The 57,583-nt window shown below is 47.4% G+C and overlaps 7 protein-coding genes and 1 pseudogene across 7 annotated transcripts; 3 read left to right on the top strand and 5 right to left on the bottom strand.

The window, feature by feature from the left end:
* Window positions 1-2,577: 2,577 nt before the first annotated feature.
* LOC117835316 (uncharacterized) lies at window positions 2,578-4,443 on the top strand (annotated as a pseudogene).
* A 524-nt stretch (window positions 4,444-4,967) lies between these two features.
* LOC117840024 (uncharacterized) lies at window positions 4,968-9,015 on the bottom strand. The gene is made up of 3 exons (XM_072291198.1): window positions 8,452-9,015; window positions 6,307-6,595; window positions 4,968-6,037 (listed from the first exon to the last, which is right to left on the bottom strand). Exons 1-3 carry the CDS (start codon window positions 8,688-8,690, stop codon window positions 5,183-5,185), a joined length of 1,383 nt encoding a protein of 460 aa, XP_072147299.1. The 5' UTR covers window positions 8,691-9,015; the 3' UTR covers window positions 4,968-5,182.
* Window positions 9,016-11,189: 2,174 nt separating this feature from the next.
* On the bottom strand, window positions 11,190-13,159 carry LOC140221326 (uncharacterized). Its single transcript, XM_072290813.1, has 2 exons — window positions 12,329-13,159; window positions 11,190-12,046 (listed from the first exon to the last, which is right to left on the bottom strand). Exons 1-2 carry the CDS (start codon window positions 13,016-13,018, stop codon window positions 11,531-11,533), a joined length of 1,206 nt encoding a protein of 401 aa, XP_072146914.1. The 5' UTR covers window positions 13,019-13,159; the 3' UTR covers window positions 11,190-11,530.
* A 332-nt stretch (window positions 13,160-13,491) lies between these two features.
* Window positions 13,492-18,522, bottom strand: LOC117839031 (nucleolar complex protein 2 homolog). The gene is made up of 12 exons (XM_034719265.2): window positions 18,382-18,522; window positions 18,155-18,261; window positions 16,836-16,910; window positions 16,247-16,753; window positions 15,824-16,138; window positions 15,665-15,721; window positions 15,093-15,422; window positions 14,807-15,013; window positions 14,642-14,728; window positions 14,441-14,535; window positions 14,124-14,258; window positions 13,492-14,040 (listed from the first exon to the last, which is right to left on the bottom strand). The coding sequence occupies exons 1-12, from the start codon at window positions 18,401-18,403 to the stop codon at window positions 13,737-13,739; spliced, it is 2,241 nt and encodes a 746-aa protein (XP_034575156.1). The 5' UTR covers window positions 18,404-18,522; the 3' UTR covers window positions 13,492-13,736.
* Window positions 18,523-25,607: 7,085 nt separating this feature from the next.
* Window positions 25,608-39,632, bottom strand: LOC117838116 (DNA-directed RNA polymerase I subunit 2). The gene is made up of 27 exons (XM_034718007.2): window positions 39,279-39,632; window positions 38,585-38,658; window positions 38,313-38,435; window positions 37,138-37,214; window positions 36,389-36,452; window positions 36,213-36,283; window positions 34,978-35,055; window positions 34,851-34,896; window positions 34,142-34,322; window positions 34,003-34,055; window positions 33,849-33,922; window positions 33,653-33,770; window positions 32,898-32,982; window positions 31,624-31,736; window positions 31,234-31,361; window positions 31,084-31,163; window positions 30,607-30,848; window positions 30,340-30,504; window positions 30,096-30,260; window positions 29,918-29,992; window positions 29,011-29,114; window positions 28,860-28,935; window positions 28,348-28,470; window positions 28,117-28,260; window positions 27,668-27,880; window positions 26,638-26,889; window positions 25,608-26,292 (listed from the first exon to the last, which is right to left on the bottom strand). Exons 1-27 carry the CDS (start codon window positions 39,454-39,456, stop codon window positions 25,855-25,857), a joined length of 3,540 nt encoding a protein of 1,179 aa, XP_034573898.1. The 5' UTR covers window positions 39,457-39,632; the 3' UTR covers window positions 25,608-25,854.
* A 2,416-nt stretch (window positions 39,633-42,048) lies between these two features.
* Window positions 42,049-45,146, top strand: LOC117838349 (uncharacterized). The gene is made up of 3 exons (XM_034718349.2): window positions 42,049-42,281; window positions 42,373-42,578; window positions 44,667-45,146. Exons 1-3 carry the CDS (start codon window positions 42,189-42,191, stop codon window positions 44,914-44,916), a joined length of 549 nt encoding a protein of 182 aa, XP_034574240.1. The 5' UTR covers window positions 42,049-42,188; the 3' UTR covers window positions 44,917-45,146.
* A 437-nt stretch (window positions 45,147-45,583) lies between these two features.
* Window positions 45,584-47,075, bottom strand: LOC117838348 (uncharacterized). Its single transcript, XM_034718347.2, has 2 exons — window positions 46,575-47,075; window positions 45,584-46,488 (listed from the first exon to the last, which is right to left on the bottom strand). The coding sequence occupies exons 1-2, from the start codon at window positions 46,674-46,676 to the stop codon at window positions 45,838-45,840; spliced, it is 753 nt and encodes a 250-aa protein (XP_034574238.1). The 5' UTR covers window positions 46,677-47,075; the 3' UTR covers window positions 45,584-45,837.
* A 3,853-nt stretch (window positions 47,076-50,928) lies between these two features.
* LOC117838347 (protochlorophyllide reductase B, chloroplastic) lies at window positions 50,929-53,512 on the top strand. The gene is made up of 4 exons (XM_034718346.2): window positions 50,929-51,123; window positions 51,270-51,356; window positions 52,118-52,643; window positions 52,748-53,512. Exons 1-4 carry the CDS (start codon window positions 51,067-51,069, stop codon window positions 53,260-53,262), a joined length of 1,185 nt encoding a protein of 394 aa, XP_034574237.1. The 5' UTR covers window positions 50,929-51,066; the 3' UTR covers window positions 53,263-53,512.
* The last annotated feature ends 4,071 nt before the right edge of the window (window positions 53,513-57,583 follow it).

Raw genomic sequence — 57,583 nt, 5'->3', positions numbered from 1 at the left:
GAGAAACTTGGCGGCCACGAGCATCTTGATTTCCTCCTCCTTCAAGGTTGATTGCTTGCAAGCAGCAACGGGATTGGGCGGCGCAGTCTGATTGGTTTTTCCGTACTTGGGCGCCCGTAATTGCAGCTCCTTTTTGTTGAACTTTTTGTTTTTCTCACCCCCGGCATTCTTGGATCCAGAAGCTTTCCTACCCATCTAGATGTTACGAGTGTTTTCTCTCACATACGCTCGGGGAGCTATGTGTGTGGTGGAACGCTGGCGCTAGCACTTGGAGATTGAGCAGTGTCAGCGATGCTAGGGCTACTGTGCGGAAGATGAAGAGGCAAAAGGCAAAGGGTGAAATAGAGAGGATAAATTCCCCCATTATTTATAGCACCACAGCGAACCTGAGCAGTGGATCTTTTCAATTTAAAGGATTCCTTAAAATTAGGGAATTTGATTAGTAGTTGCCTTTATTTTGGGAAGAAATAAGATTATTTTTCAAAGATGGTCACGTTGACCAAAGGTTGACCCTTATACCCACCAAACTAGTTTGGCTAAAGGCTCGGGAGCTATGTGCCATGTGTCCATCGATAAAAAGTTTTTTCTCCGAGTTTTAAGGGGGAATTGATGCAAATTACAGATTGGCCCTCAGTCTGATTCTTCGATTCAACCTAAGGCTCAAAGGCTACTCCATATGAAGTGCGACTTTCGTCGCACTACCATAAAAATTCAAGAATGAAGATTACAAAGTCAAGTTTAATAAGACTTGAACACATTCCAGCCTCATGGCAGTTTTAGACACCTTTAAAGATCCAACCAGATGAAGTACTCGAGAAGTATCAAGAGTAGTTGGTGGAGATTTTAAAAGTACTCGGTTCTGCTACATTCGGATTGTCGTACATACATCTATGAGCCTACCAGAAGTGTCATTGTCAAGAATCACGGGTCAAGACTCTGGCAAGTAAATTTGTTTTCTATGTGCGTAAGGCTCGGATGGTTGCACGAGAGGACACGGGAGGCGCGGCTGACACACCCTTGCCGCCAGGCCGAGCGGGAAATCGAGCGGCGCATCTTGCAACATGGGCCAGAGTGCCCTATGACGAATGCCACAGGGTAGGGTTAGGACGGTGCAGCTGTAGCCCTGCACAGTCGTGGCAGCAGTACGCCGCTCGAAAACTCCGGCGGGTCACGTCGAGGAACGCGGGCGCCTCTCTGTGTGTTAGAGCCGTGTTCCGGTCATGCACGCCCCATCGGTGGCATTTATGGCGAGATCGGTGGGGGCCCACAAGATCTGCGCCCTCGTCTGCTGGTCCACGCACGTCCTTGGGCGAGGCAAAGCTCTGTCCACTGGGTCCGGATGCGTCCGACCCCTTGCGCCCGGGGTCGGGAGAGGCGGAGCCTTACAACGAGGGTCGGGCACGTCCGACCCCTAGCGCCCGGGGTCGGGCGAGGCGGAACCTTGCAACAAGGGGTCAGGCAAGGCGGAGACTTGCCGCGAGGGGTCAGGCACGTCCGACCCCTTGCGCCCGGGGGTCCGGCTAAGTCGGCGGAGGTCACTGTTGCTGGAGGTGGGCCCGGGCCCTTATGATCGTCGTTTAAGGAAAATGAGGAAATCGTTAATATTTTCCCCCAATAAGAAGATTTAGATAGTTCCAAATATGAGGCTGAATATCAAGATGCATCTGACATGGAGACCATGGCGCAGGGCGGAACTAATCTAGGATTACGAAATTACTCGCTGTAATAAGTGAACTCCTCTAGTCGTATCCGACTTTGTAAATCAACCGACCGCTATTCAGCGGCCTGAACCTGTCTAAATTGTGTGTCTACGTTTACCTTCGAGTTCCTAATCTCAACGAGCCCGAGCAACCAAAACACTACCTCGGACATCCCTCTCGGTAGGTTGTTGGGTCTAAACACCGATACATTGTTTTCGTCATAAAAAGTGACTTCATAACCTCGTGCACTTATATCATAACCATATTACGATGGAAATAGTGTCGAAGTTGCACCTCAAATCTATATCGTATTATTAAAGCGAGTAACGTCTCTGCCAGCAATTTTCGTCCGTCGCGCTCGTTTTGCAAAAAACCCCTCAGACTTTCGTGAAATCAACCCGCAATCCAATTCTGAATATAGGGGGGCTCGGGTGGAAAAAAGAGGAAAGCTAGGATGCTTCTTGCAACGGTCGACCCTCGTGGTCAATTTTCAAAAAAGCCGCTCAATTTTCCTGGAATCAACACGCGGTCCAAATTCTAACAAATTGGTGGCTCGGGTGGAAAAAAGAAGTAAGGGAAGGGGTTAAACTGAAACAAACGGTAATCGCTTCACCCTCCCTCCGAGCCGCATCCCGCGCCGGATTTGGATCCGACGGGAGCAGGGCGGCGGCGACGGAGAGCAGGAAGGGGGCGGTGGGAGTTGAGCGGTAGGGAGCGAGGGCGGGTGGCGGAGCCGGGGAGCCGGGCGGCCAGCGGCCCCCTCCCTCCGCCCTCCGAGCCGCGCCCCGCGCCGGATCTGGATCGGGAAAAAGGAGGTGCCGTGTTCGGGCGGTGGGCCAACTTCTCGCCGGCGCGTTCGTGCCGCCCCGCATCGGCAATGGTACGGGGAAGCCGGCGAGCCTCGGCTCCGGCGACGGCGGACCCGCTCCCCAACAGCACCGCTCTCCTGCCGCCAGGACCGCCACCTCGCGGCACCTCCGCGCGGCAGAGCTGAGGCGGCGGCCGCGAGGGCGCCGCAGCGGATGCGGTGGTGGTACGCCGCTCGGCCGTCGCGCCGTGCCTCAGCTGCGGAATCTGCGGCGGCCTCCTCCGCGACGCCACCTCCATCTCCGAGTGCCTCCATGCCTGTAAGCTCGCTCCCCCGCCTCCTCCGCGTAAGCTGATGGGATCAGGGATCCTCGATCGAAATGCTACTTCCTCTACTTCCTCTTCTGGGGGCGGCGTTCCCCAAAAGTTTGCAGATGTGGGCGTCCTGGCCGTGGCCGGCGGGCGGGGATGGTAATGGCCTTCTTGACCAGTTCCAGTTCGCCTGCCATCGATTGGATTCCATTCGATTTCGACACTGTAATAGGGGCTTTCAACTGGGCAGTGGTCAGGTGCGCATCAGTTGCAACTCACAATTAGATCACCTGAGCATGAGTGCAGAGGGTTCTCGATCTGTGCGCGAGTGTCTTGTCACCCAGTCCTAGCTGCTCAATGCCATCGTGTAGCGCTGTCATGAAATGAATTATAGAGCTGTTGTGCTAGCAATCCGTAAACATCCTGGACTTCCATTTCTTCAGTCATCGATAATAGCATGCTTTGTTCAGTTTGCAGGCAATGCATATATGACAAATTGACGAAGGGGGATACAAAATGCCCGACGTGCGACGTTCTTTTGGGCCCTGCTCCATTGGAGAAGCTCAGGTATTGTTTGTTTCTTCCCTCCATGTTTGTTCGTAGTCTGCTCAATGCTCCTTATTGTTCATAGGTTGGGTTAGTTTTTTATAGTCCTTAAATTGCATTCTTTTTTCAGAATCTTGCTCCTATTGGAAGAGATGCTTTGTCACGAATCAGGTGTGGAGACTTTTACTCAGCATGCCATCTTTCTGCGGAGACTGGAGCCTTGATTGTGTGGCAACCACCACCTATCCCAGAGGAGATGGTTGCCCTTGCCCATGATCAGTTAGCCCCCAGGCAGGATTCACAGACTTTTGGGCCTCCAGCGACCTCTGGTACTGAGTACCAGCGACAAGCACTAGCTGTACAAATGACCAATACCTCGGTTATGGCAGGCAGCTCATTCCATGCTAGGATGATTGTGCAGGATGATGATAACCTGAGTGGAGATATTCTCGCATTGTTCAATGATGTAAACACATTTCTTCCACGAGTTTGATTGAAGGTAATGACTATTATTGGTTGTAATTTTCTAACACGTATTCCAGAGTACTACAAGAATCATGGGGAGATATGATGCTCACATAAGCCAATTAAAGGCAAAGAACTCCAAATTAATGGAGTGAGCTTCCTCAAAAGTTTCTTTAACAGAATTTTGGCCCTATGAACAACAATGTGTAATCGTGTATACTTGTTACTTGATCACACCTGTAGGCAATTGGAAAATGAAAGAGCAGCTGCCCTTGAGAGGACAAGAACACTTGAAGAGAGGCACCAACAAGAATTGGAAAATGAAAGAGCTGCGGCTGCTGAGAGGACAATAATGCTTGAAGAGAGGCACCAACAAGAAATGGAAAAAGAAAGAACAGCTACTGCTGAGAGGACTAGAATCCTTGAAGAGAGGCTCCAAAGGGAGTCCAAAATAGCCACGAGTGCTAGAAATCGAAGGTGATCCTTGAAAGCACAAAATGCCAGACTTTATGAGTTCTTGCCGGGTGTGGCATTTCTGCTTAAATTGCACGATCAGATGGCTGGGACATCTCATTCTTTGGGTAATGGTGAAAATATCAAGCAAACAATATAGCTGATAGGAGTACTGCTTAAATGTGAATGTGATATGTTTTCGCTCTTGGATGTTAGAATTGATGCATGGTAACAAGTAGCCACTACAAAACTTCTTAAACTTAGGAAATGTTAAATGCTGGATATAGTTGTTATCGGGAACCGAAAGGAAAAAAAGGATATGGCAGCATTTGTGTTGGTATAAAATGTCATTAGTTTGAAAAACACAATCGATCTTTTACCGTAGCAACGCACGGGTATTTTGCTAGTACCATGTAAAACATGGATAGCATCAACAAATTTTGACCGGACGTAGCATAAGTTTTTGACAAATCAAATTAAAAGATTGCTTACTTAGTGTTTTTTCCAAATGTTTGTTCGTATCTTTGCTTTTGTGTCCAGTATGAAAATGTGGGATTTTGCACCAAATATTATATAAAATGAACTTTTCCTGTAAAATTCCTCCATTTTAAAGACAGTCCGCAAATACATATTTCATGCCAACACAATAAGGCCGCGATTATCCGGAAAAAAAAAAGGCGATGCTGTAGAGTCTTGATGCTCATGCTGTAGAGGCGAAAAATCTCAATGCTGATGTACACCGCTGGATTTTTATATCTAGTATTCATTTCTTATCTGAACTTTTAAGACTACAGCAATTTTGTACAAAAGAAGATTTCGGTCTTTCAAAAAACAAAAGAAGATTTCGAGTTTGTATCCGTATCCCAATTTCCTCGTCTTTCTAAGAACTCAAAGGATGTTCACTGTTCGATAACAGTAGTGTTACTGTCACCGTCTGCCGAAGAATTGCCGGGGAGACCCGCCGGCGGCGACCCCACCCCAACTCCATACCTGATGCGGCATATCTCGGCGGGGCTGGGCGCGTCCCACCGCTCCGCGCGCGCCCTGAGCGCCTCCACCTCCGCCACGCACTCCTCCGCGCCCATCCGCGCCACGCTCCGGCGCACCGCCGCGGCCTCGGCGCCGGCGACCTCGTCGAACAGCGCCTCCCACCCACGCTCCCACGGCCCGCTGGCGTCGCAGAGCTCCAGCGCCCCGCCCCGCCACTCGGTCCAGCTCCACCAGCTGTGGAGCCTGGCGACGTGCCGCGCGACGCACCCGCTGCGGCAGGCCGGGCGGCAGGGCCGGCACTTGGCCCCGCTGAGCGGGCCAGGCGACGCCAGCGACGCCACGGGCACCGCGGACCTGGCCCACGGCGGGAACGAGTAGGTCCGGTCGCTGAGCACGCAGAACGGGAAGCGGCGCTCCCGCGCCGGCACGCCCGCGGCGCGGAGCTGCGCGCGGAACGCCGACTCGGAGTTGAGGTCCCGGTGCCCCGCGGCGGCGAGGCGCGGCAGCGCGGAGAGGCGGGCGAGCGCGGCGTCCGAGGCAGCGCGGGGCCCCGCGCCCAGGCGATCGTTGAGGCCCCCGAAGCGGGAGCCCTCCGGCACCACGTAGGCGGCCGGGTGGAAGGCGCCGTCGGGATCGAGCGGCGCCGACCAGAAGCCGTCGACGCGGGTGCGGAGGACCCAGGCGTAGGTGAAGTTGCCCCGGATCTCGCGCTCCCGGATCAGCTCCAGGCATCCCTCCACAAGATGGAAGTACTGCAGCAAGCCCTGCGTGACTAAAAAATGTTATCATTTTTTGATTAATGTCACAACAGGATAAAGTTTTACCCCCTACTCCAAACACCCCTCAAAAAATGTTTACAGTTCATGCAGTCTACCACGTGCTGATGTGTTGTGGCCACGTTTGGATTTGGAAAATGCCATCGTGCGTTGAGAATCCGAGCACTATTCCACAGGCCAAATTGGCATGCTTTCACATGCACGCGAGGAGGGGGGCAAGGAGGGAAGGAGGAAGGAACAAGTGAGCTGACCCTGACCTGGATGCCTTTGGGCGAGTGGTCCGCGGTGAGAGCGCGCGCCCGCGCCGGGGTCACGGCGATGCGCTCCGGCCGGAACACGCGCACGGCGGCCAGCGAGGCCCCGGGCGGCGCGGCGCGGGCCAGGACGGAGAGCCTGTAGGCGTCGGCGTCGAGCGGACTGTGCAGGAACACGTCGGCGGCGTACCGATCCGCGGCGAGGAGCGGCGCCAGGACGTGGCGCGCGATGGACGGGCCCGTCAGCTCGAACCGCCGCGCGCCGCCCACCAGGCACACCGCCACCCGGGGCTGCTGCGGCTGCCCGTCGCGACGCGGTGGCGAAGGGGATGAGGAAGAGGAAGTGGCGTCGTCGTTAGGGGACGCGACGCGGGGCTGGTGGGAAGGGAAGGAGAGCTCGGCGGCCAGGAAGAGGAGCAGCGGCCCGAGCACCGCGGTCAGGCGGCGTCGGCTGCGGCGGCGAGAGGCGGCGGGGAGGAGGCCAGGCTCGCCGAGCGACGCCGCGGCCTTCATGGCTCGCGACTGGCGAATCAAATGCGATGGTTGCGGCGAGAACCGGCGGCGAAGCTATATATGAAAGCGAGGGGACACGATCGCTCGACGCGTCGCGGGGCGTCAGGCCGGACGCGACCAAGAGCAGTGGCAGCAGAATCCTGTGATTTCGCTCTAGGAGGCTAGGAGCAGACAAATGCTAAACGATCACCCGAGTTGTTTGAGAATTTGGAAGGTGGAAGTCAGTCGGCAAAGCTGGCTGCTGGCATGCCTTTCTTCCTCTTGGAGATTCCAGAATGGCGTCAAACCTCCATCCGAGTCGACTGCCGTTGCAGTTGCAGGAAGCCACCCAGGTCTCATCCGGGCTGATACAATTGAAAAACTTTGCTAAGGTTGTGCCCACATGCGACTATGCGAATGCATACGGTTTCTTCTTCATTAAATACCTTTTCAGCTTCAACATGAAGAACGTGAGCCGAGATTAATACTGTATAATGGAGACTAAAAGATGGGTCAGTTGCAATTTTGTATAGCTAGGGTCAATTAATTACTAAATGCCGTTTGCCTACCAAAACAATGATGAAGAAATGCAAAAGAAAAATCCTATTGGAGGCTAATAACTGGACAATTTGATATAGTTAACAGAAGTAAACCAAACAAACAGATAGTTTAGGGATTAGCTCGACTTTGACCATAATGAAACCACAAGTTAGCAAGACAAAGAGCGGCTGCTGACTCCGTCCCAAAGTCCCAAATTAAAGGTCATTTGGATAGGTTAGGTGTTCATATGCATCTGTATGTTTAAATGCATAATAAATCTAAAAAAGTCAAAAACGACCTATAATTTGAACCGGAGGGAGTAGCATCGAAAGTGGGAAGAGGATTACAGATTAAGGAATAGACGACGCATCAAATATGTTGGCCACTGGAGTGACTCTCTAAGGAATGGGAGGAGGAAGAAAGACAAAATACACCACGTTTTAGACAAACAAAGCAAACTAGGGTTTAGCCATCAAAACATGCTATTTCTGCAAAAATTTAGTCCCCATCAAGTAACCCGCCGTGACATGTACTATTGTACCACGTGCTCTACCCTGTAAATCTTCTGTGTTTGGAGTAACAAAATGCATCTTCCAGAATCCTAGTATTATTCTAGTACTAGCAATAACGTGTTGTCACGCTTTCACAAGCGTTCATACCGGGGCGTGGTTTTCTTTCGCGCGCATGTGCGCTCGCCCACGCGGGAAGGTCGTTGGCCGACCCGTCCAGCCGGGGCAGCATGGCATGCAAGCGAGGCAAGGAATTCATCGATCGAGCGAACTGACCTGGATGCCTCTGGGCGAGTTCATCCCCGTGAGCGCGCGCGCGCGCTCCGGCGTCACGGCGATGCGCTCCGGCCGGAACACGCGCACGGCGGCCAGCGCGGCCCCGGGCGGCGCGGCGCGCGCCAGGACGGAGAGCTTGTAGGCGTCGGCGTCGAGCGGGCTGTGCAGGAACACGTCGGTGGCGCCCGCGGGGAGCGCGCCCAGCACGTGGCGCGCGATGGACGGGCCCGTCAGCTCGAACCGCCGCGCGCCGCCCACCAGGCACACCGCCACCCTCTGAGGCTCAGGCTGAGGCTGCGGCTGCTCATCCTCCTCTAGACGCGGCGGCGTGGGAGGCGGAGGCGGAGGCGGCGGGGGCGACACGGACGGTGATGATGATGAACGGGTGGCATCGGCACGAGGCGCGAGTAGCAGGAGCTGGTTGCTGAGGCGGGTGGAGGAGGAGAAGGCGATCTCGGCGGCGAGGAAGAGGAGCAGCGGCGCGAGCACCGCGGCCAGGCGGCGTCGGCGGGATGCGGCGTGCGGGAGGTGGCCCGGCTCGCCGAGCGAGGTCACGGCGGCGGGCTTCATGGCCGGCGCCCGCACGCACGACGTGCTCTCTGTGACACTACGCTCGTGCGGGTGCCGCGGTGGAAGCCAAGAGGAGATCGAAGAGCGGAGGTTATGAAGGGACGACGACGGGACGCGAAGCGGCGGGAGGGAATGCAGAGCGGAGGAAACCGAAAGAGATGCAGCACACCACGTCACCAACCGGCGCCCGTAGCTGTTGGGGACTCTAGAAGGGGTGGAGGAACCGAGGAAGCTGTTGATGAATGGCAAGCGTCCACTGAGGCGGCTGCCATTGCAGGAAGGCTCCGGCTTCCAGGTGCAGGTCTCATCTGGGACAACCGCAAGTTTTTGCTACGGTTACACAGATAGATGACGGTTGTACACAACTTACTTGACACATTTCTTTCTGAAATTAGAGAAGCTCTACTTTGGTTTTGGGCCTATTTGGCACAGCTTCACCTCCAAGAATTTCCGAAGGTGGTCATCTCTAGCTCTCAAAATTCTTGGAGCTCTCATTTTTTTTTCTCAATAAACTAGGTCAATCTCTTTTTCTTTCTAATAGTACCACAACAATGCTTTTGTACAATCGGCTGAGAAGTTCAGACAAAATCACAAGAATAAGGCTTTTCGAGCTTAGATGGATGAGGAACTTGATGGCACCGTCTGCACCAAATGATACTTGGCTGCAGTAAGTTCTGGAGCCAGAGCTACGACACAGCCTCCGTTGATGGTTGGTAGCTGCAAATCGTAAGTATTGTACGGTTTAGGATCCAGATTATCTCATAAACTGAATCAATCTCTTCTTCTTGCTAATATATGTTTCGGATTTTCGGAAAATAAAATCCACCCACCTTGGCCAAGCCAAGAATTGACTCGATCCGAGGCCAGGTTCTGGTTAACGTGTTACGCACATGGAAAGATCGAAACTGGCGAATTATCTAGAGGAGGGCAGACTCCGGTTAGGTAGCAACTAGTTTCAGCATTTTTTTAACAAATCGATTTTTTTACTGGTGCTACTATTATTTTTTTTCTTATTTTTCTTCTACGTGTCAACATGACTGTTTTACTCTCCGTATATGTTTTAAGCACCGGCAAGTGATCGGATCCCTGAGATCATTAACGACGTATACTAAAAATATGACAACATCGATTCGAAGAAACACTTGTCGTTCATTGCGATGCCATGGCCACGGGCCGGCCAGGTTTGCATGCTGATAGAGTGAGATGATCGGTGCATGCACGCACGGCGAAAAGGAGAAAGAAGTGGAGCACGCGCTGCTTCAGTTCACGAATGCGATGGATTGATGGATCGAGCTCGATGATCAAATCACTCAATTTTTATGCCGTGATAAAAAAAAAAGTGTTCCTGAAGTGATACTGATAAATGTTGATGCATATGTGTTTTCTTTCAATGTAAACTAACACTCTCCCGGGGTTATGTGTTGACTTGTTGTAAATTCATATCGACTGATATGGACTATTTTTGCCTCTGTTTGAAAGTTCGTTACTTCAGGAGCAAACGTGCATATTATTTAATTTTGTTTAACTTGACAACGGTAGATTAACAAATTAACAATGTGGATATCTGGTTTTGTTTCAATCTTCCCCTATAGATTAGAAAACAGTTTTCATGTTTTAAATATAAATTCATTTAAATTTCGAAAATACTTAGCAGCAGCAATTTTGCTTCAAGAAGAAGTACACTTTAGCAAAAAAGGGAAATGATTCTTTCCTTTCTTATCCTTTAATTTGAAGAAGTCCGAGTTACTGGACCGTGCCTTTTTCGGAACCATGGCCTCTCATAGTTGGGCCATTTTCCAATCGTGCCCACTGCCCAGGAGGATTTGTCCAGCTTCTTCTAAAAAACTTTGCCTGTTTTTTCCCCCTTGTCATAGTTGACCTTGACCGATGAAGCTCCGATTAATGATAATTTTAAAATATATAATTATATAGCATGGAAGTATGATTAGATCAAAAGTAGGCTACCAAGAACCAACATTCAATATTTGTTTAAATATTAAATGGTCAAAATTCGACATGTTGACTTATTACCAAATAAAGTATAAACGGAAATAGAGCTAATTAAGTACATTATGCGCAGTCTAGATTTACGATTTGTGAGTGATTTTAATTCAATTTATTTTCTGATTTTCCTCGACCCTTCTTCAAGTCTCGGCACAAATTTGAACTGCAGGTCTGCAACGACGTGTCAAGCAAGGCTTCGTTTAAGTAGGCTGCTAGGCTAAATTCGAGACTTGTAAGTAGTGATGGCTATGGCAGACGGATACACGAGGAGCGATAGCGACTGCGTCCATCTAACGAAGGCCATGAACATGAACAGCTTGAGTAAATTTAGGGCTCCTTAGGCAGGACTCCGGCTCCAACTCCGCGTGTTTACCGAAGCACGGAGGAGCCGCAGCCGCACCAAACGGCATCAATCGCGGAGCCATTTTTTTGGCATATTTGGGAGGAGCCGGAGCGGTTTTAGAGTTTTAGACCTGCATGGTGGAGCCTAAAAAAATGGCTCCGCGGCTTCAGCTCCGGCTCCGCACGAGGAGTCCTTATTAGAACTAAAACTTTTTTTTACAACTGTATATTCTCTACATAAAACGAATGCAACTCTCAGCTGATCTGCTTTTCACTCTTTTGCAATGGATGCTTCTCAATCAAACGATGAATACGACGGAATCATCCCATCTCATCAAAAGCATAAACAAAAGAATCAATCACAAACCATGGCTGCACGGCGTTTAATTTCCTCGCCGAGCACACGATTGGATTCGAACAGACTTGCAGACCAACAAACAAACTCGCGCGCGTAACAAGAGAAAAGAATTCTAACCACCTCCATCACAAAAGCGTCAATGGCGAATCGTCGGCGCCCCGCCGTTGGCCAATGCCGCCTCGCCGTCCGGTTCCCTGAGTATCCTCTCCACCGCGGTGGGCCGCACCAGCCGCTCTGTCAGCGCAGGCAGCTCCTCGAGCGCGTCGACGGCCGGCACGCGCTCGAAGTACACCTGGCAGTTGTCGTTCTCCGCGGCGGCCAGCTCGGCCTCCACCTCCTTCCGGAGCCGCGCCGCCGCGTCCCGCACGGGCACCAGCGCCGCCGCGGTGGACGACGACGACGACGCCTTCTTACCTAGCGGGCCCGTCTTGCCGCCGCCGGCGTCTAGAACCGACACCGCGTGCCGGAGCCGCGCCACCGCCTCGCCGACGAAACCGGCGCCCTGCTCGCGCAGCGCCCGCGCTCGCTGGAGGCTGGACTCGGCGTCGAAGTAGGCGGCCTTGGCCTGCACGTGCAACGCCCACGACTTGTTGATCGGCTGCTGCTGGAGGCTGCCCAGCTTGACGAACACTTCGTTGTAGTCATGGCTGACCTGCAAAACGCGGGGAGAGAAAATTGTTATGAAGACCATTTGGCAATTACTAGCTTTTTTTTCTTCAAAAAATATTTTGATCAGGACATAGACCAAGCTGCTCATATTGGCAGCTAACTTCACTTGCAACAGAGAATACAAATCTCCTTGTCATTGCCGTGTTTTTAGTAAACGTGAAGTTTTTTTAATTTATTAAACCCCATTAAATCATGATTTAAATTTGAACAGTAGAGATATTTTCTCTTGCCCTATAATAGCAAGGCAGTTTGCACGAGTACGCACCTGCCGGGCAATCTTGGAGCACAACGCCGGCGGCTTCCCGCCGGCGACGGCGAGCTCGAAGTAGCACTCGAGCGCCTGCGCGAGCATGAGGCGCTCGAACGCGGCGAGGCAGGCCTGGTCGCCGACGTGGCACATGTGGTCGCCCGCGTCGTGCGCGCGCGCGCCCGCCGCGTCGCAGAGCGCGCCGCACGCGCGCCGTATCCCGTCGGCGCCGCGCCTGTTCTCAGCCGCCGCGGCGCGGGCCAGCTCCGCGGCCAGCGCGAAGAGCGCCACCGCCCACTCCGTCACCAGCGACGTGTGCCCCTGGCCCTGGCCCTGCGCCGCCGCCGCCAACGACGACAACGAGGACTCGGCCTTGGCCTTCTTCTTGTCGCTCTCGTCCCCGGCGTCGCGCCACGCGAAGCTGAGCTTCTGCTGGCTGGGCCCGGCCATCATCTTCGACGCGTAGACGACGCGGAGGTACGCGCGGAGCGCGGCGGCGGCCTCCGCGGCGCTGGCCCTGGCGCTCTCCGAGGCGAGCACGACGTGCGCGCGGGCGTGCATCAGGACGGCGAGGTCCGCGTCCCTCTCGGCCGCCGAGGTGTCCCCCGCGAAGCGCAGCGCCTTCTTGCCCGGGAAGGACAGCATCGGCATCGGCGCCGGCGGGGACGCCGCCGCCGGCGCCTTGGCGCGTCGGAACAGCGAGTGCATGGCGTACGTGGCCACGCGTGTCGCGGGAGCTGCACGTCCGTGGCGACAAGTTCGGCGGCGGTTGCGACTATGCTTCTAGATGATCGAGAGGGAGGATTGATAAAGGAAGGACGAAGGAAAGGAGTTGGGTTAAGCTTGCGACTCGGAAGTGGATTAAGATGCTAAGCACGAGACGGAGGCGGATTAAGGTTAAGGAGAGCAAGATGAGTCCGGAAACGAGACAGTATCATCAGGCCGTCGGCGTCATGGCGACGGCGGAAGGCGGGCTTGGGCCCACACGGTTCGGCTTGGCGTGTGTGGCCGCTTCGTGCAATGTCAACTGCGTTGGCCCATCAGAATTTTGCTGCCACATTTTATAGAATGAGTACACAAACAATTTTACGGGATGGTTTAATTTTGAAATAGCAAGAAACAAGACACTTTAATTATCATATATACAGGCATCCTGTTCAGCATTGCTAGTTTTCATACTCTGCGACGAATAGTCAGGGTGAATTTCCGTGGAAAGCACTTGGCAGTTCACTCAGAGCACAGATCCTCCAGCAAGAACAATCGAACGAACAGACACAAATACTAGCTACGAGTATATTCCAGGAAATGATAGACAAAACGACTGAAGATTTCTAGGGAAATAAAACAAAACTTTTTTTCACTTGCAAAATGTTATCCTCAACCGGAAGCATATCACAACATATTTGCCGGGTCCTATGTAGCATAACTAATGCTTGGCCTTCTTCTTGGGATGCACCTTCCTTTTCGTTTTAGAGGATGCCTTGTTCGACAACGGTTGGCGCTTGTTCCTCTTCTTCAACTTCGCCTTCTTTTGTTTCTTATACTCACTGTCAGGGTCTACGAAGTCTTCATCACTGTCATCTTCCACCGGAACGGAGACATCCTCGTCCGATTCCTGGTTGTTACCATCCTCATCATCTGAGCTCAGGACTAAATCCTCAACCCGATCCTCCTCAGTAGCAACATCATCATGCTCCCGGGGTCGCTTCTTGTTCTTTTCTTTTGCAGTTCTGCACACCAAACAAAAGGTTTAATGTGTTTTCCACGCCAAGTAATGGAAAAAGGAAAGTGCACCGCGGAAAGCAGAACATACTTGGGCTTCTTCTTTTCAGTCAGCAAGTTCTTACTGAAAGCAATGGTGCCTTCATCGTCTTCCTGCTCATCCTGTTGCTTCTGTGCTTCAGTTAACCTCCGTGAGAAGGTTGACGACTCCGCCCCCACAATGACACTGGTTGGGAAGGAGTTGTTAGTGAACCCAATGGCATTAATCAGTATGCAGTTCTGTACTTACAAAATGATCGTGATGCATATGTTCTTGTGGTTCGTACAGACTACTAAAATGTACCATGTACTACCAGATAATATGAAGGAACTAACACATGAACTTAGCTAAACACGGATGAAACCAACCTGGTCTCGTCCAGAGCATCCATCCTGTCCTGTGCTCTCTGGTGTAGAGTAGCAACATATTTTGAGAGAGGTCTGCTACGCTCTTCTTTTTCAGCCTGTTGGGAAATGAACATTACAAGTTCACGAAATGACACAAGAATTGTAGTAAAAATAAACAATGCGCAAAAAGCAAAGCCATCAAGTCAGTAGAAGGATTCATACCTGTAGAAATGACTCCACAGCTGGATCATTGGGTGAAAATGCAACCCCAGCACGTTTTGACTTCATGAACTCAACATTGGCCTCTATCTGAAATCAGAGATGATAAGCTATGTGCGCATGGATCAGATACCATAATTCTAAGTCTTCTGCACATGCTTGGCAAACCTGATGGATAAGATCCTTCATCTCCTTCCTAAATCTGTCAGCTTTAATGGTTTTGCAAAAGCTTCGGAGCCGAACAAGTGGAATAAAGGACATCTCAAAGAAGGCGATGGAGTAGCTCCATTGGGCCAAATGTTTAGCTAGCTCATCGACCACAGAATAAATGCATGCTTCCTGAAAGGCACGTGTCTTTACTGTTTTCTTATCCACCTGCGTGAGAAGAGAACCGTTACAAGCCTCTTCAAAAGGCATGTTTCGTAATAAAACATTATATTGCAAGAAAGCACACCTGTTTAACACTTAACAGATTCACTGCTTTGCCTACGCCTCCATCTGGACGTCCTCTGAGTTCTTTCATTTCAAGCATATCAAGCAGAAGGGAGGACACTGGAATGAAGGTACCCGTGGCTTCAGCAATGCAATTAAGCATCTTTACACATCTAAGGCGTACAGGGAAGTAACGTGCGCTAGGTACAAGGCATGCCACGCCGTAAATTATTTGGGTCAATGGATAAGCCAGAGGTCGGAATTCTTCCTCAGAACTACATCCACACACAACACTGGTCCAAAGCTCAAGGCAGAATATGTATTGCCACTCATAAACTTTTTGGTAAGATTTCTGCATAAGAACAAGGTTAACTCATCAGCAGCCAGCAATAGAATAACACTGCTTTAGTGTTGGACAACAAACAGTTTCTAATCATCACAGGGAGGGGGGAAGCATTTGGAGAAGTGAGATCATCTCAATAAAAGAGGTGTAAGAATAAGGGAATTACTCAAGATATTACGAATGAAACACGTATTAGAATGACTTGTACAATATCAGAAAAGGTACTCAAGGAGTGGAAATATGAATAGTACCTCCATTTGTTTTTTTGTCGATTTGCTACTTTCTTTCTGCCTTTTGTCCTTCACCGACTTTCAAAACAAAACAAGAGGCACATAACTCTCTGTCAGGTCATAGGTAAACAATGAAGTTCCAGTGCATAACAATGAGTTCAAGTGTTCAACAGCATATACCTTTGGCCCCTTTTCAGTAAGAGCTCCTCTTAAGATAACCGCCAGTTGACGGATGAAAACAAAAGCATGCTGATATGCACTTTGTGGATCAAGACTATACAATTCTCTGACACAATTTCCAAGGAATTGTATGTGTTGAAGTTTTGATCCACTGATGGATTTGGACAATTTGCAGTTTACCAAATAAGCCTTGTAGATACCCTTGAGGCATGTGTCAAGGCAATCTGAACCTAATTGAATGCACAAGTCTCGAAGGAACATAATAGAAACAAGAGGCATTGCACCTCGTCCTCTAGCCCAGGTATGAAGCAGAGCCTATAATTGGAGCAGGCAAAAAGAAGTAAATGACAAAGTTTGTATATGGACACCAGAGGCAATGCCGAAAGCAACTGCATATGCAGAACAGAAACACAAGCTACGCACCTTAACATACTTCCTCAGGAGCGATGGAAAAGCAGCCAGAAAAACAGCAGATGCTCTGACACGGTGTATAGTAAATGCTATCATTTGCTCATCAGTCATCTCTGTTATCATATGAAGCGCATTGGCAAGATAGATCCTCATAAGATTGCCATGCCTCTTCCATGTCTTACTCAGCATCAGCTCACTGATTGTCTCTTTCTTCCCTCCAGAGCTTGGGGCACCAAGTAATTTACGGAGGACTCTATCCATGTGTTTCAAAACAAAGTGCATTACTTTATCAAGTACACTACCAGACATGACACTGAACTTTGGAGCTGAATTATCCCCTTGGTCTTCACCATAATGGCAGGCTTGCCGAAAAGCTTGAAGAATAGAACGGATAGAACCTATCTTGTCATTCTCTACTCCAGCGCACCAGGAATCAACCCTTTCCATTGTAATAGGTTTCGCACTTTGCTTTGGTTCGTCTTTAGAGACAGGTTCCTCATCATCAGAAATCCCAGTTTCCTGCTCATCCAAAGGTAATATTCAACAATGAGTCCATTCTCATGCTTCTATTATAGAAAATTTCAAAAAGGGATCAGCTTACCTTGATTTCATCATCATCATCAAATTCCAACAAGCCTTTATCATTCTCTTCTAAATATTTGTAGAACTCAGGATCCTACGACAAAGAAGTACAGAAGTCTCATAAACAACCAACAATGATATGGTGGCATGCATAAAAGAAAGGAAAAACTAGGAAGGGGAGAAATGATCCATTCAAAGAACAAAACTGAGCACCTAGTTGTGTGACTCAGGTTAAACTGTGCAACCACAGTTCATGTAGTTCAGGATTTAAGCAACCAATATCAAGAAGGCCACTGCCCACAATACTAGCCAAAAACTATCTACCACGAAGAATATTTTTCGCATATAATCAATCAAAGTAACTTAAGCAACTGAGAAACTGGAAAGTTATACCGGAGAATAAGAGCGACAAAATGCTATCACAATGCCATCATCCACATTCAATGAATGGGGCAGGCCAAGTTTGTCTTTTTTTTTTCTCAAACACACAGGAGAGCTGTGTCATTGTATTAGAGAAAGCATCAGAAATACCAGTCATTTAGAAAGCCCCTAGAGGCAAAGCAAAATGGAAGAACGAAGAAGAAACAAAGAAGAGAAGAAAAAAAGCTCACATACAACCAACAGAGAGGGTAGAAGTGTAACTTAAGAATTACTTATTGGAGAATGGATGTGCTTAAATCTAATGAAACTGCAGTGTAGGTAAAAACAGTGATTATGAGGCATTCCTTACTGAAAGTTGCAGCATAGCTACCTCTACAGGGGGGGAAAAGAGAACAAAACAAGCATAGAAAATACATTATTGTTAACTCATTTATGGTACCAACATAAAACAGCTAAACATCAGCCGTTGTTAATTTGTTATATGCACCTCTGGAGGAATATACTATTAATACTAGTTTGCTACCACAATGTCAGTTTTTATCCTTCTCTGCAAAACCAAGTATCAGCCTTTTTCTGTAACAACTCAGCATATTGCAGTCCAATAATCCATTTCTGAATCAATAAACAACTATCCATACGGTTGACCACGCAATTTCAACATGGATGGATACAATAGAGCCAATAATCGCCAGCTACTAGGCCAAAACCACCCCGTCTTGTGAAGCCTTTAACAGCATCCAAAGAACAAACAGCACAAAGGCACAATCTAGCCTACACTCACATATCAACGCAACCAGTAAACCTTGAAAAGACATAAGCTTAGTGAGCACAACCAGTAACGATCAACCATCCCTTTAAGCTGCTAGAAATTGTTGTTTAACAACTAGTAACAATGGATACACAGTTTAATTTCGGAGGAAAACACAGAGCAGATATCGGAGGGGACGGGATCAAAACCTTTTCTGACAGCCGCTTGAGCTCTTCCACGTGCTGCTCATCCTCCTCATCCGTCACATCCTCCATCTCGTCCTCATCCTCATCGTTGTCCGAGACGGGCAAGTCCACTAAACCCCCACCGAAACCACACCGAAACAATGGCCAAACCGATCAAACAGCTGGACAAATCGGATGGAAGAGTAGAAATTGGAGTACCGAATTTAGGTTGGGTGGGGTGGGGGACTCACCGTAGTCGTCGGAGTCCGACATGGTGAGCGGCGGCGGCGCCGCCGGGCGTCTATGCCCTAGTGGAGGCGGGAGCAGGGCAGCTGTGACTTCTGAGAGAGGGAGGGGCGAGAGGGCCGCCGAGGGTTGTCAGCGTATTTGTGGGCTATGAAAAGGTTTCCATGTAGTTTTCCCGGGCCGAATTGATCGTGGATCTATGGGCCCTAAACTTAGCGCACAACTGGGCCTAGTTTCGCTAGTTGGCACGAGGCCCGCAAAAAGGAGAATCCAACCAAACCCTACTCGCCTTCGCCCCAAAATATCCGTGCAGCTTTTGAGCTTTGGTTGGGTTTTTTTTTTCTTCCGAAAAGATAACACCAGCCTTTAGAAAATTTGTTTAACTTTTGAGCTAAATTCAGCTTTCTATATAAACGCACCTTTTTCGAATCTACAGCTTTTTAAAGCTACAAGATTTGACTTTTCATGCCGAGAAGCTCAAACAAATAGACTTAGGGGATGTTTAGTTCTTTAAACCTTCTAAAATTCCTATCACATCGAATGTTTAGATACTAATTAAGAATATTAAATATAGATTAATTGCAAAACCAATTGCATAGATGGAGGCTAATTTGCGAGACGAATCTATTAAGCCTAATTACTCCATGATTTGATAATGTGATGCTACAGTAAATATGTGCTAATGATGGATTAATTAGGTTTAATAGATTCGCCTCACGAATTAGCCTCCGTATGTGTAATTAGTTTTATAAGTAGCTTATGTTTAGTCATGCTAATTAGCCTCCAAATATTCGATGTGATATGAATTTTAGTCCGGACTAAAGATCCAAACACCCCTTTAGAGCCGGTGACGAAGAGGCAGGGGCCGTGCCCTGTCGCGTCGGTGCTGATCGGCGACGACAACCTGCTAGCCAAGATCCTCCTCCGCCTCGACTCCCCGACCTGGCTCGTGCACGCTGCTGTCGTCTCCACCCGCTGGCTCCGGCGCGCCTCCGACCCGTCTTCCTCCGTGGCTTCCCCGCGCGCCGCCCGCTCCGCATCCTCGCCCTCTGCCTCTTTGAGAATCGCCGTATCCAACTACCTCAGCCCCCCGAATTCACTGCCGCTGCCCGCCGTGCACGCGCTACCCTGGGCCGCTCTGTGGTCCTTGACTGCCGCAACGGCCGCCTGCTCATCGACTCGTCGAGGTCGACGATGGCGACCCTACCACGTTCAACACCTACACCGTGAGGAGCTTGCTGCACCTGGCGCTGCCAATGCCGCTTTCTTCAGCTCCTTGAGGTTCTTTTTGAAAAATGCGGGCTCGGCAGAGATTGGCAGACTTGTATTAATTAATAGAGAAGAGAGTTATAGGTCTAGGCCGAAAACAATATACAGAGACTTTACAGAGACGCTCGAAAGAATGCAATCACTCCTCAAGTGGGCAGATATTACCCAGATGCTTTGCACCTGCTAGAATCCAACATCGTACTTCATCTTTGATTTTGCACGGTAGCTTGTCCAAACTTTTAAAGTTTTGCTGGAAAACTCGTTCGTTCCTTCCAAATCTCCCATGACACAAGAATGATGAGGGATCTGAACCCCTTCTGTGGCATGCCTGGCATAGAACCTAGTTGCGTCCACCATTCGCTGACGGACAAAAAGGCTGACCAGTCCCCCCGGATGGTATGTGCGTGGCCGTCCAGTCAAAAATTTTATCCCAAAGTCAAGTCGTGTAGCGGCATTTTGTTAGCAGGTGTAGTAACATTCATCATGTGTATGGCAGAGCATGCATATCTTTTGGTTGGGCCATCCTCTTGTGATTAGTAGAAGAATTTGCACTTTGAGGGTGCCCACGTCTTCCAGATGAGTCGTTCCATATCGGACGGTGTTGAATTTTGGAATTGAGCCTCGTATGCCGATGTCGTCGTGTACTCACCATGTCGGGTAAGATTCCATACAATGAAGTCTGGCGTGCCCGGGTTCAATTGGACCGTTCTCGTTCGGTCCCAGAGGATGGCGAATTCTGCAAGCTGCGTTGCTGACGATAGATTGGCCACGTTTATGTCAGAAATCCACCTATCATTCAGTACGGTGTATTTAATTTGCTGATTCTTCTTTCTTGAGATGAAATACACAGATGGGGCAATGTATTTTGGCGCCTCTCCCTGAAGCCACGCCGATTTCCAAAATTTGGCCTTCTCCCCATCTCCAAGCGTGACAGTCGTTACAGAAGCGAAGGCTCCTTGAGGTTGAGGACAACGACAACGGCGACGACACTTCCTGCGTATGCTTCGACTTGACATACAACAGTGTGGAGTTGTGCATCGAGTTCTCGGTCCTGCGATCTGGTGTGTGGGGCGTCCAGCATTGCCCAGTGACAGAGCTCCGGCAGGATCTTCTGGACACACTTGGAGCTCAAAGGTTGCTCTTGGGCAGCAAGTTCTATATGATGACCACCCTGGGGTACGTTCTTGGGTTGGACTTGGCCACTAGCTTCTTTACCGTCCAGCTCCCAGACGAAGTTCGGAACAGCAGAACTCTCAAGTTTTCACGTGGACAGCAATCTGGGCTCTACCTTGTTGATGCAAATGGTTTCCAGCTTCGGGTCTGGCATGGCGATGGTGTGGGGCAGTGGGTCTTGGTAGATACAATCTCTGTGCATGAGGCATGTGGCCATCTTAATGTGCAGAGATGGGAACCCCAGACAATAGTCGAAGTGCTCCTGTCGAAATTGTTCTGGTTGCGGACAATGCTGAGTTTGTCATCTTTGATATTGTGGCCAGTGAAATTGTCTGCTGTATGCAACTGGGGAACAGGGTTGTGGAAAAGGTGGTTCAGGGGGTTTTGCTGCACAATGTATTTCTTCGTCCAATTACCATGGTTTGGCCTCCCATCTTCCCAGTTCTTGACAAAACAAGTCAAGAACAGTGATCCTTAACATATAACTTCAGAGCTCCCTTATTCTGGACAACTGGATTGTGATAGAGTAGTTTTATTTAATGTGTTTGTCACGGTGGAGAAACAGTGAATGTACTATGTTGGATGGGTTTAGCACTTCAGCTTTTGATCTCTATCTTTCACGCATTAATCTATGTATGGACATATGGTATGGATATGTCTCTTCTTTCAGTTATCATCTTGATCTATTAAGGAACTACTAACAAGGGAGGGTACCAATCAGATTTGTGGAATGTTTTTATGGAGAGTAAAAATACTAAATAGAAAGAATTGTTTTGTGAAGTTGATTCATGTTTTGATGTGAATCTCATTTATCTACAGATACTGATGATCCGTCTTAGAGCAACTCCAAGAGTAACCCAAAAAATTCTTCCTCAAAGGGGTTCTCCTAAAAAAAATTTCCCCCAAAAACATATCAATCCACAGCAGATCGCTAATAAATTGCCCCTAATATTTCAAAATAGGCCACGTCATCGTATTGGGCCCATCAGAAGGGACGTGCGGGCGTGCAAGAATCAGGATTGGGAGAGGAATGCCAACACTAAAATATACTCGGTGGCAGGCTGTTTTTTAGCATCGCTAAAAAATTAGGGAAGGTTTGGGTGAATTGTTGGAGTTTGTTTTTTCTCTTTTTCTCCCTAAAAAGATATTGGGGGTAAGATTAGCAACCTTTTGGAGTTGCTCTTAGCAGGAATGCACGAAGTTCAAAGGTGGTACCCGGCCAACTAGGGGCGAGCGAGTTGTGGACGCGATTTATGGGCCGAAAAACTAACTGGACGTATTTTGGCCTACTGAGGCCCAAATCACGCCGGCGTCCCTTCCCCATTTCCCTGCCGCCCTGCCGGTGTCCGGCGAATCAGACCCAACGCGGAGGCCGCAGCCAAGAAACTTTGTTCTTCCCGTTACCATGTTTAGGCCTCCCATCTTCCCAGTTCATGACAAAGCGAGTCAAGAATAGTTATCCTGATCCTTACAGATATGGCGCATGTACTTCTGAGCTCAGCTCAATTATCTCGTATTCTGAACTTCTGGTAGATTATGATAGAGTAGTTTTCCCATGTGTTCAATATGATGGAGAAACAATGAATGTGCTTTAATGGGCTTTGCACTTTAGTTTTTGAGCTCTATTTGGTATTGTTAATCTATGGTCCCCTGTTTGTTTCATGTTTGTCATTTTTACTTATCACCTAAATATATCCAGTAATTTGGGAGGGCAGAATTCAGATTTGTGCAACATTTTTAAGGGAAAGTAATAAAATAAAATTCGATATCTTTTTTTTTGCCTCCTCATTGCATTGCATGCCCCTTCTATAATTTTGTAAATTGAGGAGCAGATAATATTGTTGCATACAATATGTCTAACTCACGTTGTTGAGATTGTGAATAATGCAGTCAGTGCTGTTGCAAATCCCCTAGGTTGCTACTTCAATGATTCCATCCAACTGGTGGGATTACCAAATTATAAACCGCTGATTCTTTGTTCGGCTCGGATCATGCCACAACAGCCTCTGCTGTTTGTCTCAACTGATGGTTTTCTAGCAGCATGGACATAGAAATCATCTTACTCATGACTAGAAATCAATTTCAGCTACAAGTTTGATAACAGATATCACGTAACCAGGAACATGATGAATAAAAACAATCTTTGGTTGGAAAATCGTATGGGGGTAAGAGAATTCACAACCATGATTCTGTTATTTTCTAGAGTCTAGACTACATGAACACAGAAAGAGTATTGGTTTGTGAAGCTGAAGCTGTTTCATTTTTTTTGTTTGGAAACTCTTTGATCTATCGATTCATCTTGTCGAAACATAACTTGTTGCTAGTTCGAATTGATATTGGAATTACTATCTAGCAGAAGAAAGTCACGATATTCAAAAAAAGGTTGTCATCTAGGAATGACAAGTTCCCTGCCAAATTAAAAGTTTGATCTGGTCCCTCTAGGAGGTAAGAGCAGAGGCAGAGTTTTGGTTTTTGAAGCTGTTTCATTATTCAATGGGAACTCCTTTATCTATTGATTCAACTTGGCGAAACATAATTTGCTGCTGCTTGGAATTATAAAGCAGAAGGTTGTCATCTAGGAATGATTTATATCGGAAACATAATTTGCTACTGCTTGGAATTTCTCCCAAACTAAAATTTTAGTCAATGAAGCACAATGTGCTGATTAAGGGGGTGTTTGTTTCTTTAGTCCCTCCTAAAATTTCTGTCACATCGATTGTTTAGATACTAATTAGGAGTATTAAATATAGACTAATTACAAAACTAATTGCACAGATGGAGACTAATTCACGAGACGAATCTATTAAGCCTAATTAGTTCATGATTTGACAATGTGATACTACAGTAAACATGTGCTAATGATGGATTAATTAGGCTTAATAGATTCGTCTCGTGAATTAGCCTCCATCTGTGTAATTAGTTTTATAATTAGCTCATATTTAATCCTTCTAATTAGCCTCCGAATATTCGATGTGACATAAATTTTAGGAGGTCCTAAAGATCCAAACACCCTCTAAGTTAAACTCACTAGGTGATGTAGCTACTTAGCCTACTTAGGGAGGCAGATGTGAGATAATCAGTGCCATAAGAAGAAAGCAGTGGTTTAGATTCATGTAAATTCACCCAGCGATTAAGCAGTAACTTTATGGGACGTGCACTACGTAGTTAAGCCTTCCCCAGTTGCCTGCTGAAGGGAGACGTTGAAGGCTATTGTTTGCCATTTCAGCACTTGGGAAGAGGAGCTTGTGAATAAGAAGGGTACAAACCTAAGTTTTTCTAACCTTTTCTTTTGCACAAAAAGTCGCATTATCCATGCTGTTTATATCTTTGCATGTTCAGCTTTGTCATGTAAACTGAAAAGGTTGTATTCAGAAGGCTTGCTGAATTATTAAAATATAAAATGACCCGTGGACAGCAATAATCAAGTAAGTGACAGCATCCAATCACAGCAATAATCAAGTAAGTGACAGCATCCAATCCTATAACGATATAGCAGTACAGCACCCATATATATGACTAGGGCAGAAAAGCTCGAGGCTCGTGAGCTGACTCGGCTCGTTCATAGGGTTGGCTCGGCTCAGCTCGGCTCGACCTTTAAACGAACCGAGCCAAGCCTCAATTTCAGCTCGTTTTCTTAACGAGCTAGCTCGTGAACTGCTCGTGACATGTTCGATTAGCTCATTAGACTCCACATAGATGAAAATATCAGAAATATTTTTCATCAATATAGTTATATTACTATCATTTAGTTAAAATAAACTTATTGGTCAACTTGTAAGTCAAATCTAAGTACTAACTGAGTATTTCGAGTCTCCAAACATGTATATTATCCTAATTTATTGACTTCTATTATTTATTTTCATAAGATCATCATAAATTGAGCTTTTAAATATTGTTAGTATATTTAAATTATCATATATTGGTAAATGTAGTTTTTATCATAACATTAATGTTCAACAATGCTAAGCTCGTGAGCCAGATGAGCTGGCTCGAACTAGCCAAACTCGATTTTTAGCTCGTCAACCTTAACAAGCCGAACCGAACTGGTTCGCCAAAACAAGCCGAGCTGGCTCATCAGCCACCCCTATATATGACCACTTAAGCTGGCTCATCAGCCACCCTTTATATATGACCACAACAGCACAACCGGAACAGAGTACGCATTTTCCCTCTTTAAAAAACAGAAAATTTTGCAATGCACATGCACCTCGTTGTGATTAATAATTCCCAGTAGGCGTAGAAGTTACAGGATTCTTGGCTAGGGCCACCCTTTATATATGACCACAACAGCACAACCGGAACAGAGTACGCATTTTCCCTCTTTAAAAAACAGAAAATTTTGCAATGCACATGCACCTCGTTGTGACTAATAATTCCCAGTAGGCGTAGAAGTTACAGGATTCTTGGCTAGGGCCGGAGGTTATTCTGTTCTGTTGCTCAGCCGGAGCTCCAGCTTTTATATTGTGCTAATGACCTTTACTGTAATCTTGCTATCCTGAAACTCAGAACATTTGTAACCCTTTTAGATGCACAATTAGACAACAAATTACAACAATGGCAGTAGCAAATTTACGTGGAATGAATGCCGCAGCTATGTTGTACAGCATCAAGGGCTCAAGGCCATCCAAAATTCATCACATCATATTTGCATCCCCCACTTAGCTGCATATCCGAGGTACTTGGTGAAATCTGGTTTTGGGTGAGATCGAGCCGCTGGCTCGCTGCCAGCCGCATCAAGGGCCCTCTGCTCAAGATAAGCATCCAGTCATATCACGAAATGCAAAAGAGCGACCACGCAAAGTTATAGCTCGGATTGACATTGATGATTTGTTACATGTTACAACGACATACCACGCCCACGTACGCATGAAACAATGCAACAGCGAACCAACGTCTCAACTGACCCATCAAAGATACAGTTCCCTCATCGAACAAACCTTTGCAGTGTCCAGCTCCGGCAGGACATTGCGATTGCAACAGGCTACGTTTAAGCTTTCTCCTGCCAGGTGCCTCCGAGCTCTGGTGAATGCAGAACTTCATGATCCTTGGCTCGGAGGCAATTCTGATTTGTTGCTCAGCCGGAGCTCCAGCTTTATGTTCATGGCAGCCAGCTCGGCAGCCAGGTACCTGAACACATATGGCATCGCCACGGTCTCCATCCCCTTGCTCGTTTTGCAGGCCTGGCATGCGAAGTTCTTCTGAGGTCTGACCGTAGGCAGCCCAAGCATCTCACGCTTGGCTTTCTTCTGGGTATCGGACTTGATCACCGTAGCGGTCAGTAAGCTCCCGCAGAAGGAGCACACGTCCGCGATGTGGTAGTCCGAGCAGGAGTGAAGCCTATCGTGCAAGAGGTAGGAAGACCCGTGGGCGAGGAGTGCATCACGCTCCATCTCACCAAACCGGATCCCTCCACCATGCTTCCTTCCTCCAATTGGTTGTCTTGTTATCTGGTCTATACGACCAGTAGTGCGGACCTGCATAGATAGGTTACATCAGTATTCAGTGATAATCCAAAATTCCAAACAGTAATGCTGGTACAAAGAAAGTGAAATCTAGATTCCTGGTTCACTTGTCAGGAACAATTAAAGGGCTTCCTTTTCATGGTCAATCAAATAAATACATTGTGGCAAACTATCCCAGGTTCTCCAATCCAGAACCAAAGAAAACAGAGAGAAACCCTAGCTACCTACTTTGCAGAAAACTTGTGCCTCACTTTTTTTCTTTAAAAAAATAAAAATTTAAGTGAACGGATATTGGATACATGAAAATATTGATACCAGGCCCATATGTCAAATGTAGAACAAACAACAATTGCTCACCTGGAATTTATCTGAGACCATATGCCTTAGACGCTGGTAGTAAACAGGTCCAATGAAAATCGCACAATCCATCTCAGTGCCAAAAAATCCACTATAAAGAGTCTCTGTTCCATGATAATTAAACCCATAAGATGCGAGCATGGGACCCAGTTCATCCACAATCGAATCAGGTTTACGGGGATCCTTGCCCTCCTTTTTGACTGAGCTTGCAAAAGGCGTTGCATCCATGAACTTTCCATGCAAACTTCCAGCCTGAAAGGACAAATTCAAGATATATTTAGGCAGAACGGCGCTGCTATAATAGACATACTCCTCCCCTTTCTTTACAAGGCGTATTTCGTTTCGTTAAGGTAAGGCTTGACCTTAGCAGCCAGGAACGTGGAACGTGGTCACGTTCCTCATTCCAGGAACATCGTTCCGGAACGGGAACAATTTAGTGTAAAAACCTTTCATAAGTGCCGTACCATGTTCATTTGAATCACAAGTATTATTTGAATACAAATAAATATTTAAGCACAGGGTTTTTTTGAATAATAACATCAATTTTGTGTCAAAAATTATGTACTAATACAGTAATTGTTGGTCAAAGACTTACCAAACAAAATGAAATAAGCCTTTTCATTTCAAAGGGGGGTATAGATGAATAATTTGTATACAGGCATAAACTTTTAGAAGGGCAAAACCTGTCTAGAAAGTATGTCAACAACCTCCAAAGGGGACTAGGGACAATTTTCGAAGCGAATAAAAGAAAACCATGCACCAATACAAACAATACCATTTCTACTATTGTGCGGTTTAGCTTTTCAGGAGCACATAAGCATTACTAAAATAGTTTTTTATTCGAGAAACTATAAGATCAAAGCAAAAGCTACAATCTCACACAGGGGGTAAAACATCAATCAAAAGATGCCAACAGCTGTGTACGATCATTGCTGTAGATATGTCAAATATGCCAACAACTCTTTTGCATGCATGAAGGGAAACATCAACTGTTAACTTGCTAACCTATGAGAGAAGTAAATATTTGTACCTTTGCTGCCATAGACTCTAAGAGCATTGCTATAGTCATTCTTGAAGGAAATGCATGAGGGTTAATGATCAGATCTGGCCTCATGCCAGTATTTGCCGAGAATGGCATGTCAATGTCAGGCCACAACTGAGAGCAAACACCCTTTTGCCCATGTCTGCTGCTGAACTTGTCACCAATTATGGGATTTCTTACACGACGCAGACGAATGTTAGCCTGCAGAAAGATCAACACATGACAAGATGACAAAAACAAATCTCATGATGCTTGAAGTCAGAAATAAGCATTTCTGAAACTCATAGCACAAAATGCTTTTTGAGTCCAATGATACATAAAATGTGAGGATGGTATGTGATTTTCAGAATTTCGAAGATTGGCAACTTCTGTGTGATCGTTCTGTTACCTTTCAGCCAATTGAAATTCTACTGATAGTTACTTAAGTGTTGGCTTACCTTCTGAAAGTCACCTTTTGAACTTGCCCCATTGACAGCAACATAGTCAATAAACGCTGGCTCCGTGCCTTTTAGTCTGACAGGCCTTATCGCGCCTGTGAGTCTGTTATAGACACTATAGTACTGCTCATTTGGATGTACTGTCTGTCCATGAAAATACATGAAAGAGGAATTCAATAACTCTTCTTACACAAGGAACTAACTTTAAGTTTAGAATGAACAAATAACTACCTGTCCAAGCCGAGGAAGGCCATCTGAATCAATAGCAGTGCTTGTATCCCTAGATAATACACTCTTTGCAAAGATTTCTGGAACATTTTCTCTGTTTTTTTTTGATAGGTCGATGCATTCAGTCTGCAGAAAATTTTCACAAGGAAAGGGTTAATTTGATGTTTTAAAAATTGAAGGGCCACTGAGAAATGTTTAGTTCCAAATTAGTTGGTTGAATCAAAAATTTCCAAGCTTCCAACTAGAGGATATTTTCAATGTGCATCATAATGTGAGTAACTAAATATACCCCCTCCGTCCCATGAAGTGTGCAGGCAGCATCGCGTACATTATGAAAGAAAAGTTGAGAAAATGAAATAACTGCCTACAAATGCTAAGGCAGTACGAGCTAAAGCATGCCTTGGATTGAACCTATAACACCGATACACCATGTGAAAGAAAATCTACTAAACCTAACTGCACGTAGTTAATAAATCAGATCACGAATAATAACAAAATAATGAGATATAACTTGCCTGGTAAATATGTCCACGGAACATTCCACGATCAACAGCTGATTTATTCAATATCATAGCATCCTCCATGTCATAACTATATCACAGGAATGATTTCATCATATGAAGCAAGATTAAAAAAAATGATCATACTATAAATTGGAAGGCATACCCTGTGTATGCTAGCACTGCAACAATAGCATTTGTTCCTGATGGAAATTCATCCATACAATATTTGCCATATGTAGCTGTCCGAACAATTGGTGTCTGAGGGGTCTGCAGGGCATCAAAGACAGTAGAGAAGGTCAGCAGTGTTTTCCAGCAATTGGTGTACCACATGTTAGTCTGTGTATCACACAACTAAGCAGCAGACAATATGGGTGTGACTGCTACCAAATACATCTGCTTATAACAAAATGGATCAGGAAGACATTGCAAGGGGCGGAGGGTATTTGTCAAATTTATCATATTTCATGCTTAATTTCCCTTATTTAGTTATTATACTCTGATCATGCCACATCTTACAAAGAGGAATTTTACGCCTTCTAGTTGTCCATGTCCAGGTGCAACCAGGGTTTCATAATTCCAGTAAAACATAACCATAAATAAAATCACTGGTCAGATCATGCTGTTAGACCAGTTTGATGAGGTACATCCAAGTAATGGGTTTAACCTGAAGTACTAAAGTCATAAACAAACCGTATGAACTTTGATTGGGTTTTGTCACATTTCCCAAAAAAACTATGGCACAATATCAATATGGTAAACTATAAATTGTCCCCACAAAAAAAACAAATGATCTATCAATTCTGAAAAGAGATTGATGAGATATAGCTTCCCCACACATTGCAAAGCATTCTGCCTACACTGGAATTCTAATCAGCCAGTGATTACCCACATCTAGTGATAATTTAAAATTATATGGTAAACCTGGCTACAATACATAATATAAATGTATATGTTCAAGTGTTAAAATCATTACTTCCTATGTTATCTGCAAGGAGACAACTTTAAACAACCACACGATGTAGCTCTTCTGGATAATTGTTCAATTCCAATCATACTACAAAAAAACAAACCTGTAGGTGGAATGCTTTTACATCAGTACGGAATTTTAGAGCTTGTCCACAAAAACCCATGGTTTGCTTTGCCATCTGGAAACAGGCATGAGGATTGGTTAGTCCACAAAAGGAAGCACATTACCCATCATCAAGAATAATAAACTGATAACTATAAAAACAAAATCTGACTACCAACCTGGCATTGGTACATGTTCCTAGGACTTTGGTTGTGATCAGACCAAGGTGTCAGATTGGCAACCACACTAAGAATAGCAGTAGGGTGGATTTCTTCATGAGTTGCAGGAAACTTTTCTTTTCTCCCACCATCCCCACCATCAGGACACCGTATCTCCATAAATGCCTAATTTAGAATACAAAATGAAGTTTTGGGTTATTGGTTAGAAGTAATATAAGAAATACAGAAATTGGTCAAAACGAACCTGTTCAAATGGTCCAATAAGCTCAATACTTTGCTTTCCATCAGGTAGACCAAAAAGACTTTTGACAGGTCGAACAAATCTAGCTGGATTTGTAAAAAGGTAAAGGCCAGGATAAGCTCCACCAAGACTAAGAGGAACGTAACCAACTTCCAGATCTTCAGGAATCTGATAAAAAAAATTAAACATGTCCCTGAGCTAGAACACGATGGTAAAAGTTTCAAAATACGAGTCCAATCAAATAAAACCATGATAACATAGTGTACAGACCCCTGAGTGTGCCAGAAGTTTCAACATCCGAAGATAATTAACTGCTTCCTCAATCCTAGCAGAAGCAATAGTACCAAGAATGCATCCATCCAAATGGACATGTAGTACTTCTGGGGGACCAGTTCGCTCAATCTTCGGCAACACAGGGTTCATTCCAACACGAACCAACTCAAAAGAAAGTGACTTCTTTATTTTCCCAAAATCTTTAACCACACCTTCTGAGTTGTAGACCGATGAAATACCTGACACGCCAAATATAAACTGGAACTAAGAAAATGACAACAATGAATTTTAGGTGCAGTGTCCCCAAAAAAGACAAGGACACAAGTATAGAAACATTTACACAGAAAATGCAGATGTAATATGCTGTGAAAGATGAAAGAGAAACAAGAAATCCAGGATATAAAGGAGGTGGTGTTTAGGGGGGTGCTGTGCAGATTTAAATTCAAGAGAAATGACAAGATGAGAATATCTTACGGCATGTGGAAGTCATATGGTTCAACAAACCACAAGGCTCTCCATCAGGTGTATGAACTGGACACAGGAAACCCCAGGATCTACATGGGCATTTTCAGTAAGATGGATGCAAGGAAACAACAGCAGAATGGCATCAAGAGGATAACATACTCTGGAAGTAACTTTCTAACAGATGTTGTGCGCATTTTAGCAAAAGCAGAACCCCTATGAACAGAACGGAAATGTGAGATATAGCGATGAAAGTTGAGCCGTTCAGCATGAATGGTCATTCCATCTCTCTGCAAATTCAACAACAAAAGCCATTATTAGTTCCAAATATTCTGCGAAAACAATATAAACACTAGCAAAATCAGATGCATAACATATTGTTAACATTCAGCTTTACAAAAAAAAAACAAGTAGTATACTTTGTAACCCATGTCGGGCTTCTCTTAATCAAACGAAAAAGAAGCGATGTCATCAATAAAATTCAAGGAAAATGATGCCTTAAAAGTAAGCAGTATTACTTCTATGAATAAAGTAGGCCTTGTAAGAGAGTACCTGTGGAAGATCCAATCCTGATTGTGAATTCACTTTCCCGATCTTTATCATACTCTCAATAGCTCTACCAACAAATGTTGTATGTTTAGTAAGAAATTTTCTTACCTCCAGTGCTGCACAAAAGAATTCACAACATCAAGAAGAAATAGAGAAGAAGACCACTGATCATGTGAGCAGATAAACTGGAAAAGTAAACAATCTAATTGAACCACAGTATACCAAATTTAATCGGTAGTCAAAATACTAATTGAACCACAGTACACCAAATTTAATTGGTCGACAATATTTTGACCAGCTCGAAAGCAATCATGTTACTTTATTATTCAGTGTTCAATTAGCTCGGTTTATGGCATTATCCAACTGAACAGAATAACCACAATATACAGAAAAATGCCATGCTCACACCTCTCAGTCCCCAGGTTCAAATACAACATGTATCACCATTTCAACCCACATGATAGAAATATATCTTATGCAGGAGGGTCTCAGCCTCTCAGGTGACAACATTCTCAAGACTGCTGGATTGTCTAGCTGTGATTTAAACCACAGTCCATGGCTCACAAAAAGAGGAATCAAGTTGAGACCTTAAAAAAAACGTACCGATATGCTCTCATATCAACATCTCAAATCCCCAACCTTCAAAAACAAGATTTTCAACGTTGTTCAAAGCAGCTGTCACTTAATTCCTTCTAGCTAATAAAGAACTACCGCAGTATTCGCACTCATTCACAGTGGATTCTTCTTATCCCTTTTCATTGAATGAACCAGGTTAGAAAAAAGAACAAATTCTCTTATATGTGAAAATATCACAATCATATTTCAACAGCAGGGGTAAAGAATGAAGATAGTATTCAATTCTTGTATTACCAATGGTTATGGGAGATAAGGACCATTTTTATATCCTCTCAAAACATTGTATTGCACTCTCCTTTTTACGAGAATCCGAAGCCAAACATAGACCCTTACTATTTGTATTCATCATCCCCCCAGTCATATCACCACATCCACAAATGATCTTATAGCAAATTAGTGGGGATACAGCTGCAAATGCAATTATCTGTAGCTGTCTATGCACGGCCAAAGTTTGATGTTGTTGCTATTTATGCTGCTGCTGCTGCTGCTATTACTATCATCATCATCATCATCATCATTCTTATGCAGAGAATCACTGTTCTATTTATTTTTCAGTGAATTCAACTGTTTTGCCTTGAGGAACACAATACCAGAGTGCATAAGCTAAAATTTTTGGCCTAAAAACAGTAAGAGTAGCATACCATTGTTGAGATCAAAACTTTTGTTCTTTGTAGCCTCTTCAATGATTAAACGTTTAGACTTTCTTAGCCAATCCTGAAGTCTATCCTGCAGATATCACAAAACAAAATCGAATAATGAAAAAAAATCAATATTGAGGTTAAGAAATCATGTTTTGCACTAATCTTCGGTCAAGTATCAAAAACAAAGAAACAGCACCAAGTATGAAATAAATATGGGGAAAAAGTTTGATAGCATGGCAAAAGTGCCACTTTAGTATAACAGTATAACATCATTACAGCATTAACGTAGACGTTCTCCAATCTTCATTTCCAACCACATTAACCACCCCTTTCTTACCTAAGTTATCTTATCCTAAATCTTGGATGATGTGAAAAGAGGATAAAATATAATGTAGACAGCAAGATGTACATGAATGATATCAGTTCAGCAGCTAAAGATGGCGGGGTTTGTGGAAAAGGTGCACAAAGTGGCTGATTTTGGGCCATTCTTAGCACCTAAAACTCACAAGGAAGGGGCTGCAATCGCTCCAGGAAGTTTTAGAATGAATATCTTGCATCCCACATTCACAAACATCAACTAATCACTGGTTCTTGGAAATGTGGAAAAGAAGATAGAGGAGAGAAAGAAAAATAATATGGCCATTCCAAAAGCTGGATCGTTTTACAGTGCAATAAACTTTTACATGGGCAATTTTTACAATGCTTCGAGGTTATTTAAAAAAAATCACATGCAAAGCACCAGAGAGTTCAGTTACCTTCAGAAAAATTGTGATTAAGTGCCCAGGCAAGAGAGCCTCCTGGAATTGTAGTGCGTCAGCATTGTCAGGCGAAGCAGTTTGGTCTACGAGAGCATAAAGTTTCTGCAGCATAAATCTAAAACAGGAAATGTGATAAAAAAGGTTAAGAAGATAAAACTTCCACACAAAAAAAGGTACTAAAATTTAAACTCACATCAATAGATTAAATTTATCGTGGTTGTTTTCCAGGTGCACAAAGATATAGTCCTTCAGAACCGCTTTAGCAACCTAAACAATGCAGAATGGCGAAAGTGAAGCCATGATCCATCAGCATATGCCAATAAAAACACTACAAAATTACGCATTACCGTTTCATAGTCATAATGTTCAAATCCTTCCATCACAGATCGGAAGTACTTTCCTGCATTTGGAAGATCATCAATGTCAAAACATACAAGGGATTCAAGGGATTTTTAAACACGGAAAAATTTTAAACTTTTAAAGTACCAATATGCACCAAGCATTGCATGTGAGTCAAAAGGGACAGGTCTCTGACTTCGTCAAGAATTATTTGTGCCCTTTCACCAATTAGTTGAGTACTAACAACTCCCTTTCCTCTTCCATATTTATCACTGTAGCAGCATGTCAAGCTTGTAAAGATTTCCCGGTCACTTGTATCAATAAGGGCCTGTCATTGAAAATTCATAATCAAGTCAGTGCAATGCTGAAGCAACATTAACAATACAATCTAGACTAAAATATTATAAAGATAGGAGCATGATGAGCAAAAAATGTGACAAGTCAAACACTACACTGCAAAGTGCATGATACCTATTTCAATGGAAAGATCGTAAGCCTTCCAGAAGATGGGAACAGAGATAGAAATGCACTAACTTACTTTCTATGAAACAAGCAGATTGATAACCTTAGGGCAAAGAACAAAACAAGTCTGTGGATTAATGATTTTGTACAACAAAATTCAACTTAACAGCTCAAAATGGCATGCATCAACAGAGGACTCAAGGTATCTTTATAGGCAGTTGCTACGTTATATAATGCATGCTGAGGGTACGACACTAACAGGGTGCTTCTGATGAAAAGGCCGGCCATGCTAAATAGCATTTATCCATACAGAACATGTAATAGCACCACAGTGTGGATTGTATTGCTGGTTAGAAATGCTAAGCATTCTTAAGGAAACGTCGATAGATTATACCTTGAGGACAATACCAACAGGAAGCAGAAACTCTCTACCCCCCAACCTATTCAACAAAATTCAAGAGGTTAAATTGAGGGAAAAGAGTTACATATTTTTACTCACTGTTTACCAGCACAGAACTTACCAAAACCCAAGCCTTGCGCTTCCATTTTGGAGGTAATACAACTTTATTGTCACACTGGACTGGTCACTATGGACACATCTGTTAAAAAACAGCAAGGAATAGTAAGGCAACGCACACAATTGCGACTCTGATGTTATAGTTATACTTAGTAGACAACACGCACAATAGAACCTCTAATGTCATCTAATAGACGGTCTAATGCATTGACATGTAATCTTGAGATGACTTAACAAACAACATGTAAAATGGGTTGTTTGTCTCGTAGTAACTCTATTTCCTTAATTTGTGCACCGAAAAAGAAGGAATACTATGAGTTGCTTGACAACAACTCATGAAATGGTGGATTAGTAGTCTCATAGTCCTCAAATTTAGCTTATGAGGCAGTTGTTTCGCGAAACAAAAACCGCTTTCTCTCTCCTCCATGTCAGCAAAATCCTATGTGGCGCTGCATGAGATGACCTATGAGACTGATGAGGTGTAGCAATTTACTTGCCCTGATGTTTTACCAAGGTTCTTAGCATTCAACAAGGCTGGGTGTAGAATATTTTTTAACTTTCAAGAGACTGATGAAAAAGTTTAGTTTCAGGTCAAAGGTCCACACTAAGATTGACAAAAAGTTTAGTTTCAGGTCAAAGGTCTGCACTAAGAGATCAGGAAAAGCTATGGAAGAAAATATAAAGGAAAAGGGCAATGAATTTCAGTCACTAAATTTGAGATATTGTCCAACAGTCTCCTCTTGTGCGTTAGCGTTAATAGCATTTGTTTATGATCCATGCTCAAAAAAAACTAGGTGATACAAGGATCTGGCAGTACAATTATTCAGATATTGTCACTGTGAAAAGTACTATTTCATTTTACCAAGTTAGATGTCAGTATCTTGTGATATTGCAATGGACCACACCTTATCTTTTGCAACTACAAATACAACTACAAATAGTTTGTCCACTGGCTCTGTCTTAACTAAAATATATTTCAAAGTTAGCAGAAAATTTGTACTGGGTAATTCTAGTTTTTTAGATACACATTCAGTATCCAGTAAACTTAAAGGCTTGGCAAAGATAATCAAATTGGATGGTAAGTGAAAGTAGGGATTATGTGGAAACATGAATATAACTGGAGTCAAAATAGAGGAAGGGTCATTGCAGCCGAATATTGCTGGAATGACAAAATAAGCTACATCCAAGAGTTAGACCATAAGTTATCCGAGCATCATGCCTCATTTATTAGTGTACTACCTTATGACAACTGCTTTGTCAGTGTATCCAGCACCACGTTTAACAAAAGAACCACGCACCAACCCCATAGGCTGAAAAATCAAAATAAAAAAGAACTTATTATCAGAATGATGCAATCTAGTTTAAAATGCTAACCTTTCAACATAAGGCACCAAGCAAAGCTGAATTTATCTTACATAGTTACGCTTTTGTAATATAAGAATACGTATAAGTCTCTCCATCCCGCCGCATATGAAGTACCTAAACAGAATTTCAAAAGTGTATCAGAATTATTTCACTAACATAGGGACAAGTTCATCACAAAGCTAGATTTTGAGCAGACAGGAGGACAGGGTACAACTAGTCCGTATTTCAATCAAACTCGATAATTTCATTTGGCAATACAGTATGCTCAAAGAGAAAAGGCACACATTTGTGCAGTAAATCCATGGGGCACAACAAACAAATGCTTCAAAAACTATATTTTTCTCACTCAATGTGTAATCCATATCAAATATGGCATAGTTTCAGTTCAGTGTATTACCTTTGAAAGAACAGAAAAATAGACAAGAACAAGAACAAGATCAATATCATTTACTTTGAACGGTCGAAACGATGAATATTTTTCTTAACTATACAAAGTAGTCTTTTTTCCAGAGGCCATGATGCTAAAAAGTGCAGCTCAATGCACCCAACCTGACCATAAACTCCCGCATCCACTTGTGCAAGAGAACAAGAAGAAAAAGGAAGGATGATGCTAACAAGAATCACAAAAGCAAGATAGCATCTCAAGAGCAAGTTAAGCAGTCAAAGATAATGGCAAGTTACAGATTCGATGCTCTATATCCCATAAACAATACTAAATCAATATTACAGTTACTTTAAGAAATGACAGCAAAATGGACACACTGATATGGTCAAGTGAATGCAAATGAAACATACTCACCCGCCCATTTCGGTAGCCTCTTCACCATGGAAAACTAATTTGTGCGGATCAGCATCTCTCAGATGACACAGTTTTGACTGGAATTGCAAGAGCATAAAGTCAGGGAGAATATTTGGCTGTCATATAATCTGTGAACCATTACTAAATATGGCCTAAAGAGGAGTGAAAAGAGAATTTTGAGTTCAATGTGGCTTCCAATGGAACGAGGAAACCATCTTAAAGAAACAAGAAACAATAACAGTTCCCTACCCCCAACGCCAACTCAAGAAAGAAACTTTACTTCTCATCACCCCTTAAAATTAGTAGCCTTTTGGTTGTTACTTCCTTGCTTTTCATTCAATATTTTCTGTGGGAAAAATAATGATATATGCAACAGCCTTTCATGAGAATTCTAACTGAAGCTAAGTACATACAAACACTATGTATAATTGCCTTAATTGATTCGGCATCTCATAGAAGCTCCACACCAGAAACAATGTGTAATGTTATCTTATTTTCAAACAAGGAGAATGAAGAACCTTGTTGTGGCATGCTAATACAGCGAAAATAGTTCACAATTCACAACCAAGAAGGTAACTGAAAGAAAGTGATTGTTGTTTATGTGAAATGTTGCCAAGAACTATGCCTTCTGAATACTTTACATTTTGGCATTACAGAAGCGCATGTATCTATCGTATCTAAGGCTCATGCCACCTTAACCCCACCCCCCACCCCCCCACCCCCACCTCAAAAAAAAAAGGCATCTCGATCATCAAGCTAAAGTAATATGTAGAAGGCAAGCTCCTACGATTACGAGCAGACCTGAAGTTTGGTATGTGTCCAACCCATATGTGATTTTGATATTTCTATAAATAATGTGTGAAAATGATATGCAAAGAATTGTCTTGGAAAGTACCATAATGTTATAATTTTACTAGGCTCTATAATAATAAACAGAAATAAGCGATCAAAGACAAAGTTTGGAAACAGCACAAATGATCAAAACAGTACCCTTTTGTGGCTAGAGGATTTAATCACTAAGATGGCACAAAACAACAACCAAAGCACTAAAATCAACTCGCTTATTAGCCTCTACACCTAAAAACTCCATAATCCAAAAGCATAGAAACTTTATTAATCACAAAATTATTCTAAGGGAAGTGGCATTTCACGAGCAGAAAAGAAAGAGTAACAACCATCAACATAATAGGCAGATGGCCAAAATTGAAGGTATGCCTGATTTGTGCGCCATCTTCATTACACTGGAGGCAGACATCCACTTTAAATTCCCCATGATATGTAGTTCTTGCTTGCCTGCACTGCTCCAACCGAGAGAAAATGGGAAAAGATCAGACTAGCAAACACCTAAGGTACCAAAAGGGTATGTTACTAGTAAAACAGAAAAAAAAAACTTATATTCCCAATCTCTAAGGTAAGAATATGTTAATTCCAGAAGAAATAGACAAACCTCCTGGGGGTAGAGGGGTACACCCAACCGACCATCCCTCATTGGCGGTAGCACTTGACCCTTCTCCAAGGTTAGTACACACAATAGTTAAGGAGAACAAAAGAAAGAAAATAGAATGAGAAAAAAGAATCATGGACCAAGCTGTTTGATGTAAGGTTCACTGAGATATGTACTCCCTCCGTTCTAAATTACTATTCGTTTTGGCATTTTTAGGTACATAACTTTTGCTATGTATCTAGACATAGTGTATATCTAGGTGCATAGCAAAAGCTATGAATCTAGAAAAGTCAAAACGAATAGTAATTTGGGACGGAGGGAGTAAATATCAACAAGCTTAACATTCTCTGCGAAGTGCAGTTGAGTGTCATCCGGTTTCAGTGCAATTCAGTATCCTCGCCCAGAAAATCAGTCAAACAGAATTCCAGTAAGTGCTTCAGTACCTTTACGCTGAGTCATCGAGACTAAATTTAGCTATGAGAAAAAATACCAGCCTATCACTCAAAACATGAACCATTTCGCAGTAAATCAGCAATCGCTACTAACTAGGTATAAAATCATAATCGGCAGTTGCGTCCTGCTATAGCTACTAACTAGTCGTAAGCATAGCAGCTTATCCAGACGGTGTTAGCTGTCGCATGAGCAAAACAATTCCACGCAAAGATTAAAAAAAACGAATTTCAAGCATGGAGGATATTTTTTAGGATGGCGCTGGAGTTGGGGTCCTTGATCTCCATGGGGCGGATGCCGCGGAGCATCTCGTCCAGCCCCACGTCGAGGAAGGAGTCGAACGATTCCACGTGCGGCCGGAACAGCTCCTTTAGCGCCGCGTAGTCGGCTCCCGCCGGCGACGCCGACTTCGCCGCCGTGTCCATGTCCGGAGGGGCCGGGGGCTCCGGGCTACGGCTGCGGTCAGCGGGCGGCGGCGGCGGCGCTTGGTTTCGGCGGGAAGGATAAAACCCTAGAGAGAGGAGGCGGCGGCGGCGGCCGCGGAGGGGTTTAAGGCTGCTGCAGAGAGTAGAGAGAGAGGTAAAGAGCTTGGGTTGTGCGTTTGTTCGAAACTGGTCCACAACTCCTGATTCCTGAACTCCACATCCGGCAGGAGAACCCGGCCCAAGTTGGGGGCTCGGGGCTAGGCCGCTTCCCTCAACACTCAACGCCCGGAAAATTATACATTTATATATTTTTTGCGAGGGAGTATATTAGCTTTTCTGTGGGATTTATAAGCTTGCAGGATGCTCTAATATGCTTCAGTGAACTAAGACACAACGTATGCAAACAATTCAATCGACATGTGATGTAGGCATCACTTAATTTTTGCAAAAGAAGATCTAGGTGACACTAGAGAAACGATATTTTAAAAACGAAAACCGTGGAAGACACGAAGAAAATTAAATTTAGCATACCGTCTTATGTCTTGTTTGGTTTTCTAAAACATGTTATTAAATCTATTCTCAAGGACTTGGATGAAACTAAAAAAAGCATAGGACAGGATAAAGGTCACCTTTTAGATCTTTTTCTATAGCCAACTTGGGAGGAGTCCTCCACCTAAATATTATTTAGGGGTGTTTGGATACACCCCGTTAAAATTTAGCACCTGTCATATCGGATGTTTGATGCTGATTAGGAGTATTAAACATAGGCTAGTTATAAAACTAATTGCACATATGGAGTCTAATTCTCGAGACGAATCTAATAAGCCTAATTAGTTCATGATTTGACAATGTGGTGTTATAGTAACCATTTGCTAATGATGGATTAATTAGGCTTAATAGATTCGTCCCGTGAATTAGCACAGGGTGCAATTAATTTTATAATTAGCTTAGGTCATTACCCGCCGCGTGCACGTCTTGGGCAAGCTAAAGTCACTGCACACCGTGTGCACGTCTAATCAACGCGTGCCGCGTTCGGCACGAGCAAAAGCGTGGGGGCGCGAAGCACGCGCGCGTGCTAGTTAGGCTAGCAGCTCTGTCGCGTTCGGACACGCGTGGGCGTGCTGTCCAGCTGCTCGCCGGCGGCCCGGCAGCTTGCTGGATGTAGAAGCTAGACTGCTGGAGCATACGCGGTCTGTTCGCTTTAGCTTATTCAACCAGCTTATCAGCTATCAAACAGTATTTTTCTCTCACAATAAATCAGCCGTTTCAGCTTTTCAGCCGACTTATAAGCTGAAGCGAACAGACCCATGCTAACGAGCGACACTTGGTTGATTAGGCCCACGTTTTGATCAATTAGAGCTCATAGTTAGCTATGATAGCTAAGACGAAAGCAGTTAGCCGAGAATTAATTAGCTGAAACTATTTGTACCGGCTAAAGCTAAATTTAAGAAGATAGTTATAGCTGATTGGATTCAAACTGGGGCTAAGCATCAAGACTTGGCAATCTAGATTGATTGGACTAACTTTAGGACGCTAGCCGCTATGTCTTTTTAGCAACTGAGGCTAGCCATTGTTGGAGATTGGATTTTAATTAAGATCCTATGATTATAATGGCTGTAAATGTATTGTTTCGATCTTAGTATCCTACGCATGATGTTCTGATCCAAATCGAGATATGTGATTTCTGACGATTTGTTTGCAAGCCAGAGACGAGAGGAGGAAAAGAATCCATCAATTTGGTGATACGAAGTACTGCGTTTCTTCCGTTAGATTTTTCGCTCTCGTCGATTCAGCATAATTTACTTGGTAAAACTCCTATCGTCCATCGATAATGAGTCTATTTAGGATGGGTGATAGATTTCGCCAGTTCTAAAATTACTTTTTTGAAGTTCGTCTAAGTATACGTGAAGGATATATAGGCTCGAGGAAAAAAAAACCTCTTCATGAATTGAGCTATCTAGACCTGAGTCCTCGATTCAGTACGAATACTTGCATTTTATTTATTAATTTTAGAATTAACGATGCTATGATAGTGGTAGATGATGTTTGTTAACCTGCGATGAGTCGATGACATGTACAATGTGAGCATGTATACACGTGTATTTATACATGCGCGTTCGAAAAGGGAACTCTAATTTACTCTCTCAAGGAAAAGGAACTCTTTGCTTAAGAGCCTGTTTGGATACAGGGCTCATAAAGTTTAGTACATGTCACATCGGATGTTTGATATTAATTAGGAGTATTAAATATAGTCTAATTATAAAACTAATTACACAGATGGAGTCTAATTCGCGAGACGAATCTATTAAGCCTAATTAGTCCATGATTTGACAATGTGATGCTACAGTAACCATTTGCTAATGATGGATTAATTAGGCTTAATAGATTCGTCTCGCGAATTAGTATAGAGGTTCTGCAGTTAATTTTATAATTAGCTCATGTTTAGTCCTCCTAATTAGCATCCGAACATCCAATATGACCCCTCGTACCCACATCCAAACACCCCCTGACACGGCGCGGCACCGGCACGCCGAGAAGGCCACGACCAGATCAGACGCGCGTGCACGACTGCACGTCCTCCCTATTTGTCCCGTCTCCGAGTCTCGACTCACCAGTCACCGCGAGCCCGAGCCAACTAGCCAAAGCGGTCGCGACAGGACGCGCTTCGCCCATCTGAAATCCCGGGACCAACCAAAAGCCTCTCCCCCTGCCTTCTCCGCTGACGAGACCCCATGGCCGGCTCCACCGCGGTGCTGGCCGCCATCCTGCTCGTCGACCTCGCCGCCTTCGGCCTCGCCATCGGCGCCGTGCAGAGCCGCCCCTCGGTACATTCCTCTTTCTCCCATGGCTGCGTTTTTCTTCGCTTTCCTTTTTCTGACGCCGCCGCCGCCGCCGCTCCTCTTCTCCATGTCGCAGGCAAGGCTGGAGACGGACGAGCGGAAGGAGTGGACATACTGCGTGTACCGCCCGGACGCGGCCACGGCGCTGGGCGGCGTCGCGCTCGCGCTGCTGCTCGTGGGCCAGGCGGTGGCCGTGTTCGCCAGCCGGTGCTTCTGCTGCGGAGCCGCGCTGCGGCCCGGCGGCGCCCGGGCCTGCGCGCTCGTCCTCTTCCTCTCCTCCTGGTACTACCACTTCTTCCCCGCCGATCCCAATCTCCTCCCCCATCTCCTTTCCTCTCCCCTGCTCGGGGTCGCCACCTTGACTTCCCACGTGAGGCTGACGCGCGGGGCCCGCACCCCGGTTACTCTTCGTTCTATGGTGCTTTCTTGGTTTGTTTAAGCAGCGTCGCGCAAATTTAGCGATTAGCGTGGGAAGCTTAGCTGGCCCTGTTGGGCTACCAAAAAGTCAATAGCTGTGTCTCAACCCACAATGTCACTTAGCAGAACTATTAACTAGTGCTGAGGCTTGCCCGAAATCTGGTTCGATCATGTGATTTGTTCAAGCGGAAATGGTTGTTCCATGTGTGCTTTAGCAGTAATTTGGGATCCAGCACACCTACCGCAGATATTTCTGAATGCACATATACAGATATGCTCATTTCACATGTAGAGAATTATGAAATTTGTTGAATGTGATTGCTGCAGCTACTAAAATCTAAAAAGAATCTACTCCCAACTGTCCTTTTCTCTTTCGCGATAGCTGCTAAGGTTAATTCATTTTTTTAAAGACCACCAGAGTTTACTGGATTTTGAAGGCGCACCATGTGTTCTTTCATAGTTTCATAGCATTTACCGGCCACAAAGGTCAACAAATGATTTTTTTGTAGACAAAAGAATGATACTTTTAAGTTGATAACTTAAAGTTGTATAACTCTAGGTAAAATGGTTTATGCTAGCTGCCTGCAGATCTCACACATGAACATTCGTATTTTACATGTTGCTTTGTGAATTTGCACATGGGGGCATAATTATTGGAATGATAGTGTGGTGTTGGGCTGTTGGTCCTGTGGAATCCAAAGTGTCATGTCAGATCTATTATGAAAGATTTAAATGCTGAAATTGTGTACTAGCATTTTGTACTCTAGCCTTTGTTCATGTGTGACTGGTTATGCTGAACTGGTCAGAACAAAGAGGAGGTCATAGATTATGTCGGTGAGACGGTGACAATCTAAAGGACCATCAAACATGGTTGACAGCTTCTGAGTTTACTGGTATTGAAAAATGATGGGCCTGGTCAATTTCATATTGGTTAAGGACATGCTGGGTCAATGAATCAATGAGTCGGTATTCGCTCAGACAACTGCATGTTTTGATTTGTGGGGTCTAGGATCTCTCTTAGGAGTATTCTGGTCTGACCTAGTAATATAACCATTTTGCTTAGTTTGTTCGATCAAGATGTGGAGTAATAAAAATTCATATCATTTATGCCTACATGAGCTCAAAACTCCCCTGTGTTGATCTTGGATCAACATTTGTACATTATTCCAGTGTTTGCTTTTCTGTTTTTCCAATAAGTGAAACAGTTAAGTACTAACGAACCTGCCACTGCCAGGCATGTGGTGTTGTCCGCATGCATGGTGTTCAAGCATACATATCTCAATGTAGATGTCCATGTCCTCAATTTCTGAACATGCAAGGTTGATGCCACCATGCTGGTATGAAAGTTGTTTTAGCTGATCAGTGATGGACTGGGAACCAAGAAAGTCACCGATGGAAGTTCCTAGTGCTGACCTTCTGATATTTTGAAGAACCTCTGACTATTTACAATTTGCCATTTTGTTAAGCTGGCATTTGCGAAAGTGATTTTTCTGGTTGTTTGAAAACTTATGGAATCATTAGAATTAGAATGAGTAAAATTGATTAGTTTTCCGGGAAGCAATACTTTGTGGATTTTAGGCCATTTTTGTTGTGGACTGAGTTTGCAGCTTCCATTGTATTTTGCTTAACCTGGCCACACAAAACGTGGACTGTATCACTGTAATGCCCTTTGAACTGTCTGATTTATCCAAAGAAAGGTGGTCTAGCCAAGATTCTGTGTTTCTCTAGTGTTTGAAGCATTGTTTTCATTACATTTCTGACTTTGTCTTGTTTAGATATATTGGTACAAGGATTATTCTACATTATGACAAATTTGGTTTACTGAAGTGCTAGGAACAGAGGGTGTGAAGGAACAGAGGGTGTGAGAGCATGACCTTTTAGTTCCCATACTGTACCACCTAACGCCCATGCAAATGATGCAGGAAACTGAACTTTTTTGCTTACTCTACACAGGGTGACGTTCATCGTCGCTGAGGCGTGCTTGCTGGCTGGGCTGGTGCAGTCCGCGTACCACACCGGCTACCGGAGGGTGTTCTTCGAGAACCCGCCGGACTGCGCTACGGTGCGGAAGGGCACGTTCGTAGCCAGCGCGGCGTTCGCCCTCTTCACCTGCGTGCTCACCTCGGCCTACTACTACTGCTTCTCCAAGGTGCGGGTCAACTTCCACCGCCAGCAAGCCACCATCGGCATGACCCCGTTGTAACTGTCTCTCTGCTACAAATACAATGATTTGCCACAGAAAGAAAAAAGATGAGAAACGCGCTCAGCTGTGTTGTAGTAACAGTTTTGGTAGCAATGATTTGTGTTCTTAGCTTTTGCACATATTGTGTTGGGCTGGTATCTGAGTTGAACCCATTTATATGGATGCTGCTGGAGCTGGACCAGCCTGTCCTTACTGAATGGAGATTTCCTATGCCTGTCATGGCTTCTTTATTTTCCAGTGGTTTTTATTAGCTGTGCTGTGTGCATACGCACATGGAAGCTGTGCATACCTCAATAGATAGTCTTGCTCTTCCATGTGTTACTGCATTGCGATCATTCCAATTGCGCCAACGGATTAGCAACTAGGCAGATTGATATTCAGCAAGCAGGCGGTCGCGCGAGAGCAATAACCAGCCCGGGACTGAAAAATGGAGATGCTTGGTGTCCGGTACAGACCACTCGGTGTGCATTGCTTCAAAGAGATCGCGAAAATGGGGACAAGTTACCACAGCGTGAAAAGCTGTTTCAGCTTCCAAACCACATATTGCACATGTAACTAGTCTTCAATTTGTGTCTTGCCTTCTTGTTTTCATTTGTCGGTAATAAGGCATTTTCTGCAAGACGGCATGCAAAAATTCTAACCTTTGGAGCCACATCAGCTTTCAAAATGCGTTGCCATAGTCTTAAACGATTTTGAAATTTACTGTCAGTAGGATGATTAATTTGACCATAGCAGTATCATTAGGAAGCACACGGTTTCAGCTAAGAACACATAATACGTGCGCAAAAACTAGCACAACAAGCTGATCGTATACTAGTACGTACGTTTGCAGTACACGCATACATATATACGTACAGGTAGGCACGAACATATACTCGCCGATACAAGCACTAATACTGTCTACCAGTCTAGTACACGTGCTTAGCAAGGCCCGTCCAGACCGGGCATGTCATCTGGCTGCCATCCGGCCCAGTACTGCAAGGCGCCGCAGTTGGCCTCCGCCGCCGCCGCCGCCGCTCCTCCGAGTGCGCTGACATCGCCAGCCCCCTGCGGCGGCGCCGTGGCAGCGGCCATTTGCTGCCACGCGCTCAGGTCGATGGCGTAGCCGCCCCCGGCTAGCGCGGTCGGCTGGAACTGCATCAGCTGCCGCAGGAGGTCCGGGAACGTGTCGGCTCCGACGGCGACGCTCCCGCCCTGCGTCGCGGCCGCGGCCGCGGCCGAGGTCGAGGCCGACGCTTTGGCAGCGGCGGCGCCGGCCTTGCTGCCGCCGCGCCTGTTCTTGCGTCCGCCGCCGACGGGCACGTCGCGGAGCGTGCCGCCCTCGGTCCAGTGGCGGCGGCACGCCTTGCAGAGGTACCGCGGTTGCGTGCGGCTGTAGTTGTTGTAGTAGCAGAACTTGGTGTTGGCGGACTGGCAGCGCGGGCACTGCCGCGGCGGCGGGCGCGGCAGCGGCGGGTGGCCCGGGTTCCTGGCTCCAGGCCTCGGCGGCGCCACCGCCGCGGCACTCGTCGCGTCTACGACGACGCCACCTGTCGGCACGCCGGCGAGGCCGTCGACACTGTACCCCTGCCCCTGACAAGAACAAGAACACACCGCGAGTCACTCCCGTGCACCGTTGCACGAACGTACCGAGGTCAGGAGCGTGCTACGATGCGTACCATGACGAGGGGAGGCGGCGGCGGCCTACTAGCTGCAGGGATCAGGTAAGAGAGGGGCGACGAAGCGGAAGAGGAAGCAGAGGCCAGAAAGGAGGACGGCATGGTTGGCCGGGCGCCGCGGCGACGGCCAGGGCAGCTTGTTGTTGCCGGCGGCGGAGTGAGCGGCGTCGTCGAGCGGGGCGCGCTTGCTGCGGTGGGAGTGCCACTGTGACGCTCCACGCATGTCGGTGCTGGGCCGGTCAGCAGCCACCGCACACGGCTCCTCCTCCAGCTCCCTCCCTTCTCCTCCTCACTCTCGCCACAAATTCACAGCTGCAGCTTGACAATCTCTCTCAAGTGTGGAGTGTGACTATGCTGTGTCACTTCGAGCTAGAACGGATTATGAAGCACGCACGGTTCAGGACTTCAGGTGAAGGCTACAAGCCATGGAGGCGTCTGAGTGCTCGCGCTGGTGGTGCTTATATAGGCGGTCGAGCGCGCGAACGAAGGTTCCTTCTTGTGTTTGGTGATAACACAGGCTTGCTTAGTTGCTTGCTTGCTTAAGGGTTAAGGCCATAGTGGAGCGCGCAGAGACCAGAGCCAGCGCGACTGGAAAAAGCGTGCAGCCGTGCACGAGCCGACGTGGACTGGCTGCTGCTGTTGCTAGCCTGCTACACAGAGGTGCGGCCCGGCTGTCCCCAAGGCCCTAGCTATGGGCACCGAGGCACCGAGACCTTCCACTTTTGGCCAGGACACGTGCCGCGATGACGCCGCGGTTCCGGTCGCTGGGTTTGCACAGCGGCACAGCGAGAGGCGCACACCGCAAAGCGAGCCGCCGCCATTGCTTCGACCGCGAGTCTTTCTCGTGCCGTGAAAGGTCACGTTGCCGTGGCCGTGGCTGATGATCTCGGCGGCTCCGTGTCTATTCCACTTGGACGGCTGGCCGTCGAGCCTGTGACGGGGTAGGGCGGTAGGAGGCTCGGCGCCACGAGCTAGCAGCCCAGAGCCCACCAGTTTCCTTGAGGTCGAAGAGGAGAAGAGCGACGGCATGGGGATGCGATAACCAGTGTGCAAACCACACCACGCGGGCGCGTTCATATTCTACTCGGGCGGTGGTGGCCGGCGACGGCGACAGGAACCGGCGAGGGAGGGCCGGTCGGTGCCCCAAAGTGCGCGCTTTTTAGCCACCCTGCTCCTCACGAGTGAGTAGGATGAAAACTACGGCGAGTTTGTCCTTTTGTCGCGAGGCTGGTTTTAGGCTAGCGCTGCTCCTCGTCGTCGTCGCAGGTCGTCCACCTAGTGCCTTAATCGGTGGTCGTTCAGTGGTTAATTGCTTTGCTAGATAGTTGCGCATGGGGTGCCTTTTTGCATGCTCGCCACAGCATGGAGGTGGAGCCACAGTCCGCTCACCGTCAGAGAAATTCAGCCAGGTTAAGCCAAGTTGAGCAACGGGTTTTGTCGCGACATTATGTAGTCGACACGCAGATCAGGATCGGAAGAGCACGGGGGTTCGGTGAGGTGGAATGATTTGACTGGCGCGTGCAAAGTTTCTCAGTATTTTGGTTAGTTTCAGGGATTGCTAAATCACACTTAGCATTTTTACTCCCTCCCACACTCGAATTTTGTTGTTCAACATTCTTAGCCGCGAGAGCTTCTTCCTCAACTCCAGCAGTTTAGGGTTAGGGGTTGGGTTTGGGGTGGGGTTATCTGTCGCTTGCGGGTGTAGAGGGAGCTCCGGGTGGCTCACCGGACGGTGGCGGTGGTGGTCAAGACGACGGTGGAGCGGAGGCAGCGAGACGTCGTCGGAGCCGAGCGATGGAGGATCCTCGGTTGGGCGGTGGAGGCGGCGGGGGCATCGGGCTTTAATTTTTTAGCGTCGGCAGTGGTGGAGGTGGCGGAGACGTTGTCGGAGCCAGGGGCGGCGATGGCGAGATGCGCCTCGTGAGTCTGCGGGATAAGGTTTCGCGTGGGGAAGAGATAGGGGATGGAAGGTTTCATCACAGCCATCCGTTTTTATCCCATGTTTAAAAAATCGAGTGCTAAGAGGCAAACACTCGAGTATTCCATAAAAAAACCGAGTGCTAGGCCATAAACAGTCCCTAATTTTACACTGAGTAGCATGGTACTGCATGGACATGAGTCGAGGAACCCGCCAAAACTTTGAGAAAGTCTGAAGAACTCTGGAACTCCTCCTCTACTGTACTAGCGGTGGGCTACGCTGCCGGACCTTCAGCCCACCTAAGCTTTTTTTTGGCCCAGTGAATGAATCGAGTCTCAGTTTTTTTTTTTTTTTTGATAAAGAGAGTCTCGGTTTGAGAACAGGCTAACCCCAAACTCTTGTCTGGCGCGTCAGTTCCGAGTGATTCGCAGGGAAGGGAAGGCCACTGGAGTCTGATGAAAGCTTCCATTCCATCCCTTACCGCTGACGCTGAGCCGGGAACTGTCCTGAGTAAAACTTGGTTCCATCAGGCGAGAAACTATTCCCGAGGAGTGAGGAGTTCGTTAAAGAAAAAAAAAGAGAACCGGAGCCTGAAATTTCCCATCAATGACGGCCAGCTCGAAATGCTTTGACAGTTTTGACTGGTGCCTAAAGGAGAAAATCTACCCCAAAATGATCTCGTGCACGCGCGCAGGAGCCGAACAGCTGATCGATGTGAGAAGCATCGTTGCACAGGATCGTGTGGAATTGAAGCACCAACACACATGGGGCTAATTTGGTGCGGCTCCAAGTGGAGCCTTGTTGCCCAACTTTGGACAACCAAAATTACTGTAGCGTAACTGTAGCGTTTCGTTTGTATTTGTGAATTATTGTCCAAATATTGACTAATTAGGCTCAAAAGATTCGTCTCACAAAGTACAACAAAACTGTGCAATTAGTTTTTGATTTCGTCTACATTCAGTACTCCATGCATGTCCCGCAAGTTTGATGTGATGGGAAATCTTTTTTTGCATAGTGCCAAAGTTGGAATTTTGGAGGAACTAAACAAAGCCTGGGGGTCCGACTCCTTCTGCCATTTTACTATCGATGCACTATAACAATAGAGTTATTTTTCTCTCTCTTCTCCCTTACTCTCACAGACTAAGGAGGAGTAGGTGGAGCCAGTTTTTTTGGCTCCTCCAACTCCAACTCCTCTAGCACTACAGTGGTGGAGCCGGAGTCGGTGGGAGCTCCACCAAACTGACCCATAGCACATGGTACAAGTACCGATACATCGGTAGTGTGGTAAGAACATCTCCAGTAGATTGCTTATATCCCACTACCAAAATACTTTGTATCTCCATCTCTGATGGTTACTTTTGCGTTTTTGGTGATCACGACTGCAGCAGACTATCAAAAACCAATCTCCAATACCTCCCCAACACATGGGACCCACACGTCAAAGATTTTTTTCTCTCCCCCACCCTCTCTTATCCTCTTGGTTACCGCACCCGCTCCCATCTCTCCTCTCAATTAGCGGCCCTGCCCCCCAACAGTCGGCGACGCTCGCCGGCCTCCTGCTTGCTGGCCACACCCCTGCCCGGCGGCGGCGCTCGCTCGGCCATCCCCGCGCCCATCTTGACCCTCTCTACTACGAAGCTCGCTCGGCCAACCCCGCACGAGGCGAGGCAGGGGCGCGCCGGCGCGAGGCGAGGCGGGGCACAACCGGAGGCAGGGGCGTCCGACGTTTGGTTGTCGGCATAGGGGGAGCTGGCGGGGCGCCGAGCCCCGAGCGTAACCGGGGGCTGGATCGCAGGCGCGGGGTGGAGCCAAGGTGCCGGGCGCGGAAGCGGCGGCGCATGACCGGCGGAGCAACGGCACTGGGTGAGCTTAGATGTTCGGCACGCCAAGAGCAACTGCTGATATGGGAGAGGAGTGGAGAGGACTGCTTCTCCCCTACGTCAAGGGGAAAGGAGGTGAGTTTTTTACCAATTGCCAAAAAGATTTTGGTATTGAGGAAGGGATCGTTAGTCTGGTGGAGCTCTATGATCTCTTCGATGGTAGGCTTTTGGTATTAGGGTGGATACGCTCAAGTGCTTCAAGCTATAGATAGTAGCTCATCCGTTCCAAAGGCTTTGGGGGTACAGGTCCTGCCGCCGCGAGACCTGACAATCCCCGCCCATCCACGAACAACTCACGCTTCCAGAACCGTCCCGATCGCGGCGACGCAACACGGCAACAGCGACCAACGTCCGTGCCACTGCCAGGAAGGAAAAATATCAAAGCGCACCCAAAAGTATCCACCCAGGCACCCATCCAGGGAGCTTGAGGACGAGGGGGGAATCCAGCCACCGGCCTCCCATTGGCCTGCCGGGTGCCAGGTCGGCGCCCCGTGGCCAACCCCACCCCCACACCCTATCGGCTATCGCGTTATCGCCACCGCCTCCGGCCCCGAATAAGACGGCGCCCCGCCCCGTGCTTCGCTTTCCCTCCTCCGCAGCCAGCCTTCCCAATCCCTCCAACCCAACCAACCCAACCAGGTTCAGGGTGCTGCTGCTCACTGTTGGAGCTAAACCTTAACCTTTACTGGTGGAAATGGCGCTCCAGGCCGCGGCGTCCTTCCTCCCCTCGGCACTCTCCGCGCGCAAGGAGGTGAGCGGGGAAGCTTCGCATTATCCCGCGAGGGCTCAACCTCGTAATTCGTTCGTGCTTAATTCGAGTGTTTGGGGGTGACGATTGCGGCGGCGGACTGTGTTTTCCGGTACTGATTGCAGCTTGGATGGTGGTGTGCTGTGCAGGGGACGGCGAAGGAGTCGGCGTTCTTGGGCGTTCGTCTCGCGGATGGCCTCAAGTTGGAGACTAGTGCTCTGGGCCTGCGCACCAAGGTACAAGTTTGGGGCTGGTTCTGCTGCTCTTTTTATCTGTTCTTTATCTTTATTTAATGTTCGCAATTAAATCTGTTTCTAGTTCCTCTGTTGCTGTGAGCTTCAGTTGTAGTCTACTGATTTCTCGACGGGATGTGCTCTGCAATGAGCTAGTTCGTGCTCGTTTGTGCCCATTGTTAGCGAGGTCGCATCTGCCAAATTCCCATTGTTTATGCTTGTCCAAGTTGATTACCCTTGGCCGTAATGGCTACTGAAACTCGTGTCGTTGGTTGAACGCGGAACTGATAAACGGGCAGACCAGCACTCTGTTGCTGTCTCCAAGCCCAATGGCTTATGGAGCACTACTGCACTAGCAAATGACTTATCCTAAAAAAATCCATTTCCCTGTTACATGGAACCCGCAAGATTACTTCTGTTCGAATGACTAGATGAGTATGTCGATATGGCAGCACTGTGCCCAGCTGGCATTCTAGGCGCTATCTGTTTTGCACTTCAACTCCAAATAGAAATTCAGGAGATATGTGTAACTGTCAGTCTGTCACCAAAGCTTTCCAACCGGGCATTGTGCTCAAAATTGGAATTCAGAAGAGCTGCCTAAATATCACCAATTCACCACTACTCTTGTGAGCGATGTCAGTGTGGCCAAATTTGGCTTCAGAACAAATTCAGGTTTTGCTATTCACCGTGCATTTCTGTCAGTTGTCTCCGACTCAGTCCCCTATATGATGCCAATAACTGAAATGTGCACACGAAACCTGCAGAGGGTGAGCACGTCGGTGGCCATCCGCGCGCAGGCGGCGGCGGTGTCCTCCCCTTCGGTGACCCCCGCGTCGCCGTCCGACAAGAAGACGCTCCGCCAGGGCACGGCGATCATCACCGGCGCGTCGTCGGGCCTCGGCCTTGCCACGGCGAAGGCCCTGGCGGAGACCGGCAAGTGGCACGTCATCATGGGGTGCCGCGACTTCCTCAAGGCGTCGCGCGCGGCCAAGGCGGCGGGCATGGAGAAGGACAGCTACACCATCGTGCACCTGGACCTGGCCTCCCTGGACAGCGTCCGCCAGTTCGTGAAGAACGTGCGGCAGCTGGAGATGCCCATCGACGTGGTGGTCTGCAACGCCGCCGTGTACCAGCCCACCGCCAAGGAGCCGTCCTACACCGCCGACGGCTTCGAGATGAGCGTCGGCGTCAACCACCTCGGCCACTTCCTCCTCGCCCGCGAGCTCCTCAGCGACCTCCAGTCCTCCGACTACCCCTCCAAGCGCCTCATCATCGTCGGCTCCATCACCGGTACGTGCTACAATACTCTGGCCACGGCGGCGGCCAACATTCTCGGATGCCTGTCAAGTAACTACTGACTGAGCTGAGCTTTTAATAATCGATCTATCGGGCAGGGAACACGAACACGCTGGCCGGGAACGTGCCGCCGAAGGCGAACCTGGGCGACCTGCGCGGGCTCGCCGGTGGACTGAACGGCGTGGGCAGCTCGGTGATGATCGACGGCGGGGAGTTCGACGGCGCCAAGGCGTACAAGGACAGCAAGGTGTGCAACATGCTGACGATGCAGGAGTTCCACCGCCGGTACCACGAGGAGACGGGCGTGACGTTCGCGTCTCTCTACCCGGGCTGCATCGCCACCACGGGACTGTTCCGGGAGCACATCCCGCTGTTCCGGCTGCTGTTCCCGCCGTTCCAGAAGTACATCACCAAGGGCTACGTCTCCGAGGACGAGGCCGGGAAGCGGCTGGCGCAGGTGGTCAGCGACCCCAGCCTCACCAAGTCCGGCGTCTACTGGAGCTGGAACAAGAACTCGGCCTCCTTCGAGAACCAGCTCTCCGAGGAGGCCAGCGACGCCGAAAAGGCCAAGAAGCTCTGGGAGATCAGCGAGAAGCTCGTCGGCTTGGCGTGATGACGGCCTGATGCGCAACCATGGCTGGCGCCGGCAGTCGGTGACAGTTTTTCCCCCCCTTACTAGGACACGTTTGTTAGTTGATCTCAGACGATGTGAGGAGCGCCCGTGTCAGAGTGCCGAAAACAAGAACAGAAGTGTGTACACGTGTACAATATGTGCTACTGCACCGTGATGGTTTTTGCAGTGGACTGTAACTCTAGCCTTTTGCTCTGCTTTGGTAATTAATAAGTGGTGACGGATACGGTAACCACGGGTCTCCACCGATCAGGATACTGAAGATGCGTGCCCGCTCGTGGCGTGCGAGGTAAGGTACGAAGGAACGTGGAGTACAAGCTCGAAGGCCGAGCGAACGGATTCTGCCCGAATATTGCGGGATACACGTTGTAGACCGACTCAGATTGCTTTTCATGTAACAACTAACTAGGATTAGATCCTAAGTCGTTAGCGCGGTCAGGGACACCCCCGAGGGGGACCTCAACTCAACCCAACAGACTTTAACTCTTCGCACCTGCGATCAACAATACAATCCACCCGAACACAAGATGTAGGGTATTACTCTCCGGAGGTCCGTACCTGTCTAAATCTTGCGTCTCTATTTTACCATTCGAGTTCTTGGTCTTCCAATCTCTCCCGCCTACAAATCTACCACCTGGGTAACCCCCTGGTGGACTGCCGGTCACTAAATCCAATAATTGGCGCACCAGGTAAGGGTGATCGTGAGATCCTCCTTGATGGCATCCCGCCCTGGTGTCATCTTCCTCGAGAACATGAAAGACTTCCTCGCCAATCCGATCCAACTCCGCTTTGGGAGCATGCCGGTGGACTCCGACTCCGTTGCCTCCATCGCCGACTCAGTGTCCGCCGCCAGCTCGGCATCCGTCAGACCTTCATCGACGGAGCAGGATCTTCACCCGACGATCATCACACCGCTTGCCCAGCAGGTCGACGATCTCTCTCTTAGAGAGGATCCCGCGCATCCTCGCAGCAACCCTCCCACCCACACCCTTCGATCTAACCGTGGGGCTATATCGCATCAGCAACACCATTGCTGAGTGCATCAACCTCTTCGAAGCGGCACTACGCCCCGGAAGGTCGGCGCAGGGCTCTCCCTGCGCCCCTTTTGGCATCAAGAACTCGATTGCCATGTTTTCCGAAAAATTTATGCAGCCTTTCTGTTGGGGGGAAATATTAACGATCCCCTAAAATACCGCTTAAAGAAGCAGACACGAAGGCCCGGGCCCACCTAAGCATGATCAAAGCTCCGCCTCGCCCGACCGCGGCCTCAGGGTCGGGACCGCCCGACCTCCCTCGACAAAGCTTCCGCCTCGCCCGACTGCGGCCCCGGGGTCGGGGGCGCCCGACCCCTCGCCACGAAGTTCCGCCTCGTCCGACCCCAAGCGGAGGGGTCGGGCGCGCTGGGGCCCCCGGGGTAGGCACCCCCCTCGGATGCGGTCCAGGTGGGCAAGACAGACAAAATCCTGTGGGTCCCCCCGTCGGCCTCGCCATAAATGCGCCGCATGCCTGGCGGAGGGAAGGGATGACCGCGCTCCTCACGCAACCCGTCGCAAGTACCCGTGCAAAACCGCACTGTGCAAGCTACAGTGCCGGCGGCTGACTCCCATTCGCCGCAGGGTACTCATTGGCCTGCGCCGGCCGGAGCGGAGGAGAGACCGGCCTGTCCTCGGGCCCCGCGCACCCTCGGGTCCCGCGCGCTCGGCAGTAAGGATGTGACGCCCTCTCTCCGGGAGCCGTCATCCGAACGGTGACATCCACCGTCCTCCCCAACAGACACCAGGATAACGACGGAACGCCTTCATCATGACCCGACGCCTACGAGTGTCGAAGGAGCTATCTGTAGGATGCAACGACAGTTGGCACACGGCCGCCTCCCCCTCCGGCATGCACGCCGGCGTTCGCCAGGGGCCGGCGGAGGCGTCGGGCGCCTAGGAACTTGCTCCTCCTTCCTGTCGTATTTTTTACCATTCTACGCTTTACTCTTTACGGTCCTCTTCACCCGATCCCAGCTGTAACTCCGGCCACCCCCCTTTGCGATATAAAAGGAGGAATCCAGGGCCGGAGGGGGGATCGGCTTCTTCTCCCACAAGCCACAGCACACAACGACGCTCCCTGAGAGTACAAGCACGAAAGAGACTTGGGACCAGTCCCTCTCTCGTCGATCTGTAACCCCTACTACAGAACCCCGCGTGGGCAATACGAGCATCCTCGATACTGGACGTAGGGCTTCCCTTGCCCGAACTAGTCTAACCCGTGTCTCCCACGCCACCACCTGAGGTTTTACGCGCATAAAAGAAATTTACCAGTCTAAGTCTTGATCCGCCGATCTTGACAACGACACTTTCCAGATTCAATCTGATGGCCCACCCGAACCCACCCAGTTTTCGAATTGCAGCGAGTTCCAGGTCCCTCGCGTCGCCTTAACCCCAAACTGTTACGGCGAGAGCGACGATGGAAGCTTTACGTCACTAGATCGAGAAGTCTTCGCTGTCTCCGCTCACGAACTCCTAGAACTTAAAATCTATGTACTCTTTTTACATTTTGCATTGAATAAATAGAACCTCAGATGTTTATTGCGTACGTACTACCTTCTTGCTCTCTTACCCGAGCCCTTACTCATGCTCGGGGGCTATTCGATCTGATCGACAGACCACACCCTCGCCGTTATGCTCGGGTGCTTCCCCCGTTACGCGCCGACCTCCCGGTCTCACCCCTTCTCCTACCCCTCCCACAACAAATACAACTACTATGTGGACGGCGTCTTAGCTCGCGAAACCCAGACAACTTTGCATCCGCCCCCTCTACAAGCTCGAGATCCACTCTCAGCAGAGTGCCGGCCAGGCAAGGCTGGGTGCTTAGTGGCTACATGCCTAATCTACATGATGTCCTATCATATAAACCAAAGGAGGGATGGACACCTTCCATTTGCACAAGTTAATTGCCTAGCTTACTCGTCTCACAATACAGATTGATACACATTATAATTTTTCCATTACAGGTCCAACTCTTTGACTACCTCCTCCGTGGCTTGTTGATACTATTCGGCCAACTCCGGAAGGCTATCAGGATCGAAGCCCTTGGCAACCCCCGCTCTGATGTACTCCACGGCTAGGTGAGGAAAATATGTCTTGAGAAGTACAGTGACATTCTTCACACACTTAACGGTGGTTTCCTTCATTAGCGCCTTCAACCGACTAGGAGCACTTCTCAGACGGTCCAGCAGCGGCGTCGGTTCGGCAGGATTGGCCTCGGGATGAGTTCTGACTCGATTCTCTTCATTAACATCCGCCGATCACAACAACCAAGATGGCGCCAGACTGCAAGGATGACGACGATCATTCCACCTCGGCACGAATCAAAGTAAGTCTTATTTTCTATTAAATATTTTACGGCTTCCATATATCTCCACACGTCTTGGTTCTCTTATGTCTCTGTGACTTTCGCCGACCACCCTGGTCATACTCAATTGCTCAGACAACTTGGTCCGTCCACTAAATGGGCAGTCGGGGTTGTGCCCTACAAGTGCCTAGTGCACGTTTCCGCTTTTTCGCACAGTTCCGACTGCTCTGCAGCTTGTCCGTCCCTTTTAACGGTTGCTAAAGTACTCGATAGCACACGCTTTAATATGTGAAACCTTGACTCATCTTGTGATGCCCCATTTACAGGCTCGAGATCCGCGCTCAAGAGACTGCTGGCTAATAGGTACTTAAACGTAACAGGCTAACTATCCGAGGAAATTACATAGCCCGCAAGAGCAGGACGCGCAAAAATTTACTTCTACACCGAATAAAACTCTAAGTTATTCGATTATTAAATACTCTACATTATGCTACATAATCTTTGTATTGTCCTTTACAGCTCCAAAACTACTCGGTGTGCCTTCTGTTGCCCGGCCGACCTCTCTGGCTTGGGACGGGAAGCGACTCGATGTGCTTATGGGGCTCGGCCGGCTCCCAGGCTCGAGGGCTGGGTACCACAAATGACTCGACGTGCCTCTTGTTGCCCGGCCGACCTCTCTGGCTCGAGGCGGGAGGCGACTCGACGTGCTTCCGTGGCTACCTGGCTCCCAGACTCGGGGGCTGGGCGCCACAAAATACTCGCATGCTTCCATGGCTCTGTCGGCTCCTAGACTCGGGGGCTGGGCGCCATAGACGACTCGACGTGCCTCCCGTTGCTCGGCCGAGCTCTCTGGCTCGGGGCGGGAGGTGATTCGGCGTACTTCCATGACTCGGCCGGCTACTAGGCTCAGGCGCTGGGTGCCTTACTTTGGTCGGCGTGCCTCCTTGGCTCCGCGAGTCCTCGT

Source organism: Setaria viridis, chromosome 9 (genome assembly GCF_005286985.2).
Source record: "Setaria viridis chromosome 9, Setaria_viridis_v4.0, whole genome shotgun sequence".
Classification (NCBI taxonomy): domain Eukaryota; kingdom Viridiplantae; phylum Streptophyta; class Magnoliopsida; order Poales; family Poaceae; genus Setaria; species Setaria viridis.
This window is presented reverse-complemented; position numbering and strand designations above follow the sequence as displayed.

Excerpts from the sequence above, each read along its gene's own strand:
- LOC117840024 (XM_072291198.1), bottom strand. The coding sequence starts at position 8,690 with ATGAAGCCCGCCGCCGTGACCTCGCTCGGCGAGCCGGGCCACCTCCCG. Across the intron at positions 6,596-8,451 it reads CCGCCTCCGCCTCCGCCTCC|GCCCCGGGTGGCGGTGTGCC; the intron begins CACGCCGCCGCG and ends GCAGCCGCAGCA. Across the intron at positions 6,038-6,306 it reads ACTCGCCCAAAGGCATCCAG|GGCTTGCTGCAGTACTTCCA; the intron begins GTCAGGGTCAGC and ends TTAGTCACGCAG.
- LOC140221326 (XM_072290813.1), bottom strand. The coding sequence starts at position 13,018 with ATGCACTCGCTGTTCCGACGCGCCAAGGCGCCGGCGGCGGCGTCCCCG. Across the intron at positions 12,047-12,328 it reads GCTCCAAGATTGCCCGGCAG|GTCAGCCATGACTACAACGA; the intron begins GTGCGTACTCGT and ends CGCGTTTTGCAG.
- LOC117839031 (XM_034719265.2), bottom strand. The coding sequence starts at position 18,403 with ATGTCGGACTCCGACGACTACG. Across the intron at positions 15,722-15,823 it reads TTACTGAAAAGGGGCCAAAG|TCGGTGAAGGACAAAAGGCA; the intron begins GTATATGCTGTT and ends TTGTTTTGAAAG. Across the intron at positions 15,423-15,664 it reads CGACAAAAAAACAAATGGAG|AAATCTTACCAAAAAGTTTA; the intron begins GTACTATTCATA and ends GTTCTTATGCAG.
- LOC117838116 (XM_034718007.2), bottom strand. The coding sequence starts at position 39,456 with ATGGACACGGCGGCGAAGTCGGCGTCGCCGGCGGGAGCCGACTACGCG. Across the intron at positions 35,056-36,212 it reads GACAAAGCAGTTGTCATAAG|ATGTGTCCATAGTGACCAGT; the intron begins GTAGTACACTAA and ends GTTTTTTAACAG. Across the intron at positions 28,471-28,859 it reads TCCGTGGACATATTTACCAG|ACTGAATGCATCGACCTATC; the intron begins GCAAGTTATATC and ends AATTTTCTGCAG.
- LOC117838349 (XM_034718349.2), top strand. The coding sequence starts at position 42,189 with ATGGCCGGCTCCACCGCGGTGCTGGCCGCCATCCTGCTCGTCGACCTC. Across the intron at positions 42,282-42,372 it reads CCGTGCAGAGCCGCCCCTCG|GCAAGGCTGGAGACGGACGA; the intron begins GTACATTCCTCT and ends TCCATGTCGCAG. Across the intron at positions 42,579-44,666 it reads GTCCTCTTCCTCTCCTCCTG|GGTGACGTTCATCGTCGCTG; the intron begins GTACTACCACTT and ends TACTCTACACAG.
- LOC117838348 (XM_034718347.2), bottom strand. The coding sequence starts at position 46,676 with ATGCCGTCCTCCTTTCTGGCCTCTGCTTCCTCTTCCGCTTCGTCGCCC. Across the intron at positions 46,489-46,574 it reads CGCCGCCTCCCCTCGTCATG|GGGCAGGGGTACAGTGTCGA; the intron begins GTACGCATCGTA and ends TGTTCTTGTCAG.
- LOC117838347 (XM_034718346.2), top strand. The coding sequence starts at position 51,067 with ATGGCGCTCCAGGCCGCGGCGTCCTTCCTCCCCTCGGCACTCTCCGCG. Across the intron at positions 51,124-51,269 it reads CACTCTCCGCGCGCAAGGAG|GGGACGGCGAAGGAGTCGGC; the intron begins GTGAGCGGGGAA and ends TGTGCTGTGCAG. Across the intron at positions 52,644-52,747 it reads CATCGTCGGCTCCATCACCG|GGAACACGAACACGCTGGCC; the intron begins GTACGTGCTACA and ends TCTATCGGGCAG.